Source organism: Mustela lutreola, chromosome 10 (genome assembly GCF_030435805.1).
Source record: "Mustela lutreola isolate mMusLut2 chromosome 10, mMusLut2.pri, whole genome shotgun sequence".
Classification (NCBI taxonomy): Eukaryota; Metazoa; Chordata; class Mammalia; order Carnivora; family Mustelidae; genus Mustela; species Mustela lutreola.
Genome location: NC_081299.1, coordinates 100733873 through 100805560, shown reverse-complemented (window position 1 = coordinate 100805560; position 71688 = coordinate 100733873). Strand labels below are relative to the sequence as shown.

Below are 71688 nucleotides of genomic sequence, written 5' to 3'. Positions count from 1 at the left end.
GTTCCTAACGGTGAAACTGAAACAATGAAAACTTTAACAGAGGAAGAATTTGGCAAAGTACCAACAGGGTTGGGGGCGATGTTCAGTACCCAGTCATTAGAAATGATGGTCACACAGACAGTGCAACACCATAAGATAAAGTAAACTGGAGAATTAGAGACCACACAGGGCACCTGGGTGGCTCAGTCCGTTAAGCATCTGCCTTCAGCTCAGGTCATGATGCCAGGGCCCTGGGATCGAGCCCTCAGTCAGGCTTCCTGCTCAGCGGGGAGGCTGCTTCTCCCTCTGCCTCTCCCCCCGACCCCACGTGTGTCCTCTCTCAACTAAATAAATAAAATCTTAAATTAAAACCCCCATGTTCGCAAAATATTCGTAACATGTAAAACTGATGAGATCTGAGCAAAATCAGTGGGTGGTACCAATGTCAGTTTCCTGGTTTTGCTATTAGACGATGTTTATGAAAGACGTCAGCATTGGGGGAAACTGGTCAAGGAGGACCCGGCAGCTCTCCGTTCTATTTTTCAAACTCCTGTGAATTTAGAATGATTTCAAAATTAAAAAAAAAAATTTTAAAGCCCCCAACCTTAAACATAAAGAAAAGCCTGAAAAAATTAAAAGAGCTACATTATGTGATAGAAACATGGGCAACTTTCTTCATCTTTTCTTTTATTTTTAATGAATTTTCCCATTTTTATTTTAAGATCCACATGTTACCATGCAAAGGAAAGACCCACTGTAATTTTAGGAAAGACATCGTAAATTCTCTCAGCTGGGTCTGGGTTCCTGCTCCCCCAAACAGTGTTCCTCGTGGCCTCTCGTGTGGCTCTCCTATGGCCAATAGCCATCTGCTTACCGGACAGCGCCCTCCATGATGGCAGGGACTGTGCCTCGATCACCCCTGGGTACCCCCTCTGCTTTCCCTTTTGGGGCCCAGGCTGGGTTTCATAAGAACCGACTCATATATGTGTTGAAGCAAAATTCTCCTGGGTACTGGGGTAAAGAATCAATTTTTTCAAGGCATATGGAAGAGCACCTGCCTTCAAGGGCTCACAGTCTCCAGGCACGTATGCGTTTAACCCAACACAGTGAAGCTACAGATAGAGATGCACAGAGGATGGTGGGAACACAGAAAGGGAGGACCCAGCTATGTCTAGCATAGTAGGGAGCACTTCACCAAGGACATTAACACTTGGGCTGGGCCAGGGGTCAAGGAAGTGATGGTCAGGTGGCCAACTCAGAAGGGTATTTTCCAGATCAATGATGACCTTGTACAAAGACATGGAGACGTTGAAAAGCACAGTGGTGTACCCATCATTCTCATCTAGAGGATGTTTTTTAAATTTATTGGTTTATATCAAAGTATAATTTGTGTACAATGTTATATTAATTCCATGCATACAATAGCGTGATGTGACAATTCTGTACATTACTCAGTGTTCAGTGCGGTGAGTATAGTCTCCATCTGTCACCACACGACTTTATTACTATAATATTGACTACATTCCCTGTGCTGTTCTTTTATCTCAGTGTTTTCACTAGAGATATTTGTAATCAAAGTTACATAAACACTAATGAATTTTTGTTAATGCAATGAAATTGTTTCAGGGCACCTGGTGGCTAAGTGGGTTGGGTCCAACTCTTGATGTTGGCTTGAGTTGTGATCTTAGGGCCGTGAGATCGAGCCCCAGGTCAGACTCCATGCTGAGCTCGGAGTCTGCTTGAGATTTTCCTTTTTCTCTGTCTCTGCCTCTCCTCCTGCTTACGTGCTCCCTTTCTCCCCTCTCTCTAAAAATAAATACAATAAGTAAAATCTGTAAATTGTTTCAGATTTTTCCTTACTTCTATGTTACCAGAATTATTTTTGCCATCTCGTCTTTTTTTCTTTTGCTTGGCACAGCAAAGATTTTATCCATTGATCTCTTTATTTTGTTCACATCCTCTTGTGCTTATTAAAGCTTTTACCACTATGAGGGTGCACGTCTTTATCCCTAACAAGGTTGACTTTCCTTGGTCCAGTCTTACATAAATTAATATGGTCTAGGATCTCTCCCTGTTTCTTCAATTTGGGGGTTGCAAAATAACTTTACCAAGTGTAATTTTTGCCATGGTCACTTTTTCTACCAGAAATAGTCACAACGAGGTGAATAAACTATGGAGCCTTTATTTTTGTTTCTTAGATTATCCATGAGAAAACTGAGTGAGATTGTGAGACCTCCAAAAAGACAGATGGAGAGAGAAAGTGCACCAGAGGCAAAGCCTCAGAGAGGCGAGCCGGGCTGCAGAACCCCTGTCAAACATAAATTCAGACAGGGGGTTCAACGTGTCCTTCCACTTGGAGAACAAAACTTACTGCCCTTTAAAGGAAGAGGAGAAAATTCATGCTCCCTACAAAGTATCCCTCACCAAGTCTGACCCACAACCAAAAAAGCATAAGACGTGTAAAAAGACAGAAAAATGCAACCTGTCATCAAGAGAAAAAGTGATGAGTTCTCAATGAAAATTCTTAAATAGAAGAAAAAAACACGTGTTGTACCTTTTAGAAGGACCACCCAGGGAGCCAGTGGCCTAGGCTCCATTGAGAAAGGACTGGCCTAGGAGAAGACGGTGAGTCCCATGAGCAGAATCTCCTCTGGGCTCTAAAGGAAAGGAACAAATGTAAAGACGAAGGTCCTACAGATCTGTGAGTTTTGTGGTTAGGTTAAGATCACAAATGACCAAGCTGAAAAAAAAAAAAAAATCTTAGATAACGTTCTGTCTACCCTTCTTATTATGTGCGTGAAGTCGGGACTCAGGGAGATCCCACAGCTCTTTCAAAGATGAACCAAAATTAGAACCCAAACCTCATAACTTTCTGTTGGCACATGTGATTGTCCCTGTGACACTCCTGGGCTAAATAAAACAGGGCTCTGAGTGACTAACTACATGCATTCTCACAGGGGGAAATCCTACCCGTACTTTCTGAGACAACATCAAAGTGTCATTTCTTCTTTTTTCTCCCATATAGAGTGACAAGGTTTCCAGTAACCCTGAAAGATAGCAACCCAAAGTCATCACAGATCAGACTGAATGCCCAGTCACATAAGTGGTTGGGATTGGAGGCTGCTGAGATTAGATCTCTAGAAATACGTGTGCTCCTATTCACATGAGTCTGTTTAGCTTTTCCCAGAAGTAACATGATGCGGTTGTGACTGTGGCTTTGATCGTGGTTGTGCCATTAATATCATCCAGGAAAAAAGGAAAATGCATTCCGTGACCTCAGTTGGCACCTTCAAATGATGCTGTGGGCAACACATAGCAGCCTGGGAAGGAGGTATGTGAATGGGTACTGTCTTCTCCCTCATCCCAGGAACCAACTCCAGACATCGGCAGTGGTTCTGTGGGTCATTTCCACCCCCCTCACCTCCCGCAAAAGACAGTCACCCTGACCCACCCATCCCATCCCTGGCAAGCTTTTTCTCCCCCTGCAGAAAGAGATTTGGGGTGTGAGGACCAGGAGTCCAGTTTTAGAATGTGTTGTCTGAGATGCCTGTTAAATTTTGAAGTGCAGATGTCAAAACTATGGTTGGATATGCAGCTCTGGAGTTGGAGAGAAGGTCTGTGAATAGTTCAAAGGGTTCAGGAACACTCTGATACCATCCAGAACACCCAGTCTGGATGGTATCTTCAGCAGCTGTCCATAAGCAGAATGGGAAGCTTGCACGTCTATCTAGTATACTGACTATATACTGATTAGTATGCTGACTGTACCACATTCTACAGAGCTGCCGTCATCCCTTAAGTGTCTCTTCTTTTCCACTATTTGAGGTGGCTCTTGTCTAATCTCTCTGAAATAATTGCCAAGTACACGACATGCCTGAAAATAATGGGCTCCTTCTTATGGAAGTAAGTCCCTTTTTTGTCCCCACATCTGGTCGAGCCTGGGCCACAAAACCAGGGGTTCAATTCAGTTAGGTCTTACGACCCTTCCCAGAGGGCCTGTGGCTGGCTGGGATTTGGTGTTGGTGCTCAGGGAAGGGTGCTGAAAGGAACAGAGTAGCCCGAGCAGGGGTTGGACCGTGACCGCTAAGGCTTATCCTTCCTCTACACTGGTTGAAATCCTCCCATTGGTTACAGAGGGAAAGAAACTAAGCATCCCCCATGGGCCAGGTAGGTAGCATATTTTATTTTATGCATGTCACCTCATTTTATCCTAACCACAGTCTGGTGAAGCAGGCAGCTTCAAACTCACTTCTTTTACTAATCAGAAAGCCCAGGCTCCAGAAATCAATTCTCTGCCTAAAGTCACAAGGTTCATCACTCATGTCTGGATCCTTGTAACTTCAAAGGCTAGGCTCTTCCTGCCACCCATGGTGCCTTCAGAAATACAGAGTAGGATACACACCTGGGGAAGCTTTTGGGTCCCTAGGAACCTGCAACTAAGTGTGTTCATGACCTACACCTGGTGTGATGGAGGGGCGTTCTGGGCAGACAAAAACATGCCATGAGAAGTAGCCCCTGATGATTGTATATTTCCAAGCCACATGTATGGGATATTCAGATCTCTTCAAACCAACTGTGGCAGAAGATCAGAAACCACAACACAAGGAGAGGGTATGTTCTGTTCCGGCACGGACCTGCCCATCAGTATGCGTGGGGATGGCCTCTCACACACACAAGGATGTATATGTGTATGAACAGATTGGAAAGTGCGTTTCATCAGGGAAACATTTAGCTTATTTCCTTTTTTAAAGCATAGGAAGCAAAACAAAACAAAAAGCTCCTGCTTTTATTTATATGACAGCTTTCAAAGATCTAGGTGACCAGGGTCTTTACTCTGTTCCATTGGTCTATGTGTCTGTTTTTGTGCCAGTGCCATACTGTCTTGCTGATGACGGCTCTGTCATGGAGCTTGAAGTCCGGAATTGTGATGCCACCAGCTCTGGCTATTTGGGGTCTTCTTGGGTTCCATACAGATTTTAGGATTTTTTTTCTTTTAGATTATTTATTTATTAATAATAAGAGAGATATAAGGGATATATATAAGGGAGAGAGATCTCAAGTAGGCAGAGAAGCAGGCAGAGATAGAGGAAGAAGCAGGCTCCCCACTGAGCAGAGAGCCCAATGTGGGGCTCGATCCCAGGACCCTGAGATCATGACCTGAGCCAAAGGCAGAGGCTTAACCCACTGAGCCACCCAGGTGCCCCCCCAATAGAGAGTTTAGGATTATTTGTGCCAGCTCTGTGAAAAAAGTTGAGATATGTGGAATTTCAGAAACAAAACAGATGAACATAGGGGAAGGGAAGGAGAAAAAAATAAGATGAAAAGAGAGGGGAAGACAAACCGTCAGAGACACTGAACTCTGGAAAACCAACTGAGGGTTGCTGGAGGGGAGATAGATGGTGGGGGAGATGGGGTTACTGGGTGCTGGGCACTAGGGAGGGCACGTGATGTAAGGAGCACTGGGTGTTACATGCGACTGATGAATCACTAAACTCTCCCCCTGAAACTAACAATGCAGTGTATGTTAACTAAACTGAATTTAAATAATTTTTTAAAAAGATCTATGTGACTGGCAATGTCACCTTTCTCTGTGATTTCAAACCATTTATTTACCCATTTAAAAGTGCACGAAGTGAGCACTTCTGCGTTCTTAAGAACCAATCACAAGGAAGCGTACATCATGACTTACCCAAATAGTAACTAAACTCTTGCTGGTCAGGTTCTCTGGAAATTCTTATCTAGCGATTGCACGTGTTGGGACCCGTGAAACCAGACCTGCCCAATGGGCTCCGGGAGGGGCTGGGAGAGGGAGAAAGTTGGTAGATTTCAAGCCAGAAGACCTTCCACCTTCTTTATCTGCTTTTTCTGGAACTGCCAGAATTTAGCAGGAGCCAGGGGCCACCAGCTGATTTTGACAAGTGCTTCAAGTCTTCTACCAGGGTGCAGAGGCACGAAGAGAAGAGTTTACTGACGTTTACCAAAACCAACTGAGGTTGACAGCAACCCCAGCGGGAACTGAGAGGCTTGAAGCTCAGTGGGGAGAAGTAGGGCCACCTGTCAGGGCCAGCAGCCTACGGGAAAGATTTCTGGGAAGGGCTGGACCAGATGGCCTCTTGCTGAGGATTTCTTCACCCAACCCCTCGGCTACCCAGGAAGCCAACTTATGACCTATAGCAGGATTTTTCTGCTCCCCTGAATAGGGAGGCATTTGGGCAACCTTCTACCTCAGCAGAGATGGGAGTGTGTCCGCACAGGACGTAGGGAGGATGTCATTTGTGTCCACAGGTTCAGGACATACCGTGCATCTCCAGCACACAGCACGCTGGCCAGCCCACAGCAGAGACGAAACAAACAGCGGTTGAATGAATGAAAACATCTGCCTCTCCCTGCCCACCTCCTGCTTTCCAGATTTCCCCCGGAGAGCTCAAAAGGCAATTGTCCTTTTATACCTGCTGAGCCATCAGAAGGAGTGTGGATTCTGCCTGCCACTCAAAAGGAAAGAAGTTCTAGGTGGATTAAATTGAATTCAACAGACATTTATTGGTACACAGAACACTGCACGCGTGGGGCCAGGGAGCAGGGAAAAGTCCACTAAGTTGTAGAGTTTCTAAGCCTGTGGTACGCCCATGGTGGTCATCATAATTGATCACAGCCTCTTCCCTGTGGGGCTAGAGGTGGTCTAGGGACCTTCTTAGCAAAGCTGTCTAGGCAGCGACCAAGTGGAACCAGAAATGGTACCTCTTGCTATCCTGACGGTGGGTATGTGCCTGGCTGGGCTTCTGTATGAAGTTCAGTAAATAAAGCATGAACCAAAAGCTCTTGAACCCTAGAAACCTATGACCGGGGAGGAAATAAACACCTGGAGCATGAGGGGCCCCTTCCTTCCTGCCTCTGACATGGGTCAGCGGTTGCATGATTTTGAGAACAAGATGCTTTTCCACTCAGGAAACCCAAAAAACCCAGGCGTGCCCACAGAACCACAGTCAACACAGCGTTCTGATCAGGGTCCAACCCCACCCAGGCCAGGACTCGGCCCCTTCAAGTTGAGATTTCCTCCGCTTCACGACAGGACTCTGAGTCCCTTCTCTGGAAGGCAGGCCGTTTCCTGGGCCACCTTCACCAGCACGCCACAGGTGCCACCCCACCTCAATGACCACCCTCTTCCATCTTCCCTTGGGAAATGGCCCCGTTGCAATGACTTTCAGGAAAGCTGCTGGACGTGCGATTGTTTAGAAATTCAGCACCGAGATGCCCCAGGATCTTCTGTTCAGCCGTTTTCAGTTCTCACCAGTAAAGCTCAGCTTCCCCAGAGACAGTGCTCTGGGCTGGGAGCCCAAAGCCCTCAGCTTCTTCCAATCCCGGAGTGTGTATTTCAAAGCTCAGAGGCAATGGGAACAGCCAGCTGCCCGGGGGACACTTGACCAAGAGCATCCTTCCAGGGAATGGCGCATCGCCAGCAGGGAGCCCAGGACCCAGGTACAAGGGCGTAGGCGGTGTATTAGCTTCATTCGCACTGTGCTGTCACCACGATCTCAGACACTATCATCTTTGTCAGCGTCCCCGAGCCTGCCTGGGGCACTTGGCTTCCGTGTCCAGCCATGAGAGCCCAATGGGGGAAAGAGCTTATCCACATGTGGTCCGTAATCAGTATGACTCAACGGCTCCTGTATGTGCAGCTGAATCAAAGCAATGGCTCAGACACTCCTAAGACTATACCAGTTCTGGGAAGCATACTCAAAAATAAAAATAAAATTAGTATTGGAGTCAAATACCCAGTTAACTTACTGGTATAGTTGCCATTTCTTGTATTTTCCTTAAAAAGCTCAAATGAGTCTTTTGGGCCCCAGGAACAAGGAATGACTAGGTATGATTTTTCATTTTTTTTTTTTAAAAAGAAAGTAAATTGCTTTATATTTTAAACGAAGAGTACATTACAAATGTTAAGTTCTAAGCATTTGCCTCTAAAATAACATTCTCTTCACCGGAGTTTGTGGTGTGGATTTTTTGGAAGGATGGGAAAGGCCCTGCTCAGAAGTAAAACTGAAGAAACACCGTCTTGTTTCCCAAAACATGGTTTGGTCCACATCTGTGTCAATCACCAACGAACACAATGCTTCATGCCCTCCGTCTCCCAGGACAGAGACTGGGCCGTTTGGATCATGAAACAGAACCAGCAAGCAGCCAGGTCCCCACCTCCCTGGGAAAATCAGATGTTTCTATTGTATGAGAGACTCCCATTCTCCTTCCCCCAAAAGAGTCATTTCAGCCGTGCACATATTCCCTACAAACCTTTAAAGACCTGTCCCTGGAGGTCCCTTTCCCTGTGTTGACCACATCCTGCCTTGTCCCTGTGTCACCTGAGTAATTCCTTTGTCCTACTTCAGGTCGCGGCTCAGAGGTCACTTCTTTGGGAAGTCTTCCCTGGCTCCCAACCTCGTCGTGTTATACCCCTAGCCATCTCTCACCACGTAGGGAGCCCCAGGTTCAACTGAGTTCCGAGTCCTGCGAGGGCAAGAGCTCATCTGCCTGTCTTGCCAAGTCCCGGCACGTGTCAGCCCCCAGCATGGGCTCCAGAGACACTTGGTGAATGAATGAAAGAACACACACATGCGTGAGCCAACCGTGCTTGAGGACTAGGTACTCCCCTCTCTTCTCAGGTGTGAGGTTGTCAGAGGTCAGACCCACAGAGGCTCTTCTACGGGCCTTCTCACGCAGACACAGGTTCCCTCCCAGACAGAGCAAACAAATGAACACCTGCTCGAACACACAGCCCCAGCTTTCTTTTAGACAGGGATGGGCAAACTCATGAAATCGCTTTACTGAGCCACGCTCATCTGTTCACATGTCTGTGGCTCCTTCCTCATGACATCGGCCGCGTTTAGGGGCTATGACGGCGTTCATCCAGCCTGCAAAGCCCTGAATGGTCGCACGGTCTGGTCCTTTATGGACAGCGTGCACCGAGCCCGGCTGCAGAACACGGGAGCGGGAAGGATCAGAAGAGGGCTGGGCGCAAACACAGGTGGGGGGACGGGCAGTATGAGGGTGGGGCTGGGGCAAAGGCACACCTGGGGCAGTGAGGGTGCGATGGTTCCAGTAGGTGTCTGAGCCTCAGGGCACCCCCACCTCTGGCGCAGAGAAGCAAGAAGTGTGCAGGCTTTGGTGTAAGACAGCCTGGGATTCCCCCACATCGGGGCTGACTGCCCGGATCTTAGGAGGTGAGCTCACTGCCCTGAGCTTTGGCTTCTATATCTCTGAAAAAGAAACTGCCTCTAGCACAAGATTTTCATCTGAGACTCAGATGACATAATAAGGGGTAAAGTGTCTCTCAGAACTAACACGGGGCAGAGTTTCCAAGCAGACTTGTCCCAGATCCAGGTTTAAATTCTAACCCGCCTCTCATGCCTCTGGGGCCCCAGGAAGCACCCAGCTCCTGGGGATCCCTTTCCCAGTCTCTTTAATGAGGGGGGCCACACTTTCCAGCAAGGATGGCTAAGGAGTGAGTGTCGTACCTGGGTAAGACAGCAGCACGGACCCCAGCAGTCTGCAGGCTCCCTGTGCTGTCACGGCCAAGTTGGCGAGCAGGTGCACAATAACCCTGAGGTCCTTGTGTCCATGGTCAGGACCTCCCCCCGCCCCCTAGGAACTCACAAGCCTATCCTGCTAACATTAACCTGCAGAGTGACCCTGGGCAGTTCACAGGGCCTCCCTAGATCACTAAAATGTGGCTTATAGAATGATGGCGTTGGTCTGGTCATTTTGAAACCTGGTGATGAAAATCTCTCGGGAACCTCATGGAACATCCAGCCTCTCTACCCCTTCCCTTGGAGATTCCCAAGGCCTGGAATGGGGCCCAGGTTAGAATCTGTCATTTAAACAAGTACCTCAGGTGATCCTTGACTGCAAGGTACTTTGGGAAATACAGGGCTCCATGAGCCCTCAGGTCATTCAGACTAATAACTCCTGCCTCCTGCAACCCCAGCGTCTGTGTGTGCATGTGTGTGTGTGTGTGTGTGTGTGTGTGAGAGAGAGAGAGAGAAAGGCGGTAAGATATGTTTCCGGACTGATGAAACCACCAACCAGGCATTACACTTCAGAAAGATGTTAGGTTGTCCGCTTTCGAGAATTAGTCACCACATCACCATTTCCATGCCCGGGGAAGCCAGTATGCTGATGTGACTGTTGGTCTCTGTCTTCTGACTCACGTTTGCTTTCCTCCAGAGACCTCTGCCCCTTCTGGGAACCAGGGAGGGACCAGCGTCTGTGGCTGGAGCACCCCCTCCAGCCATGCCCGAAAAATGACCTTTCATGAGTTTCTGGAGACCTCACGGTCCTCCCTTCCCTTCTCAGCCCCGGCCAGGGCCCCAGAGGGCTGAGCTTGAGAGAGGTGAGCCTGAACATGGAGCCCCCAGGGGCAGGGTGGGGTCAAGGCAAGAAATAGAGCTGGTGGGTGGAGGAGAGGGGGAGTGGCCTTGAGGCCAGAAACCTGCTGAGGAGGCCAGGGCCAAGGCGGCACCTGTCACTTACCTCTGCACGCCTGGGGTCAACTCACTTTACATGTCCAGGTCTCAGTTTCCTACCTAAAAATACTCCCTGCTCAGCTGTTGTGAGGGGTGAGATCACCGGTGAGCCCATTCTGTAAACACTGAAACTGCCCGGGGCCTGTGCCCCTCTGACACCACACGTCACTAGTCCCCGGTTCTCTTGAGAGCTGCACCTGCACACCCTCAAGTTTCTAGTGACCGGACGAGGCTGTTTTTGGCTCCTTAGACTGTGGAGATGCAAATAGCTGTGCACCTGGAGAGTCCTTTAAATTATTCTCCCATTCTGACCTCTGGGGGGCTGTATGACATCCCCTGGGGCGCAGGTGCACAGTCTTGGGGGTGTGCAGGGACAGGGAGGACCCAAGGGCGAGAGGAGAAATGCCCTGGAGACTCAGAGAGCAGCAGAGTGCTCCTGGGCTTAGGGACGAGGGGCCGGACTTCCCGGGGCATGGATGATGCGAGCTCAGAGATCTCAGTGCGTTTGCGTTTGGATTTGCAGTTGCAAATGTGCCTTTGAAGTGTGTGTGTGTGTGTGTTCGGGTGTGTGATACACTGAGCCTGTTCACATGGCCATGCAGAGCTCTTATTTATCCTCCAGAAGTAGACTCACTATGTCTAACCATGGTGTCAGGCTCACCGAATTGAAACCCAAGCACTCAAAGTGCGAGGCCATGGTTTTGATTGAGACTGTCCCCGGACTCCTGCCCATCACGTCACCACAGGGCCCCGTGGGGGGGTGGGCCTCAGGGTGGATGCCCTACTCCTCCACCATGGCCCCAGCCTCCTCCCCCCCCCCTTACTGCCCACGTGCATTGTCCAGGCAATCCATGCAGACCCTAGAGTCAGAAGCAAAGATGGCCAGAGCTCAAAGAAGTCTCATCCTCCTTCAGGCTAAAGATAAGGAAGCTCTGAAGCCCAGTGAAGTCAAGTGACCAGGCCAAGGTCATGCGGTCAGTTGCTGATATGCATTCCCCTCCCCCATTTATTCATATAGACAAAGTTTTACTGTGTGCCTGGAACTGTGCTGGGCACTGGAACAGAGAACTCGGGGACCTAACGCAGGTGAGGGGTCAAAGGAGGCTTCGGGAAGTGACATTTAATCTCCCCTTTAGCTGAAGAGTGGATGAGGAGCCAGCCAGGAGATAGGTGGGTGGGAAGAGCCTCCCACGCAGGGGAAACTCTGTGGGGGTGCGTCCTGAGGTCTGAAGGAGGCTCACGTGCTCAAGGTTGTACAAGGTACTCACTGAGGAAGGGAGAAAAAGTAGATGCCAACTCGCACAAGGACTTCTAATGTGATCTTACCTGCCGAGGGAACGTTGCAGCTGGGGAACAGAATATTTCTAGAAGGTAATTTGTGGAGACTAGGTTGGTGGGAGCAGAAGCTGTGAGTTAAGTTTTGAGCTGTTCTCTACAGTTCTGTTACTTGCACCACCTCACTGAAAGGTCACCACAATCTTATGGGGTGGCCACTCTTCTCCTCCTGCCCCTAGGGCTGTGGCACATGAGGGAACGACGCTCAGAGAGGCTGAAGCTTTCCTGAGTGAGAGGCCACTCAGCTGGTGAGCCATGGAGGCAGCGCACCAAGCCCACGCTCTTGGCATCTCCTCTACTTCTTGCTCATACCAACTTTTCTATTATTCCCTGAACCTGCATTTTCTCTGCTTGGAATGTCTACCCCCTTTGCTTGACCTACGAACTCCCTTTTACCACCCTGGACTGGCTGAAAGAATATCTCCTCTGGGAAACACTCCGAGACTAACCTCTATAGTAGGATTCACAGGGTTCCCTCTCCCCTGCAACCTACAGTGCCCGCTGGCCACCTGCACTCAGGTCACACTCAGTGACCCACATCTCATCTTATGGATCATTTTATACCCAGAGCCTAGTAAGTCATAGGGATACAATAAATTTGTGCTGAATGCATGAGTAGTTCAGCCTAGCACATGTCCTTCACCAGGAATACCACAGCCCGCGAGGAAGCTCTGTAACCATCTTGAGTGGAAGACAAGGCCTTGCTGTCACCATAGTGGTTCCCCTCTAAGGGTGTTATCATGTGATACTTATGGAAGTGGGGAGAGCTACCTTCACAGGGGACCAGGTATGGGTGAGTGAGAGGCCCCTTTGTTGTGGTTAGAACCGGGCTGGCTTTGGGTACACAAACTAACCTAGAGCAGGACGAGGAGGGGGCGACAGTGGAGAGAGCAGGGAGCCAGCGAGATGGTGGGAGCCAGCGACCAGAGGTAACCCCAACCACGGAAATCCCCAGAAGGCCTAATGTGCATTTTGAGGTTGTTGGCTGTTGAGTTGCTAGATTCAGTTAAAAAAAAAAATGGGGGACACGCAATAAAAAATGATTGATCATCTAAAGTTCAAATTTAACTGGGTGTCCTGGCTATTACCTGGGTCTGTATCGTTGTGATTTAAATTCTCACTCTTATACATTTTCAGTCAAGTCTGCAGTTAACACTGTGTCTTGTAGGATTCGGGGGTTTTGTGGAATTATATAACAGGAAGCATTTGGGCTCTGGAGCCATTGGGGCCCAGAACAGGAATAGCCCAGATGTAAAACGAACAAATTCAGTGGAATCAGGAGTTGAGAGTCAGAGACAACCATAAAGGGTAAACTTGCGAAAATCGTAGGAAGGGCTTAGAATTTTTTAAAGAGGGAGTGAGGGCTTGGAACCACCTTAGCCAGGCAATTTTTCGAACTTGAGGAGGGAGCAGCAAGATGACACCTGGATGACTTCTAGAACCTCTGTAGGGCCCGGAAGAGAGTCCGAGGAGCTGGAGTCTCTTCCCATCCGTCCCTCCCGTCTACTAGGAGAACTGGGGATGTAAGATCCACAACGAAGCAAAGAAGTTCTTCAGCTGAGGGTCAGGGAGCTGCAGAGCCATGGTGGGGGGAGAGGTGCACCGACAGCCTTAAAGAGGAATTGAGAAAGCCCAAGGTTGGCTTTTGCAACACACACAGTGTGGGGAGAGGCTGGGTTCTGACCACGTACACTGGAACCCCTGATGTGAAGAATGTGTGCGGGGGACCTTACTCAGCACCCTGATTTCAACTGTAAGATGGTGTTGGTGGGGCAGTGTGACCCCCAGAGCCCCACTTGGGCTGGTCCAGTAGGACCTGGCTGGCTGCCCATTTGAGCAGGGATTACTGACCCACACCCCGGCACTGCACACCCCGGCACTGCAGTTTTGAGGCCTTGGAGCTCTCCTAGGGCCAAATCCCACTGGGAACAGTTACACACAAATCTACTCTACCCTCAATGGACACCCTGGCTTTCCCTAAAAACACTGGCAATATTCATACCGTGTGCCTTTGTGCACGATATTAACACAACGTAGTGTTAAGACAAGACCACATATTCTTTAATACCCCTCCCTTTGAGGGCTGAGCCTGATTCCCCTCCCCCCGAGTGTGGGCTGGACTTGGGGAGCTCCTTCCCACAGGTGAAATAATGTAGAGATAATGATGTGGCTGGGCTTCGTGCTCATTCTCACATCACTCACTCTGTGCCAAGCCAGCTGACCTGTTACCGAGACACGGAAGAAGCCCAAGGAGGGGCCTGTGTAGTAAGGAAGTGAGGTCTCTTGCCAACAGCCATCAAGAGACAAAGCCCTCTGCCAGCTGCCACGCGGGAGTATGGGGAAGCAGATTCTCCAAGCCAATGGAAACCTCCAGGTGCCTGCAGACCCAGACCTTGGGCCACATCCACCCAGCGAAGTGGGTTCTAAACTGGCCAGCAGAAAGACGAGACGGGAGATGTTGTTCCAAGCTGCTAAGTTTCAGAGTAGCGTGGTATGCACAATAGTCCACTATATACACAGGCTCCTTCCTGGCCTGAGATAACCCTCCTTCTCTACCTGGCAAACTTTTTGTCATCCTTCGAAACATCATGCAAATGCCATTGCAGTGGGATTGTGATGATGTGCTTACTCTCTCTCGTTGGAATCCGAGCTCCTGGAGAGATCGTGTCTTACTCATCTTTGCATCATGAACTTGCCAAGCACAGTGGTAATGCTTGCTATCTATTTCTTTAATTACTTAATTTTAACAAGTAATTACTTAATCAAGTAACACAGAGAGAGACTGGATGACATGGTGCCCTCCTCCTCCTTTTTCTTTTAAATTGGTGAAAAAATTTCATCTGAGAAATTAAGTTGGTGTTTGGTACTACCTAGTAATTGATGGTACTGCTGACCTCTTCATTTGGCTTTCCTATTTTTCTATTTCTTTCATTAGCTTACCCAACAGGGGTTGAGAGGTTGTCTCTTTGTTCCAGGGGCTGGGAGGAGGTGCCTTTGCAACAGGGAAGTCAATTAGACCCGGCTTTCCAGCACATTCGTCACTAGCCACATACGGCTATCTCAACTTAAAATTTATGGGGCACCTGAGTGGTTCAGTGGTTTAAGTGACCAACTTCTTGATTTCAACTCAGGTCATGATCTCAGGATTGTGAAATCGAGCCCCACATCAGGCTTCAGGCTCAGCAGGCAGTCTGCTGGAAATCCTCTCTCTCCGTTTCCCTCTGCCCCTCCCCCCACTTGCATGCTGTCTCTAATAAATAAATCTTTAAAAAAATACATAAACTTAAAATCAGTTCCTCTGTCACACTAGCCACATTTTAAGTACTCACAGCTACACATGTCTAATGGTTACCATATCAGACAGTGCCAATATAGAAAATTTCATTATTGCTCTATGTGATATTGGACAGAGCTGATTTAGAAAACTTTGAAGATATATTAGCAATGGTAGAGGTGAGGGGGTCAGAGCTGAAGCCGTGGGGGTGAGGTTGAGGGGCAGGATCTCTCTGAGACCCTTAATGTCATACAGAGCAATGAGGTAGGATCCAAGAAGGATGCCTTGAAGGTCTCTCCCTATGGGAAATGGGTAGATGATGAATGGAACCATTCACTAACATGGTATGCACAAAAGAGGCAGGATTTGGGAAAAGGGGATAAAATCTGATTTGGCCTCACACCAGTCAGAATGGCTAAAATTTTCCAGTCAGGAAACGAAAGGTGTTGGTGAGGATGCGGAGATAGGGGAACCCTCTTACACTGCTGGTGGGAATGCAAGCTGGTGCAGCCACTCTGGAAAACAGTATGGAGGGTCCTCAAAAAGTTGAAAATAGAGCTACCCTACAACCCAGTGATTGCACTACTGGATATTTACCCTAAAGATACAAATGTAGTGATCTAAAGGGGCACCTGCACCCCAATGTTTACAGCAGCAATGTCCACAATAGCAAAACTCTGGGAAGAGCCCAGATGTCCATCGACAGATAAATGGATAAAGACAATGTGGTATATATATACAATGGAACATTATGCAGCCATCAAAACACCAAAATCTTGCCATTTGCAATGACATGGATGGAACTGGAGGGTATTATGTTAAGTGAAACAAATCAATCAGAGAAAGACAATTATCATATGCTTTTAGTGATATGAGGAATTTGAGAAACAAGACAGAGGATCATAGGAGAAGGGAGGGAAAAATGAAACAAGATGAAACCAGAGAGGGAGACAAACCGTAAGAGACTCTTAATCTCAGAAACAAACTGAGGACTGCTGTTGGGGGGAGGGATGGGGGACTGGGTGGTGGACATTGGGGAGGGTATGTGCTATGGTGAGTGTTGTGAATTGTGTAAGACTGATGGTTCACAGACCTGTACCCCTGAAACAAATAACACATTATATGTTAATTTTTAAAAATCTGATCTGGGCCCCAGAGAGTAAGAAGTTAGGATAGGACAGGCCAGTGATGGGTCTCAGAATGTGATGTGGAAGTCTGTGTAAAGAGAGTTCCAAAGAAGAATCAGTAGGCACTGTGAAGATGGGTGAGGGTGCATGGGGAAAGCAGGCGGCATGAGACAGCCAGTGGTAACATCAGAGCCTGAGGAGTGCTGGGATTTAGGGCAGAGTTTTCAAACTGTGGGTGTGTCATGAAATAGAATAGATCTCCTCTAGCATTCAGAAATGGTATTGAAAATATTACCTATAATTTTGCCTATAATTTCAGTAAATGTCTTTCCCTGAAACTTTTGCTATGATTCTGTCTACATATCTATCTGCTTATCTATCATCTATCTATATCTATACATACTTACACACTTGGTTGCAAGCTAGAATATATTTTTCTGGGTTGTGGTCCAACTAGTTCGAATGTCCCAGATTCATAAAATGAACACCCAGACTGTAACACAAGACAGGGGAACTGGAATGGTATCCTTTTCCTCATCACCACCTGAAATCCTGGCGTGCAGCAGACAGTAAAGACCAAAGGAATGTAGCTAGAGGGTAAGAGAAGAGAGAAATAACCCAGCATCAGATGTTAGGGATTTAGCAATATTGAGAGCATGTGTGGCCTCGTCTCTGCAATTTCTGTGCATTGGTGAGCAGAAGCCAGACTGCAGAAGTCAAGGGTAGTTGAAGAAACAGAGAGACAGATGACCTTGGAAATTGAGAGGTTTCTGTTGTTGTTGTTTGCTTTGTATTGACACCATGCAGTTCAATATGCATCCAGGAAAAGACTGTATGGGAAAGGAACCCTCTAGAACTTGTCTGACAACAAAACCACTAGCCACATGTGGCTACTGAAATGAAAATCAATTAAATTAAAAACACAGCTCCTTAATCACAGTAGCTAAACGGCTGGTATGCTAAGTGGTTTATGGAGTACTAAATGCCAACTGCATTGCACAGAGCTGAAGAGAACATATCCATCATAGCAAAAAGGTCTACTGGACAGTGCTGCTCTCGGAAAAAAGTCTTAATTCACCACATCTATGCTGGCTTCCATAAGACGAGCCCAGTTAAACTGGGGCACAGCACTCCCAACCTCCTCCAACCCCAAATATTCTCCAAACCCAGCAGGAAAGCCTTTGAGAGAGTCAACTACAATCTGTACATGCCTCGAACTTATGTTTGGTCTCAGTGCGTGAGAGTTCACCCTGGGTGAGGTCAATGCAGACCTCAGAGAGGCAGCTGGACCTCAGGATGCAGTCAGGAAGCTGTCTGGGCATTCTGTGTATCCATGATGTTTCCCCACCAAATCCAGGAATGGTCCGTGACAAGTAGAAGCAGCTCACGATTGCCCAGGACTGAACGCACAGAAAAAGAAGCTGCGGGCCAGGTTATACAGTGCCAGGTGCCAGGGGTAGTGTCAGATAGGAAAGGTGGAGGCTTCAGGGGCGGGTAGACCATGGATGGTGGGTAAAATAGGGCCATACAGCAAAATCCAGTTCTATGAAATTCAAGTGACTGGTGAAGAACCAATAAACTATATGTGTAATTTTTATGTGTAAGTTCATGATTTCTAGAAGCACCTTGATACCAAAAAGCGATGTGGTAGAAGACTGAGGGGTTATTATCCATCAGAGCCGTCCGCTCAGCCTACAGTAGTAGAGATCTCACTGACTTACCAAAATGAGAAAGCCACTTCTGGAATTTTAAAAATAAAAATTCCAATTATGTGGCAGAATCTCTCTCCTTTTGGAACCACTTGCTCCCAAAGATAACGTTCATTTCTCTGTTCAATGAAAAGGTAGCTATTCCTCACAAAAATGTGTTTACTCCTCTTCTCTTCCATCCTCATCAGTGATTTGGGAGTTCTGTGCTCCACTTATCTTATCTCTTTTGCAATAAAAGAGGAATTTGGAGAAGGTTCTAGGACACTTCTGAACCACAGTTTTTGATGAGGCAACTGAGGCTCAAAGAAGTTCATTGACTTGCTCGAGGACCTGAGAATGATATAGTCAACTGTCATTCAAAATCTACTGCAGACAAAACAGCATAGGGGAGCATGTTCTAAATGAACGAAATTATGAGTTCATTTCTAACAAGTTCAAAATGAGGCAAAACTCAACTCCACTTAGAGGTCTGTACACAGGTGATAAAAACACAAGGAAAAGAGGGGAAAAGTATCCCAAAGGTCAGGGCAGCAACACCCTTGGGGAGGAGGGAGGTAACAGAATATGGGGTTCTGGGGGGACTTCTAAGGGATTAACAAGGTTTTATTGGTTATACCTGGTGGTAGTTACCCAAATTAAAAAAAGGGGGAGTACAAATCTTCTCATCTCATGGGTTCAAAAAGGACTTTAAAAAAAAAAAAAAACTCATTCATTTGGAATCCCTAGTGCAGAATCAGTGGAAGTTCATGGGCGGAGCTTGTGAGTTTTTAGAGAATGAACTGCTACACTGTGGGGGGAGAGGGGCTCTGACCGCGAGGTGTCATGAAACGTGCACTACTACGGGGGGGCTCTGATGCTTCCGCACCGTCCCAGTTCATGGTCCCCCTAGTTTAAAAGGGTTTCAGAGTGTGGCCCTTGGGGCTCTGTGAAGGGGAGCTGCGGGCTTCCTGAGGGAGTGCTAAGCAACCTACAGGACTCTGGGCCCCCCACGTTGGGGGCAGAGACATTGTGCCTCCAGCTGCCATATACATTGGACAGCCACAGGAAAGCTCATTTAAAGAATGGCTTCTGATGCTACGAGAGAAAGGAAGAAAATTCCTGGGGCATCGATTCTCCCTTAAGTGATATAGAAATACTAAAATTACTTTTTTTTTTAAAATTTCTCTTCCAGACTACTCACAAAGACAACCTCCCTCAGGCTCCCTCTGGGCCCTGAGGCCCTGAGCTCTTCTCCCTCACTCCGCATCTTACTCCTTCCAACTACACCCTCCCCGACTCGGGGCTAAGGAAAAGCTGCTTGGTTTGGGGTCACGGGAGGGCCAACTCCAGTCACACGGGTCACCTAGTGGTCATCTCTAGTGGAGGCTATGTCTTCTAGAAGGTGGCGTCTCTACCGGACAGGGTGTGTAGCTGGTCCACAGGAGAAAAGAGTCAGGGGTCAGTCACGGCCTTAACAATCTGGACTCCCTGGAGCTAAGCCATGTACTGTTAGGTCTGATGTCCTATTCTAGTTTGTCAGCTGCTGGGCCTTTAGGAGACTCCAGCTCAGGACCTCTGGGCTCCTCTCTGACCTGCTGGCTCCCAGAGCTGCTGACATGGGAGTCCTTCAATGTGCAGGCTGCCTGATCCCTGCTAGAGTGAACTGGGCACAGTGAGAAGCGGTCATATGACTGCCCGGAGCCCAGCAACAGAAAGCCGAGGCCCAGGGAGCCGGAAGGGAAGGGGCCGCGCTCAGATGGGCTGCCCAGCAGGGTGAGGAGGGGGGAGCTTACCGGACACCAGCACTAGTCCAGCCTCTCACTGTTCAGAGAACAATATCCCTCCAGAGAAACGTGCCCATTGTGGCTCTGACACTAGATTTAAAGTCATAGACAGGCTGTATTATATAACCAAAGGCAACTGTTCTTCTTGGCCTCACTCCAGAATTTCATTATTAAAAACAGCTAAGACCATTTATTGAGTTATTACTTCATTCCAGACATTCTGCCAAGCACTTTCTGTACATAGCTGGGTCAATCTAAGTCAATCCTACAGTTTAGGTAGGTTTTGTTTTGCTTTGTTTTTTTGTTTTTTGGTTTTTTTGGTTTTTTTTTTTTTACCAATTTTATTGTTGAGGGAAGGAACACCCTGGAAGTTTTGTAGCTGTGAGGGTTATCCGGTCCACGTAGGGGATCAGCTTCATCCAATCCACTGAAGTAGCAATGGACATCACACGGCTTCAGGTGTGGGGCAGGCTCACCATGACCACCATCTGTGTGCCTCAGTATCCTCCAGCACCTTGCCATGCTTCCCCCTCCCCCAAAGGCAAGGTTTCCTGTTTTCCACTCTCCTGTAATCCTTGGTCTCTCCCAACATTCATTTTCTAGGTGATGCCTCCATGGCTCGTCTCTCTTTAGGCTCCCATGGAAGCAAACGCTTTTTCCAAGGTACCCAACTTCAGGGGACCCCAGGTCGGCTCTCAAACTTCTAGGACTTTCCATACGTGTATCTACATTGATGGCTATAGTCCAATATGTGATGATCCTAGTAATATCTCCAAGTTACCACGAACTGATAAAATTACACTCTGCAATCCACGTGGCTTGGCCAAATATTTAATCTCCCTCTGGATGTTTCCTTACCTAGAGAATGGTGATAATGCTTCTACATGCTTCACACTGCTATGAGGATTAAATTAATACATGCCAAGCACTTTAAATTGTGCCAGACTCATTGAGTGTTATTATTATCACTATTGGTATTGCCAGTCCATTACTCTTACTAAGTCAGGAAAGTATGCAATGACTTTTATAAATAATTCTGTCACAAAGCTAAAAATTTGAAAGTGCGGGTGTTCTTGGGCTAATCTTTGGGTATGTAGGAAAGAAGCTGACTCCCAGTGACTCCCATCACCTGAGCTGCCAGATAACCTAGAGACACAGCACCATAAGGCCACCAGAGATAAGAGATAAAGGACCAAGGAGACATTCAGTTAGCTTGATCTCTCTTAAATTGCCAAAAATAGATTCCCTACTTAGCAATACCCACTGAGACCCACTGTCTTAAAGAGATTGAATGAAAACAGATGAAGCTTTTTAATCAGAAAAACTGCACTGATGTTATGATCTCTTTTTCCCATCATTTCATTGCTCCCAACATACGTCCCCCCTTTGCCACAATTTCCAAAGATAGATCTGGCCTCCTGGCCTTTGGGAGAGAACAGGCACAGCCTCTCCTGCTGGTTCACTGGCTCTATTATTGGTGGTCCCATTTTCAGGGACGGGGTGAGTAGAGGACATGGCCTGCTGGGTGGCACCATTGAAGTTGAACCCAACCACACACTGAAGAGTTTTGTATGGTAGGATTTGTACCATGACCCCACTTCTGTGGAATCTACCTATTCTGAACACTGCAGGAATAAAAGTTTTGTCTTTATTGATCATTGGTTCCATTAAAAAAAAAATCCTTAGACTTCCATTTCTAGCCAAGATGAAATAAAAGGGACCATCTTTACCCTCTTGCCTGAAAGAAAATGTAAAACCAGACAAAAGATCTGAAAGACATTGGACATCAGGCAATGAAAGGCAGTGTGTGATCCCCATGAGATGGGAAACAAAGGCATTGAGCGCCCCTGGTTGCTTCTGCTCACCAGCAGGAGAGAGTCTCCAGGCTGCTAGTCAGGAAGGAGGAAGCCAAAGAGAACTGAGTTTTGAAGATGTGGGTGGGAATCTGGAAGAGTGTGGGGTGGAGCATCAGAACGCAGAGCTACATGGGGAGGGAGCTCCAGAGATCAGCAGAGGGTCCCCTATGGGTCTTCAGCTAAGTACTGAGCAGTGCACACCCGTAAGAAAACTACTCAGAGTGGGGGAAAGAACCGCCCTAAAGGACTCGAGGGAACAGTCTCCAGTGCCCCACCAGCCTGAGCGTAACACCTTATCATTCAGGGGCATCAAATGGAGAATGGATATCAATGACTGAACTGATAGACAAGAGCATTTAAAAAGTTATGATACTTTTAGAATGACTAACATGCAAAATACTAACAGCATCAAATGCTGGCAAGGGTATAGAGCAACCGGAAAGCTCATTCATTGCTGGTGACGATGCCAAATGGTACAGACACTTGGAAGACAGTTTAGCAGTTTACTACAAAACAAAGCATACTTTTAATGTGATCTATAAATACATTCTTCAAAATCTACAGAATGTTTTGCTATACAAGTGAGCCTTAATATAAACTATGGACTTCAGTTAATAATTAAGAAGAAGAAGAAGAAGAAGAAGAAGAAGAAGAAGAAGAAGAAGAAGAAGAAAGTATCAGTATTGACTCAATTTTAACAAATATTCCACACTTAGGAAGATACTAATTCATAATCAGGAAACTGTGTAGGGTGGGCAAGGAAGGGGGAGGGGATGAATGAGAACTCTATACCTTCTGTTTAGCTTTTCTGTAAACTTTCAGCTCCTGTAAAAAAGAAGAAGAAGAAGAAAAAGAAGAAGACGGAGAAGAAGAAAAAGAAGTTTTGTAATACAGAGGTGACTGGGTGGCTCAGTCAGTTAAGTGCCTGCCTTTGGCTCAGGTCATGATGCCAGGGTCCTGGGATTGAGCCCCATGCCAGGCGCCCTGCTCAGCGGGCAGTCTGCTTCTCCCTTTCCCTCTGCTCCTTCCCTCTGTTTGAGTTCTCTCACTTGCTCTCTATCTCTCTCATAAATAAACCAATTTGTAAAAAAAAAAAAAAAAAAAAAAGTCTCGTAATTTAAAAAATTACATTAGCAACAAAACATGTTATTATACTCAACTCTAGTTTTCAAAAAAACAGAGGAAAGATTGACTATATTAAGAAGTAGGAGACATGCAAAAACCCAAGCTGAAGCTCTAGAGATGATAACTATGATGTGTGAAATGAAAAATACCCTGCATGCAGATTGGTGGAAGACGGGATGTTTACTCTCTGCAGAAGGTGGGTTGGAAAGGCTCCAGATTCAGGGATACCAACAATAGCTAAGGGCATGGTTGAGATACTATTCCAAAAGTGGAAATTAAGTGAAAGTTCACACACCTTGCTGTGAGCCAAGCTTATGCCTCCAGACCCAGGTGGGGCTGACAGATTCCTCTTTGGAAGATGGGCCCACCCCAGAGAAATGCCCACAGAGACCCACGTGGACATCTCCTAAACAGAGACAGCTATAAGCCCATAAGGAAGCTTCATGCCCTGGCCAAAGCTTGTCCTTCATGTCTAAGTGACTTGTTCCAAAGTGATAACAGACAGCCAAGGGTCACCTGCACTCTGAAGAAAGCCTCTACAGTGGAAGATGGGATAAGACCCATAAACACAGAAAAGGAACTTGGAAAAAACAGGTACTAGGACCACAAGAAAACATCAAATTCTTACGAATACTATTCTTAGAGTGATAGAAGACATTGACCCTGTGAAATAGGAATCAGAAGCTCTATCACATTCTGAAACTGGTCATACTTCAGGTGGGGCTGGGGAGTTGCCAAGGGTTTGGGGTTGGCTTAAGTGAGGCAGAGAAGGAAACCGAACCACAAGGGTCGGGGGAGAAGGTTCTAGGAGATCAAACGTGGTGAGTGATGGAAATAAACCAATGTGCCACATGCCCAGGAGTCTACAGAACGAACTCTCTGACATTGTTGGATGACACTCACATTTGCAAAGGGCTGTGTCACCACTCCGTGTCCACGTCCAGACCCACGTCCTCCCGCCATGTCTTCCGCAGCCTCAGCTTTGCACTTCCAGGCACCACACAGCAACCATGGCCGTTATTCTCAGACTCCCGTCTGATTGTGTCACTCACCTGCTCCAGAACCGTCAATGGCTTCCCATCGCCTCCCCGCTCCCCAGATGCCTGAAGCCCCATGGATGCCTTCTGTAAAGCCCAGCTCCCTTCGGGGCACCTCCTGTGAGGGGCTTTTCCCAGCATACCCTTCAATGGAGACCTGGGTATGGTACCCCCCCTTTCAGTATGCATGCACAGGGTGACATTTGTGTGGTTTTATACAGTGTTTCTAGGAATCCACGAGCCCGCGTCTAGAAGCTCGAGCCACTCACTGGCCATGGGCAGGGACTGACTGCTTTTCCTCCATCTGAGTCCCCCATGCCTCGCCCCCCCACCTGGCATGCTGTAAGCACCCCTCATGCCCAACCTGAATAGAGTTGACCCATTTCTCCTCACACGAGGGTTGTGCTCAGAGAAAAGTCCCAGGTAGGCTCTTGGTACTGACAGGAGCAAGGGTCCTCCCTCCTGTCAGGCCTCCTCTGGGTCCTTCCCAGCTCTTCTGAGCCACAAATGTCCTTGTGGCTGTAGGCTCAGCAGGGAGCTATGTGCTAAGACCCCAGTGATGGGCCAGTTCAACACCTGCATCTTGCAGGCAAGGAAAGTCAGGCCTCGTGGGGGCCAGTGGCTCGCTGGAAGTCCCACAGGCTCACACCCCACGAAGAGGACACGGTCTCCTGGCCTCTGGGCCAGTGACCTGCCAGTGCTCTCCCCATGTGTGAGGGAACCAGGGGGAAACTGGTGACTGTTTTACAGCTGAAGGGAGTATCTCACCTGGTCTTCCCTCTCAGAACTGTGGAAGTTTCCAGAAGGCCCTTGGGGACAGGGCAATGGGAGGCAGACTTGGGAGGTGATTTGAGTTCCACAGCGCAGATTACCACTGCAGGATTTTGAGAAGAGAAGGTCTTGACTGGAGTAGGGCTTCGGACAGAGGAGAGGTGGGACGCAGATCCCCGGGAACCTGCCACCTCAGGGATGGGTCCGGTCCAGGGTTCGTGAGTGCCACCACTGGTTGTGTCCTGTGAAGATGCAGGTGTGTCTCCCTCAAGAGGGCAGTGTTCGAAGAATTCTCTCAGCAGATGTAAAACCCGAGAAGGGAGATCCTGGATAAAGAACTGTAGGGAATCCGTTCCTGGATTCTGGAATCTGACCCCAGGAAGTGTCACGAGGTCACAGAGGTGGAGTGACAGCACCTGTGGGCCCCTCTAGGGGAGGCTGAGACCCGAGTCCGTGTCTAGGAGCTGGAGACATGCACTGGCCAGCTACCTTGGGGGGCATCAGGAGCTAAGCAGCTCTGCATTGTTCTAGGTTTAGAATTCTGTTCTTTCCATATGTATTTTCCTTTTGTTCTCCTTTAAATTTTAGTAAGATGTCTTTTTGAAACATCCAGCTTCTCTCGACTGGTTTTGGGGAGCCAGGGGTACTTGGTGGCATCTCTGTGGGGAAGAGTGGCTTCCCCAAGTGGAAGTAGCAAGGCCCTTACGACAAAGGCTCCTAAGCAAGTGGCAGGAAGAGCCACTGGGTCCCCTACCCTTCCCGCTGGAGGACTCTCCTTTCAAAGCTAAACCATCAAGCCTGAGGATTTTATCATGGGAAGTGAAAATCTCTGACCACTACCGTCTGAGAGGAATTCTTAGACCCTGTTTTGTTCTAAAAACCACAAATCCTCTTGATTTTATTCCTATTCAGTACCCAGTCCAGTTCCTCCCCACACGAGTTTTCAAAATCTGAAGTAAAAATGCAATATATTAACAATAGTCAGCTAAAACCACAAAAGCACAACTGTTTCTCCATAGATATCACAGATCTTCTCAGCTTACTTTTTCACATAACAGCTTTTCAAATAGTGAAAAAGTTCTCATGATCCATTGCACATCTCCAAGTTAAGAAACCCACAATTGTTCTGACTGTGAGTTTCAGACTTTTAGTTGAGAGTGTACTAAATGCTAACCCATGTGATTTCCATTCTAAGTTATCCTGAGAAAAGTCTGAGAAAATGACAGGCAGATTGGTCTCTCTCATTGAATCTGTGTGGGCAACACTTTAAAAAAGTCAAACTCATTCTAAGTTAGATATCTAACTTGTTGGTCTGATGTTTCTGGTCCTCTTGCTTTCTTGTTGAAAACTGTGACATGGGATCCCATAGGATGTCATCTTCTGAGGCTACGACCCTGCCTTCTAACTCCAAGGGTCCTCTGAATGTCCCTGCTCTGGGGCACATCTCCTCCTTAACCCTTGCTCTGGTGTCCAAACTCAGAACACACGAGAATAATCTGAGGGTGATTCCCTGGTGTCTCCCCAGACCTGCTGAATAGAATTTTGGGGTGGGATCCTGGGAACCTAAGTTTTTGACTAGCATCCCAGGTGACTTTAATCAGGCAGTCTGAGGACCCACACTAAGACCACTAACTTACTGAAGAATTGTCCTGGTTAAATTCAGACACACACACACACACACACACGCGTTATCATTTTTTAACCATCTACTTAGGGCTCGGTTCTTTTCACTAACTTTATCTCCTTCAATCCTTATACTAACCATAGCAGGTTATCAATCCTTATACTAACCATAGCAGGTTATCATCCTTATTTTCGTAGTCGAGGAAACAGAGAGGTTAAGTAAGCTACCAAAGCTCACAGAGTTGGGAAATGACAGTGCAAAGTCTGCCTGGCCCCTCACTCAGATCCCCTTCTCTCTGCCAGCTCTGTCCTGAATGGAAAAGACAGACAATCAGGAGGAACCAAGCTTGTGGTTTCCAGGCATCACGGGCTCCACTCTCTCCCTCCCCAGGGAGTGGGGCTATCCCTCCACATTTTTCTTGGTGAAGCCTAGAATCTTTCAGATATTCTTTTCACAGCTTGAACCTTCTTGACTTATTCTTGGCAGGGCTGAGCCTCTCTCATGTGGTCCCTTCGACTTCCCCTTAAATGACTGAATGGCCTACAGAGTCACACTGATTTCATTAGTGCCCTCTCTATCCCTTCTAAACCCATTAGGGACAACATTGATATTTTTTTCGTTTGGGACCTCCATCCTTCTTAAGGATTTGGTGTATCAGGGCCATCATTTCTCTAAACCTGTGACAGCCTGTTGCCTGCTGCAGGGGCAGACGCTGAGCCTCTGGGGCAGGGAGATCTGAGCGAGGTAGGACAGACCCTGCTGGACGTACCCAGACTTGGGGTATAGCTGGCCACTTCACTTTCAAAGAATCCCAAGGACCCCTGTGAGAAGTGGTGAAGGTCTCGAGAGTCTGGGAATCAGCCCCCAGGATACCAGGACAAAAGGCTTGCCTTGGGCTTAGGCACCTTGGGGTCTTGGGGGAGTAGGAGTAAGAAAGATAAATTGGACTCAACACTGATGAACGTGACTTGAAATTCCCAAGAAAACCGTTCCACATTCTTTGGGATGAGTCGTAAGCAGAACCAGCCTTCTTAGCAGAAGTTGTATCATTTGGGAGCTCTATGAAGAACCGAGGGAGGGAGTCACCCTTCTCTGGGAACACAGAAGAAATTATGGCTCTGCTAAGGAGAGGCGCTTCCCCCGCTGGATGAGAGGTATGGTGGGAGGTGGGCCAAGAGGATGACCTGGGGCCGGAGGGCAGTGATGCACACGTGGCTAGAACCTCCAGGCAGCTTCACAGTCGTGATGACAGCCGGTCATGCTAGCAGGTGCAACAGGCAACCACAGCCAGACCATGACGAGAAAGGGTGGAGGGAGCTGGCAAAGAGGTAACAAGACGGCCCGGCTGCAGTACCACCTGTTTGAAAGACATGTTTGGGTTGGGGTGAGAAAAAGAGGAAGAGTGTTTTGCTGTGAGACAACTTGCACCTAGGACAAGGGTTCACAAACTGGAGCTGGCAGGTCAAATCTCTCCTGTCGCCTGTTTTCCAAAAAGCCAGCAAGTAAGAATGGATTTTACATTTTAAGTGGTTAAGGGGAAATCAAAATAATGATATTTCAGGATGCATCAAAATTATGTTAAATGCAAATTTCAGCGTTTATAAATAAATTTTTATTGGAACACAGTATTAACTCTCGCTGGTTTTTTGTTTCGCTTTGTTCTGGGTTTTGGGGGTGGCAACAGCAGAGTTGTGAGAGAGACTAAACTATTATCTATTTGGCCCTTTACAGAAAAAGATCACTGACCCTTGAGCTATTAAGAGCCTCATAATTCCCCCAAGAAGTTACTTATCCAGTCAGTTTCCACAATGGCTGGATCAGAAACTCGTCCAAGCTGATCTCAAATGGCTGTGTGTGTCTCACTACCTCTCTCCCCACGGGTCCTGGCTGCTGACCTTGCTGGAAGTCACTGAATGCTCTTCCGGTGGGGAGGAGGCACTTGTGGAGCAGAGAGAACTCAGCTGTGCTCTGGAATGTGAGCATGGGAAATCCCAAGCAGGGAGAGCCCCGGTTTCTGCCCTTTTCCTCCAGGGCTGCTTGGTGCTAGGTCTGGGGGAGCAGCCCCCGGTGAGGGATGGGGGTGGGCCAGCCCCGGGGCCCAGGCAGTGGAGGAACATCTGAAACAGCAGCTTTGGAGAGAGGAAACGCCCCTTCCATGCAAAGTCCTCTTTGTTTATCATCACCATTATTGGAAATGTGCACATCCCAGCAAAACCAGCAGGTCACACATTTACAAAAGAGCCCGCTGCACTGCAGCAGGAGGGTTCTGGGGCTTTGCAGCATATGTAGGTTCTAATTCCTGGGACAGGGAAGTTGTTCTGGGAAAGGACAAAATGACGTCATTGTACAGTAAGTCCATGCCAGCTCTCCAAAACAGCACCTTTCATTCCCTATTCACCCCTCCCCAGGCACAGGTCCGGAAGAAGCACCTCTGGAATTCTGGGGAACTGTGTGAGCCGGAAACACCTCGGGAATGAGGCTAGCTGGTTGTCTAGTGGGAATTGTGATGATATTGTAACCCATCGGCCGATGGGCAACGGGGCAGCCTGCCAGGACAGAGTGCTGGCCGCTGCCCCAGGCTCCCAGCCCAGCAGCTGGGCATGGTCCACCACCGTCTTGGCTCCAGGTATCAAAGTTGTTTGGCCTGGGCTGACAGACCACTCTGTGTCTGTGTGGGCTGCAGCATGTCGCTCGACCTTTCTGAGCCTTGGTTCCTCATCTGTTCCATGGGGTAGGGGGACGAATGTCTGCCACTTGCCTGGTAGAAATGTCATGAGCATTAGCGATAGTTTGTACAGCCGGCTGTGTAGGTTTCAGTAAAGTGTAGCTAGTGTTACAACTCACTTCTTGGTATCCCACAGAGCAAAAGAATGCATGGCACACATACATTAGTTAGTGCTGTAAATGCCACATAGCACCTCTTAGTTCCCCAGGCAAACTGGAAACTCTTGGAGGGCAGACAGTATCGAGGAGCAGATAGCATCTCTGGGCACTGCCGCTGGGCTTGGGACTTGATGTCAAGTACCTTGTGTCTCTAATTCTTGGCCACTCCAAGGTCACCATCACCAACACCTGCATCTCCCTATGTGGACAGCTGGGCTGACAGCAGTTTAGGAGAGGACAGGAGAGGACAAGGCACAGGCTGGGTCTGACTCCAAAGCTCTTGTCCCACTGCCCTTCTGCGTCTCTGGAGCTCCTCGCCTCAGTTCCCACGCACCCTGCTGGGTCCAGAACTGGCATTCAGGCAGGAGGCCGGAAGCATCCCCCCATGGGGCTGAGGACTTGGACAACGGGCCTCTGGTGTGACATTTCCTGAAATAGGGGCTGGGCCCGGTTCAGCCGCGGCCAAAATTCAAAAGGCGAAGAAGGAATTGTTTTCCTCGCAGTAGCAGGAGGATGGAAACGAAGCTTGCTGAAAAGCTGCCCCCGCTCCCCGTGCCAGAGGGAGAGGGGCTCTTCTCCGGTCCTAATCTTGTGAAGGCCAAGGAAATGGATCCCTTACCACCAGGAGAGGGAAGAGAAGGACCAGGACCATCAGATACGTGGAGTGGATCTAGGGGGGTGGTAGGGGCCTTACCCAGCTGTCCCCCATTGCCTCCCCCAGCCTCCAGCTACCATGAGCCAATGTCAAGATTCTTTCTGAAGTCTTTGCCTAGCTGAAGTGTTTACTTAAGGGTAAGATGACCCAACTTCCACTATATTTAGAGCACGAAAATCTACAGGTGTTAGACTCCAGGAACCACTTTCAGGTCTTGCTCTTAGTTTCCAGAGCTCCTCCCTTCTCAGTTTCATTGTCCCATCGCTGCGGGGGAGCTGCTTTCCTGCTGTCTGTAAGTCCTCCTGTGCTCCCCAACCCTCCAGGTGCAGGTCCTTAAATACCTCTCTACCAACTAATTCATTTCCATTTCAATTGGAATTTAAAATTTTATGCCAGCCACAACCCAATAGGGGCACCCTATTTGAACTCAGTCAGCTGGCTTAATTTTTGCTTTTAACGAATCCGTCCTTTGGGCTCCCATTTCATATGCTGCTTACTCGCCGTGGACCCTGGAGCTGTTCCTGTTGGAACGTGGGATACTCACTCCCAGGTGTCTTTTCCAGGTGCTACCCTGAAAAATGCGCATTGAAAGCAGGATAGCATATCATACAGGGGCTAAAACCTTGAGCCCTGAAGGCAGATGCCCCTGGCCTGGCTCTGGCTCTGGCTCTTCCAGGTGCGTGACATTTTACTTGCCCCTGTAAGCTTAGCCGTCCCATCCCTGAGCACAAGACCTGGCTCTCCGTGATATTCCCTGAATGTGTTTTCGAGCCTAAAGTTAGTCTCCTGCCCACCCCATTCACAAAGGCAGGCTGTCTGAGAAATGCTGCAGGCCTGTCCACGGGACTCCTTTCCTGTGTGAGTGGAAGCCAATCAACAACCAGGCAACTCAACACCTCTCTAGCCCTTGGGAGGGGGCTGGCGTCACAATTCACATCTGCACTGTGATTGGCAGCTTATGGGGCACCTTCGGGGTGTCTAACAGCAGGGAGATCAGGGGCCTGGGAGTCAGGTCTTGGAGCCCAGGCTCTACCTCTCACGGCATAGGTCCTCTTGCTCGGAGGTCCCCGCTCCTTGTCTGTAAAGTGGGAATACGATCCCCCTCCCAGGTTCTTGAGGTCCACGGGCTGACATTTCTGTACTGTGTGCTTGGTAAGTCCTAAAGCCAAATGTGAGCGACGGTCACTCAGTTTTCTCATGGTTTTGGTTTCCAGCAGACTCCCGGGCCAAAGGCTCACACGCTGCCCGCAGTGGATGGAGTTAGAAGGTTTAGGAGAGTCAGAGCGGAGTCACCGCTGTGCTGTCACGGTCCCTCTCCCTCACACACACCCTGCCCCAGACTCCTCCCTCCCTCCCAAGTGGGCCTCTGATAAAAGGCAGGTGACTCGCTGCTCCTGCCTTCCTCTGGGACCACCTTTAAGAAACTTCCCACAGTGAAAAGTAGCCTGTGATTTGCTTTGAGGAGTGAGCCCTGGAGTCGACAGGCCCATGGTGTCCTCGTGGCCCAAACACGTGGGCTGGGTCTGCTGGAGCTAGGTGAGGAATGACCTACCTGAGACCCAGACTCCTGAAAGGAGCTTTGGCCTTTGCTTCTCCCAAAGGTTGTGCGCTCAACCCTCTCGGGCTCCATTAATGCTCCTAGCGTCTTCCAACAGACATTAACCCCAAATTGCAGCCAAGTATGTTCTTATCCTATCCAAGTGAGGGGAACAACATTCCCCACTGGTTGTCCGAGGCAGTGATGGAAACGCCACCCAGCGCTGAGCCACCATCGCTTGGAGGCCACACAAGAAACGTTCCATGAGAACACCAGAAGGTCGACCTGCGGGGGTGTTGGAGGATGGGGAGCGAGGAAGAACACAGCAGAGTGCGAAGACTGCAGCTGCAAGTACTGACTGTGTTTGGGAGGTCAGGAGCTGGTGACCAATAGTGTTACAGTGTCCAGGACATGACTGCCCATTCCGGGGAACTGAACACCCCCGCTTCCCACAAATAGTGCGTTACATGTAAATATTGGTCCGGACGATGCCCTGACTCCCGCGTTTTCTGGCGCTGGAGGGTAGCATTACAACACAGCCAGGTTCATATCCAGGACTCAGCCTTGTCGCAGCTACGGCCTCAGGCCAAGTCCTCCAGGGATGAAAACACCGGGTTCAACATCCAAGGCACCAGAATGCCTCCAGTTGTGTGGGAGGCAGTCAGCAGGGGCATGAAATGGACAGGTGTTTGCACGGACAGGGAAGGAGTGATGCAACCCTGTCAGCCCACCAACAGAAACAGTGGGCAGGGAAGCCTGGGGTGGGACAGCTCCGTCCAGAGCCCCAAGAGGTCCGAATGTGTGCTGGGCTACATGGGATGAAATGTGCTCTCTGATGCTGAAAGTAAGCCTGCCCAGCAGAGAGGCAGGAAAAGGCTGCTGAGGTAGGCTGGGGCTGGCCCTGCAGGACTCCGTGTGTGCGCTGAAGTCCAACAGGAGCCATTGCATCGCAGGGTCTTAAACAGGTTGAAATGCATGTGAGGGGCAGAGGCACGTGTTTTATAAAGAGCCCTCGGGTGGATCAAGACAAACGGATGGGAGACAAGTGACAAGACTCAGGAAGTGGCCCAGGCAGGAGCTGAAGGCAGTACCGAAAAGGCCAAAGTCAAGGGGCATTTCAGAAGGAACACACCGTACCGAGGAGGGAAAGGACCCAGCAGTGGGCTGGGAGGCAAACCTAAGATGGAAGAGTTTCCATCCCAATTCTTGTGATGGCAGAGGGAGAAGAGGAAAAGTCCCTCCAACCTTCCTGAGCAGTTTTAGATCCAGAATCACTTCCATACTTCTAAAACATGAAGAAGCCATGGTAGTGGTTGGATATAGGAAGGCTGAGCTATTGTGGTTCTCTTATTGAAAATGGGTTTGGGGCCAAGATCAAGGTCAAGAGAACCTAGTCTTTAATGCCAAATCAAACAAGATGCCAGCGAAGGCAGATTCCAGGACTATACCCATGATGTAGGCATTAGCCAAGAGACTGGGGTCAATAAATGCAACTCAGTTTAAACCAGTCGGGCACCTTGGAGAAGAGCTCAGATGTGAAGGGAATTACAGTCCTTAAGGTGAGCACACACCTCTTCCCCCAGAGAAAGCACCATCTCTCAGAGAAATATCTAAGGCTAAGAATGTTATTAACTGACCCCTCCCCCACCCCGCCATGCAACAGGTTTCCTGAAACCTAAAACAAGTTCACTGTTGAGACATGGAGAAATGACCATAACAGGTGAGGTTTTGGGGTTTGGTTTTTTGTTTTTTTTTTTAATATATCTTTATTTCTCAAACTCAAAGCTTTATTTCATCAACTTCTAATACAGTTTGCATTGACAAGTGATTTCACCTTCATCACATAGGAAGGTCAGCAACATCACACCAAAGAGGAAGCCTCACATATTGTAGGCATCACTAAGAAATTTGTATTTCAAAGGCAAATCGAGAATAACAAAATGTTTCCAATTCAGTCTAATTAGTATCTTACTTTTCATCTTTATTAATTTGGAAATGACTGGATAAATACTCTTAATTTTCCTAAAGCAGCTATTTTTTTTTAATCCTTTGGGGGGGTGGAGACCAGATGACTTGAGTTTTAAAATGCCCACATATCCATATTATTTAACAACTTCCTCTTTAGTGGACCATCTTCTCACCTTCCTATACAAACACACATGACAATTTTTACCAACTCTCACCAGCCTAGGCAAACCTCCAAGCATTTTCTTTAGCTTACACTTAAACTATTTTTGAAAAAGTGATAGGTAAACAAGATTGAAAACTCACCAAAACAAAACAAAAACGAAAACACTTGTTCTTTCCTGATCCTCACCTTCAGGAGTCTCCACAAGTAATCCTGAAAAGTTGCCAGGTCTTTAAAACCCATCCTCCCTTGGTCCTCTGAAAGTAATTGGCTAAACTTGAGTAGGTTCCAGAATGAGCTGCGACATCCTGGTCTCTGCCAGATTAAGGATCGGACTCCAACCCTGGCAAACAGGAGTCCTTCACCTTACAAAATCCAACAGATGGGTTCTCCTTCAGAGAGAGCCCCAGAGTGATACCCAGGAAATCATGGCCCTGGGGAGCTACAGGGTCTCTTCCCACAGGTGGATTAACTAGCAATATATCTGAGCCCAGAATCTAGGAGCATCCTGAAACCAGGCAGCAGTACTAGCAAGTTCACTAGAAAGAAGGTATTCCTAAACTGAGGAAGTCACTCTCAAGTGGCACCATTTCCCAAAGTTAACAAAGCGGTGCTAGTTAAAATCCCAACCTACCATGAAGGGAAGGAGCTAGTGCTCTAAGGGAGGCAGAAGGATAAGCAGATTCGGGGCACTGTGATTATTGTGATGTGATTATTAGTATGTCACCACAAAACATGGGTTTATACACAGCTTGCAGTAACTCAAATCCCTGGGGAAAAAGATCAGGTGAGGGGCAGAGAGGGGAGAACTCGAACACCAAACCACATCTGTCAGCACACAGCAGGGCCCTAGCATCTTTCCTCCCCGATTCTCCCCAGCTGCCAGGCGCTCCCAGGTGTGGGCAACACCCTAGCTCACATGGACTTAGCAGGAACCTTCTTTGGAAGGTGTCCGTGATAGAGAGTTTCGTTTCAGAGCTGAAGTTGAGTGAGGAATCGTGTCTTAATGCCAAAGTAAAATGTAAGGGTGAGACTGAAGCCTAAGGCCAGGAATTCAGGCTGTGCCTTTCCGCCAACACGAGGGGAAACGGTACTGTTTTAATCTCACTGCCGCTCAAATGGATTCCAAGAAGCAGGCCAGGAAAACAAGCTGCATACTTGCAAAAAGCATTAGAGAACTTCAGAGTCCTGAAGCAAATGAGACTGCTTAGATTTATATTAGAATTTGTACTTGAACTTTAGTGCCCTTGACCACTGCCAAGTTTCATGTTACTCAACACACAAAAAAGAGGAACCACAGGTCTCAGTACTAGTTCAGGGGACCTGGTGCTTGTGTGAGCAGCATGAAAGGCAGGTTTCAGCTGGAATTTCCAAACACCTGAAATTCAAGGTTATCCAATCTATTCTGAGGCCGGCAAAGGCCTTGCAGAGCAGGTAGAGACACCACTGGACCAGGGAGATGTTTTAAAAGCTCAGCTTTGGTCAGTGCAGCTTTTTACCCTGATGTAGTAGAACATTCTAGAACACGTGTCTACTTTCAAACTCCCAAATGGCAGGGCTGACTAAGAACTTCAGGTGAACAGATTGCACTAAGATGGTCATGGTGCAATGGTGGTAAAGAACTGGTGCAGGGGTAGGGGGCTGACTGGGAATTTCTAACCATTTCTGGGCTTCCCTTCATCCTCAGAAGACAACTAGTAACAGCAAAAGAAGAAGAAAAAAAAAACCACACACACACACACACACACACACACACACACACACACACATATATAAGCAGAAAAAACTCCAAGGGCAAAGTGGAAATTTAATTACTTGATATGGTTCTGATTTTATCTTCATCTGGAGCCTCATCACCCTGATCCTCAAGCCTTCTAGTAGGAGCAATACTGACTTCTGTTAGCAAGTGTTTATGTTGGTGGCTTCATCACATCTCAAAGTTTTAGTTAATCAGATCTGTCAGTTTTGCACAAAGATGTTGCCCTTAGACCACAAAGGCAGCCTTTTAATGTTATGGATGAGTACATAGTTTTTAAAGTTAGGGTTCATTCTTCATTCCCCCCCTTTTAACCCTGAAGCATGCTGGGCACCCCCTCAGTATGGAACTAGCCTAGACTCAAAGCCAGAGCATTCAAATGTAACTACGGTTCACAGGCAAACCGGAGCCGGTCACTTACACACAGAAGTGGATTCTATTCACCTAATGTAACACAACACGGATACCAGCTGGACCCTGAGGCTCAGTCACGCCCTATCTGCTTTTAAGAGGACCAAGACCTCACATTCCCAAAAAAAACCCTGAAAATACCATCTTCAGAAAAAGGGAAACCACTTGTTTTCTGCTAAGCCTTTCTTTTTTAAAGTATCTTCATTGTGTAAGGCAAGGAAAAAGGAAAGCAATCACTCAGGGCTTGGGGTTTTTCTGGCCACGGAAGAAAGGAAAAACTCAGGAGCATGGATTTTATGAAATCACTTTATAGACCAAGCTGGCTGGCCATACTGAGTTCCTCTGCCCTCAATACCCTAGAGTGATGCTTCCTAAGAGATCCCAGAAAAGTTTCAAAACACAAAAATTTCCTTATTTGAATGACTGGGAAAGCAGTAGCCTAGAACTCTCCCATTTACCAAGCTTGCTTTGGACTGGAGATTAACACTGTTTTCCTTCTAAAGTGCACAACAGACACAAGTATGGTCAAGTCTACCAGAATAAGGATGACCATTCTCCATTTACTTCATTCTTCCCCAAATCCCCCAGAATTAATCATTCAAGGAGCCCTGGCAGCTCCAGTGCACACCAAGCCCAAATGAGCCCTAAACCTCCACCTTGCACACAGCACAGGGACAGCGGGTTCAATTCCAAAGCAATCGTGAGCCAGAGAACTCTGCCCACAACAGCAGGCCATTCCACAAGTCATTCCTTTCTACTGAAAATCCTGAATTCATCTGCAGCCCAAAAACAGCCTGGAGAAGAAATCACTATTTTTTGAAGAAAGAATAAAAACAAACAAAAAAGAATCAGCCACGGTACTCCAGAAAAACAGCTTGTCATACTGGGAATGTGACCAAAACAGGTTTCCAATTAAAACATGGGAAGACCCTCTCACATCGGCTATTACTAGGACTCTAGACTCAGCACAATCCTTAGTCTTAGGAAGAGCAAAACTAAAGTGATGAGCTAAGGGAAGGGGGCGGGGGGAGTGTCATTCAATAAGAATTCCTTAAAGAAAAAAAAAAAACAAAAAAACGGAACATTCACGTTTCCTATTTACTATCACCCCCTCCCCCACCCTGCCGCCACCACCACAATTCTGCTTTAACATTATGTTCCACATTTTATTTTGTTTTCAAGTTACATTTCAAGCAAAGGTCATTTTTTTTTCCCTCAGCAATATCTCACGATTCCTCGTGAGAGCACAGCATCTAAACCATAAACCATTGTCAACCAGATCTCAATTCTCCAGCTACGAGCTTTGGTTTGTTCAGGAAAGAAACCCTCAGCTCTGCTAACAGGGAATAAACATAAGCATTTCAGTCCCTTGAACAAAAATGAAGTCATGAGACCACACTCATGTCCACCATTTGCTGCCTGGCTAAAACTGGTACAAGAAAATAGACTGCAACCACAACTCTCATAGAACAGGTGAGAATCCCATGAGGGCCAACAGAGCCTACTCTAGGCTTGAGTGAGAAGAGACACTGCCCAAGCTTTCTCCCAGATTCCATTAGTGCACGGAGCTCCAATCTCCCCGTGCGTGTGTTGGGGACATGGCGTGTTAGTGTCTATCCTGGAAAGATGTGGAGAGGTCGTCCTTCCTATAGCATTTTCCAAAGTGGCACTGGAATAACGGGTCCCTTCAGGGTTGGCTCATGATAGACTGTAGACCCATTCCAATGGGTGCACAAAGAAAAAAAAGAGCAGAATCAGAGCTGAGTTCCCCTTTAAAAGCCAAACACCTACACCTAGAAGGAGGCTCCCTTCCCTGAGAGCCTTTGCCCTATTGGGGTTCCCACTGTGTAAGCCCTCAGGTCTCAAGCTTAGCTACAGGGCAGCCATGTAGGGTACGGCTGACTGTAGGTGACTGGAGGGTGGGCCACGTAGTAGTTGTTGAAGTTGCCGTCACTGACATAGGGAGCTGGCTGGTAGTAACAGGTGACATTGGTGGCATTGGGGATGATGTTTTGTTCCGCCAGCACGCGCAAGGCCAGGAGGGAGATGAGGTTCAGGGTCTGCCTCCGCTCGTGCCCCATGAGGCACACGGTGCTCTCGTTCACAACCCTGCGAAGGATCATGAGGTAGTCATACTTGCTCCTCTCTTCTTCGGCAAAGTGGTTTTGAAGGTAGGTCTCCAGCTTCCTTTGCTGTTCGAGGATGTCTGGGAAGTCGATGAAGAACCTGGAGCACATGTAACGCTCGAGAGTTTTGATCTCTTCCTGGTCCGTGGGCCGGAAGTCCCGCACGAGGAGGTTGCTGTACTTGAGCAGTCCCCCGCCCCTGATCTCTTCGGGGTTCTTGGTGGCAATCAGTCTGTTCTGCAGGTGGTCAAAGGCTTCCTCGAAGTCCCCATACATGCTCTCCCCGATCACCGTGGGGTGGACGTGCTCAGAGATGGGGCTGCTGGAGCAGTCGTAGAAGAAGAGCAGGGAGTCCAGAATGATCTGAAAGGAGTCCACGCTGAACTCAAACTGGCGCCGGATGGAGTCGACGAACTTGAGCTCCACGTTCTTGCCGTTCTTGTTGGAGAGGGAGATCAGGCTCCAGCGGTCCGTGTCCGTGCACACCTTCACCAGCTTCTGCACGTACGCCTCCTTCAGAGTGACCGGGCTGATTTTGAGCTTGTTCACGCCCTCCGGCAGGAAGTTCAGAAGGGAGCACAGCACCACGTCCCTGACCAGCTGAAATTCGGCCTCCGTGGGAAGAGCCACGTGAAAGATCAGGTCCAGGTCTTTGCAACCCAGGCCGTTGTCTTTGACCAGGACGTGGCCTGCGGCGGAGCCGTTCAGCCGGACGTCCTGCACTCTGATGCCCGCCTCCTCCAGCCGGCTGCGCACGGTCTGGACGATGTCCTTCAGTGTTATCTCCAAGGTTGGAAAGTTGCCTCGTCCGTGGATGGGGACGACCTCGGTCAGGACCTCATGCAGCCGGCTCACCTGATCCCAGTTGAGCACGCTGAAGGACATGCAGTCCCTGGTGTTGCTGCTCTCCTCTGCCATCTTGGGGGGCGTGCTCGCAGGGAAACTGAAAGTGAGGGGGCAAGAAACAGAGTTAGGACTCACTTGTACACGGCCAAGCAGCCCGAGGGACTCAGGGCAGATGCTCCAGGCTCTCTAACCATTTTCCCCGCCCAAAGCGACAATAGGGGCCCATGGCTGGGTGCTGCTGTGAGGGGTACAGCTCACAGATGGGAGAGGCTTTGTGCGTGGAGGGAGGACGACATACACAGAAACCCACCCTCTGCTTCCAAATTTTATTTTATGTGGGGCCGGCTTCTTTGATTGTTTTGTCTGCAGGAGGGTGGTTCGTGTGAAAGGAAGTAGACAGATTTCTAAAACAAAGTAACCCACACACATTCCTCAGTAGAAGGCCTAGCAGTCTGGCTAATTCTTGTTCTTCACAGAATTCCCTCTCCAGCCTTTGCATGCCTACCTACATCTTGAACTGGCTGATACCTAAGCTACCACCGTGAGAGCCTGAACACAAGACACACACCCCGTGCCCCCCTCCCAGGAAAAGACTTCCTTCACCCCATGAAGACAGGAAGATTCAGCTCTGGGCCACAACCACACTGAGGACAGGAAGTCAGACCAGTCCTGCTAGACCAGGTGCACAGATATCTTGCTGGCAAGAACCCCACATCCTTTTCCCTCATGGGAGCAGTCGGTGCTGTAACCAGCACCTCCAGTATCCAGAGCGGGACACCAGGGAGCTGTCTGGATGACAGGATTCCTGGCAACACAGGCGTGGGTCAGCTCTGTGGTGCAACAGCTCTGCCAGCAAAGAGGGCCCTCCATGGGACATGGAAAACTTCCTCAGGGCAGTGCGATCTTCTCACTGTATTTTGAAATCTAGTACACCTCAAGGCTACCTAAGGAGAATCAAGAGAGCCCTCAGTACTAGGAGAAAAACATCCCGTCTCACACTACACTTGCTAGAACCATAGCTACCAAAGTAATTTTCAACCAAGATACGTTTCAGAAAATAAAATACAACAGATCCCTGGAAATCCTAATGTGTAAAAACAAACACTGCCGTATTAGAAAGTCAAGGTGCTTGTGGATCCACGTGGGTCAAACATGAGCTAGACAGACGTTAAGAGCCGAAATAAAATGTCAAGGTGCTATCCTCACACGTTGGTGTGAGCACAGAGTCTTGCCATTAGCCTTCCTGACTGGCTAGGCACACACAAAACCCATCCCAACCACTGCTGCAGTTTCACTGTTTGGAAACCACTGCCCTTGAACACACACCCTCCATCCCTGTCCTGCGGTTCCAACTCAGGTTTTAAGCTTTGCACTGCTCCCAGAGATCCTCGCCTGACATAATCGCTCACAGTGATGGTGAAGGTTGTCAGTCAGTGTTGGGGCACCACTGGACATCCCCAGACAAGCTTTCCAGGAGCTGGCAGTTAAGAAAGTGGGTGAGAACACAATGTAGCAACAAAAGACAGTGTGTGGTACAAAGAAAATGGAATATAAAAGGTAGAAGAAAGGAGTGTCCCTTGATTAGGGTGAAAAAGAAGGCCACAGAAGAGTTCACTTATGGGGAGGGGACATAAGCTGACACAAAGGCAACATGAGCTCTAGGCTAGGATTGAGGGCCAGAAGGCAATGTGCAACCAAGACCTAGCAAATTGTCCAGTCTGGCCATCAGGTACCTCTCAAGCAAGAGCACAGGCTCCCTTTAGGGAGGTTGAAGGGGTTGAAGGTTGAAGGGATGAATGTGTTTGGCCAGCAACAGGAAGGGTGGTCACATGATCCCAGTAGGCTCTAGGAAGACCAATCTTGAGCCCTCCCATGCTTGCTACAGAAGAATGCTTGCCAAGGGGCAGATAAGTTTCCTTTCAAACCTGTTTGGACAGTGTTAAAAAGCTCTAGGCTCTCTAGATCATTCTACCAAAGCATGCCTAGGGTAAGGATTAGAAGCAAAATTTGTGGTAAAATACTTCATGCTCACTGTGTGCATTTGGCTTCAAGTCAGACTTAGAACATCTTTTTAATGTGCTCTATGTACATTTGGTTCTTTGTAGGCCCTTTTATGATCAGCATACGGTACACTGTGCCTATTACACAGGGCACTGCACAATTAAGTCCAAATGACTGCAAAGAGGTATGGCTCTAGCTTTGTCTTAAGATACAGCTAAACTATCTATGATTCGGTGACACAGCTTTCTATCAGGCATGTTGATCTCCCCATAAGAACACAACCTTCTCTCCCTGTGTACCACCTGACATTATGCTACCAAGTTTCATATTTACAATACAGGTGTGAGAAGTTACAGTGACAGAGCAGTAGCAATTGAATCAAAACTTGGAAGAGAAATAACAATTAATTTTAGGAGTATCTCTCGGAAGAACCTCAGTAATGTTGCAGAAGAAAATAACGATAGGAATGACTTTTGACTCATATCTTTTCTTTTCTTTTCTTTTTTTTTTTTTTTTAAAAGGAGTTGTAAGAGGGGTGCCTGGGTGTGGCTCAGTGGGTTAAGTCTCTGCCTTCAGCTCAGGTCATGATCTCAGGGTCCTGGGATTGAGCCCCGCATCAGGCCCTCTGCTCAGCGGGGAGCCTGCTTCCCCCTCTCTCTCTGCCTGCCTCTCTGCCTACTTGTGATCTCTCTGTCAAATAAATAAATAAAATCTTTTTTAAAAAAATAAAGGAATTGTAAGGAAAAAAAGACATTTTACAATTAAAGTCAGAACTATTCCCATCTTTAGAACAGTAGTTCTTAGAGGAGGAACATTTAATACCAGTGAGAATGTGATGGAAGCTATCAATTTCTTCTCCAGGGATGGAGTGGGGCGAGAAGATGATCAGAGTACGAGACCTTTCATATATTTTCGAATCTCTAAACTTGTAGTAGGTTCAAAGTTAGAATCTGTTTTAGATTGAAAATCTGTAAGGTTCATATGGGAGGAGGGGCAGGAATGGCCAGAAACGTTATGAGAAACAAGAATGATGTACATATCAGCCCCATAAGAGATATTATGAAGACAAAATAATTGAAAGAGCATGGTATTGGTACAAAAAGACAGATTGTTGGAATAGAATTTTTAAAATCTAGAAATAAAATGTAATACATGAAGGATTTCATATATAATAATGGAGGCATTTCAAAACAGTAGAGACAAAAAGTTTAGACATGTAGATAGTGATCTACATTTAAAAAAAAATAAACAAGGTGGCTCCTTGTCTTATGCCAAACTAAGCTCTAGATGGACGAATTAAAGACTTTAGCATAAGAGGAAAAACCCTAAGAGTCCTGGGGAAACATGGAATTTATATACACAAATGAAGAGCAGGCAGTCTTTTCTGAATCACATAAAACATAAAAGTCAAACTTTTGATACAGGAAAATAAAAACATCTACATGGTAAAAATACCATAACGAAGGCAGAAAGGCAACACTAGGAAACTATTTGCAGTGTGAGGCAAAGTACTTATCTTAATAATGAAGAATGAGCTCCTACAGGTCAGAAAGAATAGCACCCCAACAGAAGAAGGGGAAAAATACATGAACAGTGGCTCAGATACACAACCCATTCAACCTTACCTTAAAGGATGGGCATATTAAAATTTCACCGAATCATTCTTACCTATCAGAATGACAGCGCTCAAGAAGCAGACACCCATTGGCACACTCCCCTTAGGTTCTCTCTAAAGAACAGTGTGGGACTCTCAATTTTAAATGAATGGACTCTTTATATCAATTCTACTTTGAAGAAATCTACTTCTGATTTTATCCTCCAGGTATACTTGCAAGTATGCACAAGGCTAGTCACTGGAGAATTATTTGTAAAGCTACAGAGTCATCAGTGGAAGGTGAATGACAATGCATGTGTACAACAGTATACGATTGCATGGAGTTGTCCCAAAGAATGGAGGTGGCTCTCTATCTATAAGAATGGGAAATGCTAGTCAAGATTTATTCATAAAAAACCAACACTGCTTGTGTAAAAGCACAAGCCCACACTTGTACATTTCTACAGATTTCTGGAAGGAAACACAAGTAATTCGACCTATACCAAATACCCGCTCTAGACTGGGAGATGGGACAAAGGAAACTTTTATTATCCTTTTTGAATTGAGAACCTGTATGTGTATTAATTGAAAATAGTTAAAATCTTATGAAACAGGTCTGAAAACCTCTCCCCCACAAGCCTTCTAACTCATCTGCTGCCTTATTTAGTTCTTTCCTATCACTCCCCGCCAACTCTGTCCCCAAATCAAATAAACATAGAAGCTTCCCCTCCGAGACTTCAATGTGGATCTCTGGGGGCAGGCGGGGAGGAGGGACTGGTCCCTGTTTTTCCCCTAAAATGGTTTTTGGTCAAGTTTCTACTTCTCTACTGTTTTAATAGAATATGTCCATTGTTTGTCAAAAATCCTCCAGACTTTGAAAATAATGGATAATCTGCCTAATCTAGACCCTATGTTTGTTATCCCAAAGTGACTTTTTGTAGGTTTATAGGCATGGCTATTTCTCAGTTCAGACATATGGTAGTGACCCTCATGGTGCTGTTATGTTGATTACTGGCTACAGTTGCAAGAAACTTAATAATGCAATCAGCACTTTACCAGGAACCTGGGATGCCTGTGTTTGGCCTCTTGGGTACCAAGGCCTTCTGACAATCATATGAACAATGGAGTTCACTTTTAGAAAAAAGTAGCTCATATAAAAGCATATTGTAGAACATGACAAATGAGAAATGTGGTGTAGTTCTTAATTCTTCCAGTTTACTATGCCTTAGATATGGAAGAGCTCAAGCTACTGAAGGCTCAAATTTAGGCTGGGTTCATAGTCAGCACTTAGCCCATTAGAAGGGCCCAAAATAAGTTACTGATGATGATTACAAAGGAATTCTTTGTTCTCTCTCGCCCATCCAAACAATTCCAAATATCAAAAGTACATTTTTTTTTTTTTTTTTAGTGACTCCAACAAACACTGGTATTGCTAGAATAAATCCAAGTCATAGGCCCTGAGGGCTTAGATAACACACCAGAGCTTAGTGTAACAGTTGGAGTTTTAATTAACCACTTGAGATCAACAACGTTATAATCTGCATATAAAAGAATCCTGTGGAACACATTCTCAACTCAAGAAAGGCCCAGGTTAAAGACAGACAAATTTTAGTTAGCAGAAGTAACAAAATGATGACTAGAAAACAAAATTAATGTGAAGTCTGGTAAATTCAAACTAGTGTTTGATTTTCCTTTAACTGCCTGAGAAGCGGTTTCATATTATATTCTGCACAGCAGAAAGTGGGCAAGGTAGGAACCAGGATTTCTCACTGATTTGGAAATTTAGGCACCATTTTACAAGTGAGGATGACTGTCTGTCTACTCAGTTCAAGTACTTAATCTCCTAAAAAGTTGGATTTGTGACGACTAACCACTGCAGGTGCCCCCTGAATTCCCTTTTCTTCATCTGGCTTCAGCAGAAGGCTAGAATGTGCACATGGAAAGAAGACAGGTTTGCAGGAATGGCAGAAAAAGGGGAGAGGAAAAGACTGACCAAGCCAAAAAAGAATAAACCATATTCCCTAAGGACAAGTTCACCTCTAACTTACCTTTGATTCCTATGGCCTGGGACCAAGGCCCTCAAAGGCAGGTTGAGCTGAAAACCTATGATTAAGCCCTAACTGAAAAGAAAATAGGAAAAAGAAAAAGAAAGAGAAAGCTATTTCTAGTCCTGCTTCTTAGCTTGTCTAGAGCCCAGAAATAAGAGTGACAGAGGCTATGAAACCATGAGGGGACTCAAGGTGGGCCAGCTGGACAGACAGGCAGACAAGCTAGAGATGGGCGTGAAAAGCCCACGTAATACTTCTGGGTCTTAAGTTCAAGGGCTTAGGTTGGATCAACACTGATTCCTATTTGTACCAGGTATTAGACATAGACACTGTCCAAAGAGTTCTCAGTACCTGTGGAAATGTCCACCTGCAAAGTTAAGGACAATGTGTATGTAAGTCTTAGTCTGCGGTATTTCACGAGAAAGCTCTAGAAGCTACTGTGCCAGAGCTTTCATGGAAATGCTGAGGTGTGAACGGAGGCTCTCAGCTATGGCAGCCCTCCATCCCCTCCAGAGACAACTGAGCACCACCCTCTTCCTCTGACCCTGCTGGGGTTTAAGAATACAAAAGAAACTCGAACACATTTCAACATTCCTTTGATGACATTTCCTTTTACGGTTTCTGGATGTTACCTCAAAAGCCTGGACCTTCCTAGGAACACTTCTGAGGCTCAAGGTAAGAGACCCAGCCATGGGCAATGGACTAAGCCTGGTGACAGACTACAGGTGGTGTGTATCCACAACAAAGACACTTGCTGTCCTTAGCTCCGGGCTGAGAGGGGACCCATGCACCTGAGGGAGGCATCTTCCACACAAACTCTTCCCCTTCCAGTATACCACAGAGGGCATTTTCAGGGGGGGAAAAAAAAACTACTTATTTCATATAAAAACCTGGAGCGTTTAATCAGATGTGAAGGAGGCGGCACCTACACCATACTCTTCTAGCCTACCAATTCTTTCAGCAACCCAGGCGGATGAGAACCACAACTCTGGGCCTTACTGTAAAATGAAGGTGCAGATGTGTGTGCAAAAGAAAGGGTATATAGCATAAGCCCCTTCACGTCAATTCCTGTTTCATCGTCACAAGCGCTCTGAGGAAGGTACAACAGTTCCTTCTGCACAAATTAAGGAATAAGGATCGGAAAAGTTTAAGTGAATTGACCCCCGGATCCTCAACTCTGGAGCCAATTTCAAGCACTTGGAACTGGCAACAGTTCCCACCGAACTCGCTCGGCCACTGGCAGGGTGGGAGGAGGGGAGAGGGCAGAGGCTCCTGTCACAAGCCCACAGGTGCCCTGAGATCACCAGTTCTTGCTGCGACGACAGTGATCCTCTAAAACAGAGACTGTATTTGTCCTACCCAAAAAAGAAGAAAGTTACCCCCGTAACAGTGACACTTTATCCCCACCACATACACGGAGAACAGCAAAGCTTGAACCAATCACCTTTCACAGCCCACGTTAGAGAAGATTCCAGCTGAACAAAGGACATGAGTCAGCATTCATCCTCGAAGATGCCCAAGGTGTCTTTAGAGGCGCCTCTCAGAGAGGCACCAGAAAAGGCAATTCATTGCCCATGGTGTGGGAAATCCTATTTCTCAACGGGGAGGCACATCAGCGGTTTCATAACACAAACATCTTACCAACACGATCTACTCAGAAACCAATGCCTCCCTACCTCAGAAGCTCCAGCAGGTGCCAGCAGGTTCCTAGCCCTCCAGGCCCTCTTTCTGAGGGGACAGACCAAATGTGACTCAAGGTCTAGCCAGGGGCCCTAACATGTACCACCAAACTCTATCTGATCCAGCTTTACCTGGATCAACCAACACTACTATTACCCCTGCTTGACAGGAAAGGGGACTGGGGAACAAAGAGGTTGTTAACTGTCCAAGGATGCCCCGCTGGGAAGTGGCACAAATGGAACTGAAGGACCTTCTAGGGGGTGGATAGTTTGAGTGCAAGTGTTGGGGTGTGCATGGGGCTTGGAAGAGAAGCTAGCTGCTCTGGTAGTTGTAAAAACTAGCCAGCAATAAGTGGAGGGAAAGAGGTGAAAGGTAAGAAGGTTTTTTATAGGATGGCAGGATAGGAAGGCAGGTGGCTAGATGCACTAAGGCCCCCAAGTGAGGCAGGCTAGATGGCAGGTGCCGGAGGCAAGGCAGAAGCAGTCCCAAGCATGAGTACCTCAGAGCTGTTAGCACAGAGACCCTCCCCCTCGGGATTATCATGGCTTCAAGGATCCATAGCTGGATCTGGCTGGAATCCAGCAGAATGGAAGGTAATTTTGTACAGAAATGCTCATCATTACGCTCGGGTTTTAAAAGAGCAAGGGCTGGAAGATGAAGGCCCAGGTTGCTCCCTTGGATGGAGCAGCTGGATGCCAGCCAGGCTGCCAGGCAGTGGTTCTCAGAGAGTGCGGGGACAGCTGCGGGGATGCGCTCTGCTGGCTGGAAGATCGGCAGTGTTGATCTGCTGATAAAGCAACAGAACAGGACACTCTGCAGACAAGAAGGCAGCTTTCTAGATCCCAGAAACTGATAACCCAACTGGGGCTGCAGAAAGAAGGTAGGTAAGTTTGCAAGCAGGGATGGACACCCCTCAGGCAGGCTCGGGAAAGAGAGCTGGAACAGAGCCGAACACAGGACTGCCTGGCACAGCCCGACAAACATGCACATGCTTAACCCAAGCCTGCACACCTGCCACCTTTCCAATGGCACAGAGTTGGGCCCTTGAGATACCTACGTCCTCGAGAAACAAACCGGGCAGCCAGGAGAACCAGGGACTTATAAATGCAACAACAGCAGACAGTGGGAAGCAAGGAGAAAGACCAGGCTCCAATCTAGATGTGGCTTTCTGGAGAGAAGTCCTCCCTCCATCCTTGAATGCATGGGGAAGGCCAGGAGTTACAGAGGACCAGGGGCTCTGTCTGCCAAGCAGCCAGCCCCTCGCCAGGGCTCAGCCCCCACACCAGGGAGGAGGCCACATTCTGGAGACTCCCCTGCCTCCAAATGCATGAAAATGGTACGGATAACCAAGACACACAGCTAAGTTTCATGTGAATGTCCATGCGAGAGTTTGCATTAGCAGACAGCCCAGGGCAAAAGAACCAGATTAAATAATGCCTTGTTTTTAAAAGGCCAGTAACATATATTGCATGTTAGCTTTTTCTAGAACACCCGCAAATACACTCTACCTCCGTTCAAAGAAACAACAGCACCGTGCCACAGAGCTCTGCCCAGAGAAGACAGTCCTGAGTCAGTGACACCAGAAATCCCACAGCTGGCCTGTTCCCACTCTCTGCTTGGGAACGTCCAGCTGGAGGTCTCAAGCTATTTTCTCAGGGTTATCAGGAGTGTCCCAGCCACTGAATGCCCACGTGCGCCACAGCCCCCAAACCTGGTATGATTCCCATAGCAGCTGCGGTGCCACCGTAGCTGAAGGAAGGGGAAACCCCGGACTTAAGCAGAAGCGGGCCACCAGAAACCAGGGCCGCCTGGCTTTGCAGCCAGCTTTGAGTTCGAGGGGCCCTCCCCAGTTCTCGCTTCCCACGGATGCCCACAAACGGTCTTAATGGTTATCAGAGATTGGGCTCTGTCCGCAGACACCCACCCTGCAAGAACTCCACGCAGAAAACACTTTCTCGTCTTTCAAAATAGGATGCTTGAGCAAGTGTGGCTGGAGAGATAACACTGGAAGAGCTCATGCTGGGGCTGCCAAACAGCATGAAACAGAATCAAAACACAGGCCCAGATGCTGTAACGGGGCACCGCAGAAGTACACAGGCTTAAAGGAATACCCTGAAATCGTCGCAAGTGTAAACATTAACCAGGTCACCACACGGGCATCTTTAGATGGAAGCTAAGCACAGAAGTCCTGATTTTTCCAGAGTGTCAGCAATATTAAGTGCTACATACACCACTTGAACTGGAAAGAATCCCTGTTGCAACTTGGCGCCCCACTTCCTCCTACGAAATACCTCTTTCTAAATCAGAGATGTTACTGGTCTGACTCATGTAAAGAGATCGTCAGAGCCGGCCCCCACCATTTTTGAGACTGACTAGACTGAGAAAAATAGAACGATTCCTAGGAGGCTGTTTACTGTAAGGATGGCTAAGTTTCCATACAGTCCACAGGGTCTAAGGGCTGCCAGACCCCAGGGTTTATCAAGGGTCACACACCACCTAACCCTCTGGCTTAGAATTTGGAGCAGGCATCAGATGTCCACAAGGCAGGCCTCAGCTTGCTGTCCCATCCCTAGCAGCATCCCTGGGCCTTATCAGGAAAGGGCCAAGCTCAATATAGCACTTATCACACTTGAGACAGACAGACAGACAGACAGACACACACACACAGTCACATATGTTTAAGTGAAGGGGCAAGACCATGAGGTACATATTTCTGTCCCTATTTCTGTACCAGCTGCACCAGGCAGCCAAGTACCCGTGTTTGGTATTTCTACATGTGTGGAGCTGTGTGGGTCACAGATATGGTCCTCTAGGAATAATTATCACTGAATTAGCATATGCCAAGTCATGCGTTGCTGTCATTTGGCAGCTCACAGACACCTGTTACTTGGAAGTTCCTTCTTCTTGCATTTTCAAAATTTCAGTTGTTGATATATTTTAATTGTTGATAAGTTGCTTGAGCCCTGGTCCCCTGCCAGTGTCAGAAGATTTCATCTGCAATTCTTTGAAATTCTATTACCTGGTGATTATGCTCTATGAAACTGGAGAAAAACGTAAGAGTGAGCACCAGACAAGAAATCAAATATCCTGTGTTTTAGTGGCAGGCCTGACTCACAGGGTGAATGCTTAGCAGTAAGTTGGTCACAATGACAGAATTTCCTTTCGTTCTTTCTGGTATGTGAGTGCCTACTATGTTCCCGTCGCTGTTCTAGGAGCGGACGATCTGTTAGTAAGCAAGTGACAAAGACCTCTGCCCAGACTCATGCTCTCCTTCCATAACCTCCTGCTGCTAATGCTTGCCTCCCACTCATGCAGAATCAGAACTGCAGAGTGAGCCACTGGGCAGCTGGTCTGGACCCGTGCTACTCAGTACTGTAGCCACAAGCTTCGCATGGCCCTTAAGCACTTGACACGGGCCAAGTCCACACTGAGACCATGGAGACGTGCTGTGAACATGGAATACACTCTGGATTTCAAGAACTCAGTAGGAGGGGGAGAAAGAAAAAAGGAAGTATCTCCTTAATCTTTTTGTTATATTGATTATATACGGAAAGGCTAACATTTGCTATGAGGGCTTAAATAAGATAATTAAAATGAGTTTCACCTGTTTATTTTTACTCTTCAATGGGATGACTGCTAGGAACTTAACTGGGTCTCTCCTATTTCTCCGGGATGGCACCAGTCCACTGGCCTTATAACAATGAGGAAGCCAAAGCCTAAAGAGGTGGGGGTGTATCCTCACAGCCCAAGACGGTCACAGAGGCAGGGAGGAGGGAAGCGAGAGACCAGGACAGGCCTGGGACACTAGGTCCCAGCTGAGCAAGCCCAACCAGGGCCTGGACTCGGGGCACATGCTCACTCTATATCCACTTCATCTCTCCTCCTTGATCTGCATTCTTCCTACCCTGGCACCTGGCCATTGCCTCCGTGTGAGAGCCCTGACTGGCCAAGACCACACAGGGTCCATTGGCTGTAGTGCCCACCTCCTTGGCCATAGGTACAAGTCAGGGATAAAGAGGATGTGTTTGGGGGTAGGGTGTAGACAGCCAGTCTGAACGGTGTAGACCCGTTCTCCCACCCTCGGGTAAGGCTAAGCCAGGGGAGAGAACCACATGGCAACATGAGGGAGTAGATGCAGTTCAAGACTTGTGAAGGATTTTCTTCTCAAAATGGGCCCACAGAGAGTGAATATGGAAACAGATATGGGACTTTGTATGTTCATCCACTGGAAGATTTGAAAGTAGAAACAGAATACAGAAAATAAGGTACACGGCAGAACTGTGAAGAGGTGGGTAATTCGGGGCGTCTGGGTGGCTCAGTGGGTTAAGCCTCTGCCTTTGGCTTGGGTCAGGATCTCAGGATCCTGGGATCAAGCCCCTCGTTGGGCTCTCTGCTCAGCGGGGAGCCTGTTTCCCCCTTCCTTCTGTGTGCCTCTCTGCCTACTTGTGATATCTCGCTCTCTGTCAAATAAATAAAATTTTTAAAACAAAAAAAAAGAGATAGGTAATGAGATATGGGGGACCCGCAGCTGGGGTGACCTCAGGATCTAAAGCTGGGTCAACACCTAGTCTGATAAGGAAGGAAGAGCAGTGATTTGTGCCAACTTTTGAGTATGAATTTTGTGAGGCAAAGGAAGGTGGTCAGGAAGACTCGTCCAGGGGAGGTGGAGAATGAAGAGAAGGTCTGAAGGGGACAGGTCCTGAAAAGAAGCTTTGCTTCTGGAGGGATGGGCAGTTTCTGGGAGTTCTTCAGGTGATGTTTAAGGGGCATGGGATATGGAATTGAGCAGGGGCAGGAAGAGCCCCGTGCTGCTCTCATGGAGCTGCTGTCAACAGGCCCCTGAACCAGGTCAGTGATGGCAGTGGGAAACAAAAAGCAAAAAAGATAAAAGATCAGCAGAACCAGCAGCCGAGTGAACTGGAGAGAGAAAGGCTGAGCGAGCCATGTGAGGCTGGGGTTGGGGTGGAGGGGCAGGAAGAGCAGGATGGGGAATGCTGGAAGAGAGCAGGGCTGGAGCTGGGCTTAAGGAGCTTCAGCTGCTGGCCAATTTGCAGGCTCGGCCCCTCGGCTCCAGACCTACCAAACGGAGGCCACCATTTAGAAAAAGGCCCAGAAACCAGCTGGCATCTTAGGCTGGGAGCTTCCCAGTCAAAAAGCCCCCAGGCTTTTAGCCCACCAGAATGAATCCACCTAAAGGAGACTTCCCTTGCGCAGAGGACTGGCAGCTGAAGCCAGCAGAGAACTGTATCCAATTCACAGGAGCACCTTCTGTGCCCCAGGCCCCGCTCCGGGCACCAGGGATTCAGCAGGGAGCACCAAGCCCTGCCTTCCTGGGGCTCACAGGAAGACTAAGACAAACAAGCAAAACCCGAGTGCCCGAACGTTAGGAAGCTATCCCAGCTCCAGAGTGCTTCCATGGGCCTTTTTACATACCACTCACTGCCTTGGCCTCCTCAGCACCTGGCACCAACCGCTGCCTGGAAAGCACTTAACTACCGACTCAATCACAGTCATCCAAGAAGTCAATACTCAATGCAGCTTAGTGACCAAGCCTCCAAAAGGCTCCGCCGAGACTAAAAAATCTCCAACATGGAGTGACTTAACATCAGCAATTACTTCTTCATATTCCTTTTTCCCTGTTGTTCCAAGAAGTTCTGCAAACAGTTCTAGGGCAGACTAGAGGGGCCCAGCTGTACAAAATCTATTGATTCTAAACAGTTCATAAGGCTCTTTCCTACATATCTGGGTTATGCAAAGAGGCTTCATCTAAACCACTTAAATTCCAAATATGAGCTTCTTTCTAATGCATGCAGTGAAAGGATCAAAAGGATTGCGACCAGAAGTCTGGGAAGCATCACAAGAGATCAGCTCTACTGCCGGACCCAACTGGCTTGTTTAAACACATAATCTGCCTCATCATAATATAGTTTATGCCAGCTTGCCTGGCCACGGCCAAAACACCAAGATGGCACAACACATTTTTCTGTATTGCCCTGTGTACGTCAGTGACATCATAAAAAAAAAAGCAATGGGCCTTATCTAACCAGAGTAATGTTTCATCCCAAGTAACCCCTCAGATTATGCCTTCCTTCCCTTTAACCCCTAAAACACACACACACACAGAGTAATGCACGCAGCCCAGAGATCTGGCATGAGACCAAGAAACTCAAACAACAACCCAAGTTTAGCTTAAATTCATAAAACTAGGCTTGGGCTTCCACAACTTCTCTTGGGAACACAAAAAAGGTTTACCACACAGAGCTCTTGGCTTGTCATTCTCTGGTGACCTGCCCCAGGCGCACAATAGATCAGAGATGAAAGATGAAGACAAGGTACTACTTACTTGAGCAGTTTAAAAAAACATGTCATTTTCTTTTTTTTATTTTTTATTTTTTTTTAAGATTTTATTTATTTATTTGACAGAGAGAGATCACAAGTAGGCAGAGAAGCAGGCGGAGAGAGAGAGGAGGAAGCAGGCTCTCCGCTGAGCAAAGAGCCCCATGTGGGACTCGATCCCAGGACCCTGAGATCATGACCTGAGCCAAAGGCAGCGGCTTAACCCACTGAGCCACCCAGGCACCCAAAACATGTCATTTTCTAACTTTGTAGCAAATGTGTCCGATTACCAGCACTGGGAGAACAAGGGCACCACAGTCCACTCTGCATTATCTTTATGGCTAAGCAGTTCCTCGGATTTTCAGAAGTACGAGGACTTCTCTGTTCTTTGATGGGTAGTGCAAGATGTGTGCAATTTGCCCTGGCCTTGAACACTGGGGGCTGTAGGTTAAGTGGGGCATACTGGGAAACGCAGGGGTGAGGGGTTCTATAACCCAGGATGGGATCTCCGTGGGCTGCTGTACTCATAGCACAGGCAAGCAAACCAAGGAGGGAGATCTGCTGGTGGTCAGCTAAGTCACACTCCATCTGACAAATAGGCAAGATCCACGCCCTTACCTTTAGAGATACCCCAACTTAATCTCTGGATGCAAGGGAGGTATTGTGTTAGAAACCCCACATAGAGAGTACAGCAGTAAGCTCTAGGTACAGACACTGTCATGAAATGAGGGACCTTTGTTTTGGGTAACAATTTAGAGGTCTCCTGGCTAAGAGGAGGAAAAAAAAATTGGGGCTTTTTTAAACTTCACTTTCACATTATGTTACTGAGACTCGCCCTACAGCTACCTGAACAATTATATATAATATACCAAAATTTCTCTCTAAAAAAGTCCTTATTGAGTATAAATGTAGTCTAAAGACATGGATATACCTTAAGACACAAGGTTTCAGTTATCTCAAGTAAAAGCTTGACTCCAGAGATATTAAGTTTTCCATCTTCACAAACAAGAATGTCAAAGGACAGAACCCCTGCTGGTCCAGCCAGACTGCCTCCCTGAAAGCGAAGAGAAAAGTCAGCATTCTCTAGTCCCCACCCACCCCCTTCCATGGCAGGGTCTCATGTGTGGATCTCACTCCCTCAATAATACCTTTGGGGATTTAAGACACAGCACAGTTCTTGGTAAGCGCTCCTACCCTCTTTCCCCCACCCCACACACCCAAGCAGTCCCAGGCTGCCTGGCTTGCTTCCTTGTGGGCTTCCTTGCCAAGTTACTCCGTGGAAATGTTAGTGTAGCCAACAATGGCCACTCTCATCCTCCACCCCTCCCCACTCCCTTGAAGGGAAGCTGGGCCAAGCCAGGAGTCTACCTTAGAAGAATTTAATAATCTTTACTTGATTTCTTGGGGAGGTTCAGGTTCCTGACCCATCTACCAAATATCCTGAATACCAACTGTCACAATACCGGTGATTACAACAGTCTTGATAAACGCTGACTGTAATAAGAGAACTGTAAAGCACTCCATGGCTTGCATGTTACAACTCCATTAAAAAAAAAAAAGTTTAAAAGGTAGCGGGTTGCTACCTAAGACAGGGACTTAGCCCGGCAGAAGCCTTTTTTCCAGGAAAAAAGAGGGGAAGGGGACTGATCTGATCCCTCCCGCGAGGTCCAGCCTTATCTATCAGTTGGGTCTAGCCGGGATGGGTGAGCTCTCCTTCTCCAGATAAACTCCGGAAGTCCTCCCTTGCTTGAGGCAGCACAGTTTTGTTTTCTCTCCTATCTGCGTCCTGTGTTTAGGGGTACAGGCTACCAACCTGTCCCGGTCAGGTTCGTCACCCTCCTCCGCCTCCCCTCCCACCTCTGAGATGTAGGGCAGCCACCCGCGGCACCGTTAGCCCCGCCAACTCACTGTCAAGGCTTTTAGTCTACACCGTAAGCCAGTTTCATTCCTAAAGGGGGAGGAACCGGGCACTGTATTCCCAAGAAGTTTCCAAGAGCAGTGCAGTGCGCGGGAGTCACTCGCCTGGACCACTTTGCTGCTTACGGTGTCCACAGTCCAGTGTGAGTCCACAGAAAGTTGGGGATCCCCGCCCTGACCTCGAAACCCAGGGCTTGGCGCCGCGCCGAGGAAGCGCCCCTCTCCTCCCCGGCCTCAGAGGAGCCCCTGACCGCTGCGTCTCCAACTGTGCCTCCCGAAACCGCCGCATTCGAATTCGGGCTCGGCCGGCCTGCAGAGGTGTGCGTGCCCGCGGGAGCGCAAGCAAGGAAGAGGCGGCGGGGCCGCGGGCAGACCGGGAAGGGGCCGAAGGCCCCCATCACTCGCTCTTCGGCCGCCCCGCCCGCGCCGGCCAGCGCGCAGCCCCGCGGGACGCGCGGAGCAGGAACTCGCCCAAGTTTGCCAAGCCCCAGCCGAAGTCTCTGGAAAGTTGTAGCTCCCTCTCAGGGCGTCTCGCCTGGCCCTCGGGGGCGGGGGATGCGTGTGGGGATGTCCCCGCGGGAAGGGAAGGGAGCACCGCGGCCCGGCACCTGTCCGTACCTCCCCTCTGGCTCGCCACCCGGCTCTGAGAGGACAGGAGTTCCCCTCGGCGGGGACAGACCCCCGAAGGCGGAGCGCGCGGCTCTCTGGGGCCGCGGCATCCTAGCACCTTCAGGGGAGGGGGCCGAGTACTCACCTGGGAGGCGGAAGAGGAGAGGACAGAGGCCGGTCCTTGGCGTGGGCAGCCCCCAGCAGGAGCGGCGCGGTCACTACAGCCCCCAGGCAGCGGCACCGAGTGAACGGTCCCGCCGCCGCCCCCTCCGTTCTTATACGGCTATGACCACGCCCCCACCCCCCCACCCCCGCCCCAAGCCTTCCCTCCCAGGGGAGTGAGGGGCGGGGTGGGGCGGAGCCAGCGCCCACGGGATCCTTCCGCCTGGGCGCTGACGGCGAGGGCAGGGCAAAAGGTGCCCCCTGATTGGCTCCTCGGGTGAATGGTTGCCGAGAGACGAGTAAACCTTCCGCGGCGGGAAGGGGCGGGGGCGCTCAAGGCGGTAGCACTGCGCAGGCGCAACAGAGAGGGGCTGGGTTGACCCTCCGGCCACCCCCCCGCGCCAACTTCGTAGTTACTGGGACTCAACTTTCCGCTAGGCTCTTCTGCCATTGCAATCATATAACTCTTCTTCCCAAGCTCTTCCCATCTCCGTCCAGCTCCCTCGCAGGCCTGCTTTTTTTCTTCTGCTTCTCTGGGGATTTTCGCGTTGGTTCTCTCTGGGACTGGGGAATGAAACCCCGACACCCACCTCCGGCGTGTGTGTCGAAGTCTGAAAAAAAACTTATGTTTCTGAGCCAAGGGAGCCTTCCTCTTTCCCCCCAGCAAATTGCCTGGAGGCCATCGGGGAGAGAGCCGGCGCAGTTGGTTCTCTGCCTGCAGTTACCACCTGTGTGCGGTTAGTGGGACGCGGGCCTCAAGGAGTCCGTCGCCAAGGCGGGCACCCGCGATAGCTTCGGCCCCGCTTGAAATGGAAATGTCGCGTGTTATATAACATGCAAGCGGGGCTTGGACACCACCCACTCGTCCCATAGCAAGAGGCCTAGAGTCCAGGTTCTAAACGCAGATCAATCTGGGTTGGGATCTCAACTCGCCACCTGTCTGTAAGGCCTTGGACAATGAACTTAACCAGTCCTCCGTAAATCTCTTTCCTCACCTGTGTGACAATAGTAAAGATAGAGCAGCTTTCTAGGCTTCTATAAGTACTAAATAGGAACATGGAAGCTAATAGTGCAGTGTCTGATGCAAAGTGTGTGTTAAGTGCTGTTTATATCAAATAGTAGCTGTTATTTATCAAAAACATTTATGGGGGCGCCTGGGTGGCTCAGTGGGTTAAAGCCTCTGCCTTCCGCTCAGGTCATGATCCCGGGGTCCTGGGATCGAGCCCCGCATCAGGCTCTCTGCTTGGCAGGGAGCCTGCTTCCTCCTCTCTCTCTCTGCCTGCCTCTCTGCCTACTTGTGATCTCTATCTGGCAAATAAATAAATAAATCTAAAAAAAAAAAAATTGTGGAGCTTGTACTGATCCTCTACTGTGTGGTGGAGAAAAAGTTGACCTCCCAGATGCAGTATTTCCCTATTCCTCTCCTTGCATCCCAGCCTGAAATAACAGTTTCTGCCAAGATCTCAAGAGCTCTCTGGGGGCGGGGGAGGTCTCCTGGAACGTTGATGAGATAGGATTTCAGTATGCCTGCTTGTAGGGCTAGTCACAGTGATTCTATTGTTGGACATGAAATCAGGATAGATGGACTGATTTTTTTCTCACTTTTTGAGGTATAAATTCAGTAGCATGCACAAAGCTGGTGTGTACACAATGATGACTTTCTACATATGTGTACACCCATGTGCCTGCCAATCAGCTGAAAATGTAGAACATCTCCAGCTTCCTCATGCCCCTTCACACTCAGTGTCCCTCAAGGGTAAACACTATTCTGACCTCGGTCACCATATATTAATTTTCCAGGGTTTTTACTTGATGTAGATGAATTACATGCATGTGCATTTTTGCATCCGGCTTCTTTCACTTAAGAGTGTATCTATAATATTCATCCATTCTGTTGCATGTAACAATGCCTCATTCTTTTCCATTGTATATTACTTAATTATGTAAATATTCAACAATTTATATACTCATTCCATTAGTGGATGTTTGAGTTACATTAAGTTTTTGTCTATCCTCAAATGGATAAAGAAGATGTGGTCCATATATACAATGGAATATTACTCAGCCATCAAAAGGATGATTACTCAACTTTTGCATCAACATGGATGGAACTGGAGGAGATTATGCTGAGTGAAATAAGTCAAGCAGAAAAAGTCAATTATCATACGATTTCACTTATTTGTGGAACATAGGAATAGCATGGAGGATATTAGGAGAAGGAAGGGAAAAATGAAGGGGAGGGATAGAAATCAGAGGGGAAGATGAACCATGAGAGACTATGGACTCTGGGAAACAAACTGAGGGTTTTAGAGGGCAAGGGTGTGGGTGGATGGGTTAGCCTGGTGATAGGTGTTGTATCCATGTATTGCATGGAGCACTGGGTGTTATATGCAAACAATGAATCATGGAACAATACATCAAAAACTAATGATGTACTACTGTATGGTGACTAACATAACATAATTTAAAAAAAAAATGTGTTTGTCTATCCTTAATGAAGCTGTTACAAACTAGCTCCTTTTTCTAACTTCATTGGGGTGTAGTTGAAAAATAAAAACTTTGTATATTTAAGGTGTAATACATGATGTTTTGATACACATTGTAAAATTATTGCTACAACCAACTTAATTAACATAGATTACCTTGCATAGGTAATGTGTGTGTGTGTGTAGCACAAATGCTTAAGATCAGTTCCCTTTGCAAATTTCAGGTACATAATATAGTATTATTACTTATAGGCCCCATGCTGTACATTAGATCCTCAGGGCTTACTCATAGGGCATAACTGAATCTCTGCACCCTCAGGCCTACATAGACATGTCTTTTATGTTGGATTTATACTCAGAATTGGAACTACAGAATCACAGAATATATACACATTAAGCTTTAAATATACTGCCAAATAGTTTACTCAAGTGGTATAACAATTTGTATACCAACCAGTGATAGGAGACTTCCGGTTGCTCTACATCTTTGCCAATATTGGTATTCTTGGTCTTTTTAATTTAAAAAGTGGGTGTGTATTTATGATTTCAATTTACATTTATCTGATGATTAGTGATGTCCAGCAACTTTTTATATGCTATTGGTATATAAAATGGAAGTGAAGTGTCTGTTCAAGTCTTTGGCCCATTTGCAGAGAGTTGTCTTATCTTAGTGATCTGTAAGAGTTCCTTACATATTCTGGATATAAGTCCTTTGCCCTGTATAAATATTACAAATATCTCCTCCTAGTCTGTGACTTTCTTTTCATTCTCTGAATGTTATCTTTTGACGAACAGAAATATTTAAGTTTAAAAAAGTCTAATTTGTTAATCTTATCTTTTAGGACTTGGGCTTTCTTATGTCCTGTTTAAGAAGTCATTGCCTGGTCTAAGTTCACAGAGATAATCACCTTTGTTTTCTTCTAGGAACTTGATTGCTACCTTCATAGTTAGGTCTATGATTCATCTCAAATTAACTTTTTCTACAGTTAAAGGTCAAGATGTATTTTTTCCCCATTTGGATATCCAATTAGCTCAGCACCAGTGCCAAGCAGTTTTGTTGAATGAATGACTGAATGAATGAATATTAGTTGAATGAAAAATTCATTTTAGAGAGCAAAGCAACCACTAGGATCCAGAATGGCCAGAAAAACCCAGAACACATGATCACAATAAACTTAATGCAAAATTTTGTATTACATTGACTCTTGGACCATTTCTATTTTTTCCAGTATCTGGTGAATACCGTTAGCATTAATAGCCGCAGGGTAGAACACAGTTCAGAAATTCTTATCTAGAATTTGATCTGGCATGGTTTGGTTCTGCCTTTGTGGAGGTAAAATTTTGTTCATCTTCCTGACTGGTAGGTAACTTTGACCATTAGGGTGTGGGGAGAACCAAGAGCCAGAAAAGAAATTATTCATAAATTTGTGTATGTGTATATATATATATATATGTGTGTGTGTGTGTGTGTGTGTGTATACACATATATAGTCCCCTTTTTATTCCTGGGGCATTACTTGACTTTTCTCGAATTTTGTTTCTAATTTTGTTTGTCTGTTTTGTTTCTTGAAAGTGTTCTTTCTATCCCATAAAATTCTGGCATCCTAGAGCTGGAAGAAGTCTCAGGAAGTAATTGCCCATTGGACACAGAACCAGCTACTGAAACTTTCCAAGATTACTGGAGCCTCCTTGCCAAATTCCAGCTCCTGCCAATATACATCCAATCAAAATGGTTTAAAAACCTTTACATTCTGAGTGGTTCACTTATCTAGACCTACAAAAGCCGTGGAATGAAGAGCAGAGGGAGGAAATTGTTTTTAAAATGCAGGTGTGCCTCTCTTGTGGCCATGACCCTGAAAATGTTTTATTTCTCAATAGAATCTTATTTTATTTTTTTAAGATTTTATTTATTTGTTTGAGAGAGAGAGAATGAGAGAGAGAGAGAGAGAGTGAGCATGAGAAGGGGGAAGGTCAGAGGAAGAAGCAGACTCCCTGCCAAGCAGGGAGCCCGATGCAGGACTCTATCCCAGGACTCCAGGATCATGACCTGAGCCGAAGGCAGTTGCTTAACAAACTGAGCGACCCAGGTGCCCCAAATCTTATTTTAAATACTTAGGGAAGGAAAGACATTCTATCATCAATTATTTTTATAAGACAAAAAGAAAAAAAAAAAAACCCACTTCTATTTAGTGCCCAGAGACCCTCATTTATTAGTTTCTTAAGTTTTTGTAGTACCTTATCTCAAGGTGGATTATCATGATAAATGTTTATTACACTACCCACCTCTAACTATCTTACTTAAAATGATTTTTATGGATGCCTGAGTGGTTCAGTTGGTTAAGCATCTGCCTTTGGCTCAGGCCATGATCCCCGGGTCCTGGCATCGAGTCCCACATCAGGTTCCCTGCTCAGCGGGGAGCCTTCTTCTTCCTCTCCCTCTGCTGTTCGCCCTCCAATATGTGCTTTCTGGCTCACTCTCTCACTGTCAGATAAATAAATCTTTAAAAAAATGATTTTTAAGGAAAGTTTTGATTGTGTATATGAACATAGAGAAAAGTACACAGATCATAAAAGCACAGCTCAATGAACTGTCACAAACTGAATACACCTTGGTCACTAGCCTGTAGATTGAGAAACAAAGGAGCACCACAGCAACATTGTCTACATCCTATCAAGTCTCTGGTGAGGCCAAGGCATGACTTGGCTCCCCACTTCCCACCTAGAACTTTGCCTCTTTTGGGGCTCCCTCAGGCCAATGTTTTTTGGGGGTGTTGCCGAAAGAGAACCGGGTTTGGAGTAAGAAAGTGTAAAATTTATTTAGAGCAAAGCACAGGAAGAGACGACCTGAGACTAGTCAGATCTGATGGGCAGGGAGGAGGGAGCTGGCTGTGTCTTTGGGCAGTGATCTTACAGCAGGCTCAAGCATAGCATGGCTGTGGAGGCCCTGGGAAACTGAGGCAGTATGAAAAGAGTAAGATAGGGGCCTAAAAAGAGGGAGAAGGTGATGTTGGCACTGCCAGAGAAAGGAAGATGCCAAACGTGAGGAGTGCTGACTTTAGCTCTCTGATCTGGTGTCTCTGGACCCCCTTACTGCCCATCTCCTTGACAGTTGTCCCTGAGGAAAGGAGGTAGGGTTTAGTCAGACGGCTCGTGTCCCCGTCAGATGGGTCAACCTCTCTGAGACTTAGCTTCCAAATCCAAAAAAGGGAAGGGTAATTAGCCTCTCTGCTTCATGGAAGTGTGCCCCCAGTCAAACGAGGCAGTGAATACACATGAAAACAGTTGTCTTTTTACAATACTTCTCTTTCTTTGCCAACCAAGGGCCCTTTCTCACTTTACCGTCAGGATGACTTGGCAAGCAAGTCAGACGAGAACAGAGGAGGGGAAATTCTCAACCCCTTGTTGTGGCTCCCTTCACCTCTGGGGCCCCAGATTTCTTATCTGGGGATTAACGTTTTCAAATCCTCCTTCAGGGAAAAGGGATTCCGTGAAAGTGTAAATTGTTAGCTGATCATTTCATATCTCCTGACCAACCATGTCCACTCTGAAGCTGACTTACATTTAGATCCCGGATGTCTCTTTCACCAGCTGTTGTACAGCCTGAAACTTCCGGCACTGGCGTCCATGCCTCTTGGGACAGAGATTCCCACCATTTCCACATAGTTTGCCAGAAGAGGAGGCCCCCCACCTGCTAGGAACGGTTAACTCACCAGCCTGCTGTAGTTCTCAGTTCTAACATTCGTCTTCCAGTCCTCACATCAGCCTGGATTTTCAGTTGCAAGCATCCAAAAATGATTCTGGAAGATTGAAGCAAGATGGAGTTGATTTAAAAGATATGGGGAGCCCACAGAAGGCTGGCTAGAGATCTTTGCCATTTGGCTCTGCTACCAGGAACAGTGCTTGAAGATCATACTGCAGAACTGGTCCAGGGAAGATGCCATGAAGTTATCATAGGCCATGACTGCCTCTGCAAACCGGATATAATTGCTACCACCACCACGGCCGTCACTCATTGTTAACTAGAGTCTTTACATCTCTGCTTCTTCCCTCCATGAGCTTCTGATTCAAAATATTGGTGGGAACAACATCTGATTGGCAGAGCCCGAATCATGGGTCCAAGTCCTGGTTGCAAAGATGGCTCAGAAACAGATGATGGGATCTTCTCAGCTTTGATTCTGGTGAGTGGGATCTACCAGGAAGTAGGTTCTTGAGAATCTTCAAGGACAGAGGCCCTCCGATTCATACAGCCCTGCTGGTGTTCTCTGCTCTTGGCCAGATGACACTTTTTCCTCTTCAGAATTCTTACAATGGGCCCTGCGTGGATGTTTGGTGGAAGAATGAAAAGAAAGGAAAAAAGAAAAGAAAGAGGTGTTGGATAACATCTGTCCCCACCCCCATGTTTCAGTTTTTAATCTCTGTGCCTCAGTTTACCTGCCTGTTAAAAATAAATAAATAAAAGAACCTGGCCTAGCTTACCTGTTGCGCCTATAGCTCCAGCAGTGGCATGACAGAGGTAACGGGTGTGCGGCGACACTGCCCAGCACTTCATGGGGTTGGCTGCCTATAATGACAGTGTCCCGGGGCTGGCGCTTGTGTAACAGGCAGATTTACTGAGAGGGGATGACTGTTTGCTCAGCAGCCTAGAAGTCTATAATTAGACTGTCACAACATCAGCAAAAGTACAGGATCAATGTAATCAGAGAAGAAATGGAAAAGAACACAGCATCAGTCAAAGCCTCCAGTGGGTCCCCGTGGTTTCCGGAGCCTGATCGCCCAGGCAGATTCAATGTCCCGCTTGTGGGCTTCGTCCTGGTGATGACCAGGTTGGCTTGGGCCTCTGCTGGCCGGCCCCCGAGCCACCCATTCTCCCCGCCCTCTTCCTCCTCCCTTCCGCTGCTCACCGAGTCTTCGGGATGAGAGCCCAAAGGAGGCAGGACTTACACCCAAAACTTAGTGGGCAAGGCGCTTCCGTTCGTCGTGATTGTACGTGTGTGGGAGTGAAGGAGAGCCAGCTTCTCTGAGATGGGATTCCCTCCTGGGAATCTGCATTTAGCTAATCCTCCCAGTGATTCTATGCATGCTGAAGCTGGAAGGCCGCCAGGCTGAGCCATGCTCCTGACCCACGGTAGACTTGTCCTCTTGCTTCTACTGTGCACCTGGGGTGACCCTCGCAGTCAGGATGGCAGCGAGACCGAGGCAGCCAAGGTCGAAGGGCCACCTCAAAGCCAAGGAATGATAATGGGCCTCTTATTTTCTTTTTAATCACATTAAGAATTCCAAGCTGCAGACATGTTTATCTCATTAATCCTCATGACATCTGATCTAGGGGGTAATGACCAGTGTCTTTAGTTTCCTTCAACCAAAGTGGATCGGGGCCCAGATCTACCCTCAAAGGATCTGGATCCAAGCGCTTCTAGTCTTCCTTTAGCCTGAATCCTCTTAGGTAGAAACAACTCAATTTTATAAATGTGTGATCTTTTATTTCTTACAGTTTTTTTTTTTTTAAACAGAAACAATGCTGCTGTATAAAAATCAGAAAATATAGAGAAGCAGAAGGAAGAGATAAATCATTACTAACCATACAGCAATCATCCTGTTAACACTCTGTGTTTATCCTTCCCCACCAGCGTGCATGTACACACTCTCACATGCACGTATTTGGACAGCTAGGAGAGGACTACCTGAGGAGCCGTAGCTTCTAGATGAACGGTGATCTGCGGCCAGCAGGGAAGGAGCCAGAGGGAAAAGACCAGGCTACTTATTCCCTGTGCCTGCTGATCTCCTGCTTGTGTCTCCCCGTGGCCAAGCTCAAGCAGAAGGCAGGTCGGTGCCGTCATCCCCTGAACTCAGCCTCTTCAAGACACAGAGTGGGAAGTTGGACGGGAGGAGAGAGGATCTGGATAGGCAAATGGAGGCCGCCCAACATGCTTTCCTATGTGCACTTACAAATACAGCAGTTCATTTTCCATTTCTAGAATTCCAGACCCAGAAAATGCAGTGTTCTGTTTTAAGTTAATTCTCTCCTTGACCACAGCAAGTGGATGAGCTGTTATTTTGTGGTGTTGCCCTCAACACAGTGAGTTAAGAGCCCCGGCTGCTAGGTCTGGCTTCTCTACTCGCTCATCAGAGACAAAGCTCTACCGTTATTCAGTCAATAAGGCCTCTTCCCTGATACCAGACGCAGCACTGGGCACCATGGAGGAGTCTGAGGACTGGTGCCTAGAGCTCACAGCCTCACAGGGACTGAGAGGCACCATATCAGCATCCATAAACCAGGCAGAGACAAGCCCAGGAGGAAGTTCTGCACTTACACTAGTGACTTAGAAGCTCCTATTTCAGGCCAAGAGTAATTGATATTAATTAATAATAGTATTACTATTATTTATTTTTGCATTGTATTTACTATATACGGCCGCTGTTCTAAGTGCCTTGTAGGTATCTGTATTATTAAATCTTCCAACAGCCGCATGGGGTAAGTTGTATTGTCCCCATTTTATAGCTGAAGAAACTGGGGCACGAGAAGTTTCGATTAGTGAAGCTAGAATTTAAACCCAGACAGTCTGACTCAAAGGCCTATTTTCTCAAAAGTCTATGTGTTACTACCAAGAGTCTGGGATCCAAACTACTTCAACGTCATTCTAAAGTGTTGTTTGCCTTTTGAACTCTCGTTCCCTCCAGAGTGACACTGGCATTTCCAGAGGCTGCATGATAGTCTTGACATCAGTCTGAGGCTAATGGAATGTATGCTCGTTTTAAAATTCCCTCAGTTTGAATTTCTAAATACCACAGAAATAACTCACTTAAACAAAAGTTCTTTGGTTTCTCAAGGGGATTCTAAGGGATCCTATAAAAGGACTTTGAGATCAAAAAGTTTGAGAAGCACTGTGTTAATCTTAACCTGGGAGGGGGATGGTCAGAGTGAGGGATCTCGTTGGATTACTGGACCAGATTTATTAGCCCTAGTTTCCTTTCCTAAATCAGAGGACCAGGTAAGGTAGATTCTACACTAGAGAATGATAGAGCGCAGAGGAACCCAGAGTAGTCATCTGGCCCATTTTCTTGACTTTGGGGAAGATGGCTTCAGATGGGCTGGGGGCTTTCCTGCCCCTGGTGCCCTCATGGACTTGCCTGTGGCCTGGGTGGCCCTGTTAATCTTATCCAGAACCCCTGGGCCAAAGTCCTCCCCAGATCAGGGCTTGAAATTCTCCAGGAGATTTGAGAATACCCAGTTTGGCCCTAGTAATTGTTATTTGTGAGAGGGAGCGGACATTTAAGGCTTTGCAATTTTGAGTAGAATAGTATAATTTTAATTATCTGTCAAGATAATTAAATGACTGCAATATGGCCTAGTTTTTTCAGTCTATGAAATAGGGAGTAATAGTAATTACTTTTTAATTAATGGACATTGGGAATTGTAGCAAATGAAGTTTAGCCAATTATGGGAAAAGATTAAAACCTAACTTTAGGGATGGTAGAAAATAATTGATATTCCTTGCTTAAAAGTGAAAAAAATTATTCAGCCATAAAAAAGGATGAGATCTTGCCATTTGTGACAACATGGATGAAGTTAAAGGGTATTAGGTCAAGTGAAAGAAGTCAGACAGACAAATATCATGTGATTTCACTTATATGTAAATCTAAAAAACAAGAGAAATGAATAAACAAACAAAAGAGAAACAGAGCCATAAATACAGAGAACAATGTAATGGAATATAATGGTTGCCAGAGGAGGACAAGTTGGGGATTGGGTCAAATGGGTAAAGGGGAGTGGGAGACACAGACTTCGAGTTATAGAGTGAATAAGTCACAGAAATAAAAGATACAGCACAGATAATATAGTCAATGGTATTGTAATAGCACTGCATGGTGACAGTGGTAACTACACTTGTGGTAAGCACAGCATCAAGTATGGACTTTTCAAATCACTATGTTGTACACCTGAAACTAATGTAACATTGAGTGTCAACTATACTTTAATTAAAAAACTAATAAGCTTTTTTTAAAAGTGGAAAGAAAATAGGAAATGTCTGTATTGGGAATTCTAGGCTGGTGACCGGTATCCATTTCTTCTTCCCTGACTGAGGGACTGCCTCGATGCTTGGGTAGAGTTGATGTGGACGGCTCCAGCATCCCAAAATGATGGGCCCAAGCCAGCAGGGTACTTCCTCCCCCTTGCCCTGGGATCATTTAGGGATGGGATGTTGCTTTTGTGGTTGGAGAAAGGGAATCGGTGAATGGTCATCCTCTGTCTCGGTGAGATCATGAGGAGATGTGAGTCCCGGAATGGGTAACATTGTTTTGCTGCCTTGAGAGAAGCCAACGTGTCATGATACCCACACACCAGCAAGGGCAGGACCAACAACTCAAGACAACCAGGTCAGAAAGCCACACTGCCTTCCAACTTTTCTCTTTAGGAGCTCACAACTCCCTGTGTTCTAGCTAATTTAACTGTATTTTCTGATACTTAGTAACCAACAGATCTGATATAATTAACTTTTTTTACAAATCAAATGCTGTACGACAGAGAAAAGGGCTGTCGTGTTGACCCAACAAAAAGTGCCAACTCTGACAATTTAAGGACAATTCTGATTTTACATCACCTGTCCTCAAGCCGATCTTCCAAATGACATCTTCATGCCCCACAGTCCCCCTGCTCTACCTTACACATTGGTTTGTCCTCCTCTAGTTTTGTTTTTCTTTACAAATAAAACTCTCCTTTCCCTGTTTTATTGTGTAGTGACCAAGCATCAGAAATGTTAGGCTCAACAACCAAATTTTCTCCAGGGTCAAGGAAAACAGAGGCTGGGAGAGCAGTGCCGTGTGCATCATAATGCTTTGTTAAGTCAACTGGAGCGCCAGTTCTCTGTAGCAGGACAAAACAGCAGCGCGAAGGACACAATTCAGCTGGTAGTTGGAAGCAGGGGCGCCCAGATCAGACAGGCTGGGTTCAGGTCCCAGCAACGCCTGCTTCTCTGGGAGTTTTATCTGACCTCGCTGAACTTCAGTGTCCTTATCTCAAGATAATAAGATGGTGATAGAGATGGCTGGATGGCTCAGTTGGTTAAGTGTCTGCCTTTGGCTCAGGTCATGGTCCCAGAGTCCTGGGATGGAGCCCCACAGCAGGCTCCCTGCCTCAGCTTCTCCCTCTGTCTGCCACTCCCCTGCTTCTGCTCTTTCTCTCTCTGTCTTTGACAAGTAAATAAATAAAATCTTAAAAAAAAAAAAAGTGATGGTGATAATAAGAGAACCTCTCTCATTGGGATGTTGTGAGGATTAAATGAGCTAATTCATGTATACTCGTGAGTGTGTATGGCAAACGGGAAGTTTTCAAAAAAAAAAAAAAAATGTTAGCTAGAGACAGTCTGAGAGACTTCCTGTCCCTGGGACTCTGTGCACTTTCCCGACAAAGGAGGGGATCCTCTGGAGGGTCTCCAGGGTCCCTTCCAGACTGATGTGCCCAGAACTCACTCACACACAGTGTCCCCAGAAGCACTGAAGGGGCTGTCTGTCTCCAGGGCTCTCAGAGAGGACATCCATGTCAGTTTTGTTTTTTATTGTTGTTTTTGTTTTCAGTATAGAAACTGAAACAGAGAAACACAGGGCCAGTTCCTGCTGATCATCACATATACAGCACAGGAAGAGGGGGGCCATGAACATGGAGCTCGAGAGTCTACGATACTGTCACCCTGCCCTTGGGCCCTCAGGATGCTCATCCATAAATAGGGTCAAACCCCTCCCCCCCATCTCTCCAAGTAACTGTGAGGGTTATATAAAACAACCCACTCAATGTTAGAGATCCCCTGTCATACCATGGTGCCTTGTCAGTAGTCATTTCCTTCCTCCTTCTGGGGCCACAGGCCACCACTGCAGTGAGTGGTGGGAAGGAGTTCCACCTGCAGTGACAGCAAAAGAAACTCTCTCCCGAGGCTGTATATAACAAGGCTTATTTGAATGTTGCTGGGATACTGAGGAGACAGGAAGCTCCCAGGGAGCCCAGACAGGGGAGAGCTGACCTCACAGCTCTGATACCTGGCTGATACCTGGCTGGGGACCTAAAATGTTCCAGGGGCTCACTTTTCTCCCTGCCCTCTTAACAGATATTACTGATCTCTGATAATTAATAAGACTTTGCCCTTTTCTTTCTAGAGTCTTCTCCTACCACAAATTCCCAACTCAGTTGCTATCTAAAATGTAAACTCCCAGAGAGGAAGTCTGAGGGGCAGGTAGGCACCAGCAACTCTACGTTGGCATGTGTTTTCTCTCTGATGGCTGGGAGGTTGGCCTCCCGGGACCAGATGTGCTCAGCTGTGGCCACATGGTGCAGTCCCAGGCTACAGGTTCTCCGGGAACAGCAAAGGGGGGCCCACCTGCTACAGGGACAGTGGGCTTATCTACAAGCAGCAGTATGACACAGCAGTATACAGTTAAGGGCGTTTCCCTCCCTACTTTCTCATTGTTCTGTTTTGGACCCACCCATCCGGGCCAAAGACCCTTCCCCATCAAGCTGGTGCCATCCCCAAGCAAAGGGGTTACTGTGCTAATAAAGCCTGGGAGCTGTGATAGCCTGTCTCCCACAGTCCTTGTTTTTGTATGAAAAAGCCTCAAATAATCACAGGCCTAGTGCTTGCAGACTGAACAGAGAAGAATTTGTAACCACGTGAGCCCCAATCTGTACAAATCAGCTAAAGCAGAGGGCGAGGTGCCTGTCATGACCCAGCCCCCAGGGAGCAGACTTCCTACTATGGCTATGGCACTTAGAGGTCTGTTTTTGAGCCATCTTGCTCACATCTGGGCAAGGTGAGACAGCTCCCTCGATCCTGCTGGTGGGGGCCGGGACAGCATGGATAACTGAGAGTCACAGCAGAAAGGGAGAGGGAGTGACCTGCTGTAACTGAGGGCCAGAAGATGCCTGGCCATGGTGCTGAGTCAGCCCAGAGCACCTACCTGGGGTTCAGGGTGGCCCCCTATAAGGTGGGGGAGAATCGCATCGCAGGGTTCCATCTGTCCTGGTGTTAGTTCCCTGGGGGAAGAGGTGTGCCAGTCACACTGGAGAAGCTGAGCTTCTGGCATGGAAGCCCTGCCCTGGGGTCCTGACTGGAAGTGCCAAGAGAGGGCTTTCCATCTGTGGGCACGGTCTCTTGCTTTGGGCCTTGTTTTTCAGACAGCGAGACCATTGGAACCCCGTGGGGGTACTTAAGCTGATCATCTCAAGGTATACCATCTTTCATGGTATATTCCCATGTCCCAATCCCAGAGCCTTCCATTCCAGGGGTCTTTGATTTTGACAAGTACACGTGATAGTTCTGGCCCAAATGACCAAACACCACACCTAAAGAAACCTGGTGATAAGAGGAAGATTTCGTTGTCAGACAGGCCTGGATTCGTAGCCCTACTCTGCCACTTGCTGGCGGTATGGCCCCTGGCAAGCTGTTTCACCTCTCTGTGCCTCCATTTCCTCTTCTGAGAATTGGGAACAGAGAATATTCACGTCATCAGGGCATTGAGGAGAAGAAATGTTAGGAGGTGCTGCTCTCAATGCATGGCAAGGTGGGAGAGAGTGACAGAGTCTGACCAGAAGCTCACTTGCAGAACTGTATTTGTTCAAGGGACACTTTTTATAGGAACAAATGTTAATTCTAATGCCCCGAATTAATTAATTCTAATGCAGAAAGATTTCAGAATCTTCATTGATGAGCAAGTCAACCCTAGCACGCCCCCATTCCAACACACTCACACCCGCCTCCTTTCTCTTGCAACTGGACAGGGCCTCTGCCTGGAAGCCCTCGGTGCTCCACTGTTACCCATCCACTCCCCGTGCCCCAAACAGATCACCTGTCAGCAGGAAGTGTGTTTCCTCACTGACATCACAACTGTGTAGACACCCCACGCAGACACCACAAGGACTCTTAGATCTTACACTTCCGGTTTTTCAAGTAGTATTCCAAGAACTAGTATCCACCTATTAGATAAGTAGGATAGTCCATGTGGCCAAAGATCTGGGCTCACTGAGAGGCAGGGGTCTTGGATTTTGACAAGTGCTCCTAATCATTCCGACCCAAATGACCAAGGACCACCCCTAAAGTCATTTGGTTGGTTTTATACACATTAATGTTTGAGGATGGCAGTTTCATACAGAACACCTTGCAATCCCCAAACCACTAAGCATGATTCAACCTTTGAAGCTTAGAAGGTGACTTTAAAATCGTCCTTTTTCATAATTACAGTTCAGGATAAACCAGCCTCTACCTCATGAAGCTTACAGCCCTGGCGAACATCCAAGAGTGATGTCTGTTCCACACAAAATAAGCTGGGGTACGTTGGTGGGATTGCTTCTGAGCCTTGGGGTTCCCAAACACACAGTGAGTCGGGGGGGTTCCCATGCCCTTCTAGTCTGTAGTCCGGATGTCTGGATGAGGGAACAGGCCTTCACATTTCCGTAGAATGTGCCTGATTTTGCTTCTGGTTTCACGGGCCCGAGGGCAGTGAGAACCCATCCTGGCTGCCAATGATCCAATACAATATACAGTTCTATTTGTTCTGCACTGAATAAATTCTCTAGGTCAGCCTTCTGAGCAGAGCAGGGTTGGGGGTAACGGAGAAAGCCCAAGATGAGGACGCAGTTCTCAGCCCTAAGAACATTAGGCAAATCTTTGTAACAGCAGGACAGGCAAAGAAAGGGTGGATAGCTCCTCTGGGCACCCACTTCTTTGGCCTGACATGTACCTTTTGCCACCACACTGAAGAGAGTCTCTACTTGTCTTGAGGAGAAGAGACACAGCTCTGATAGGTGGCTGAGAGACCAGATATCTATGCCAACTGCTGTGCCCCTTCCCTGTGGTGCATGCCCAGAAGAGCTTTACAGTGGCTGTCATTTCCAACGTGGCTTTGGGCAATGGCAGCCAGAGGGCTGGGGTTTGTCGCCACACCTGACCAACACTCCATGGGCTCCTAGTCACACCGATGTAAGAAAAGGCTCTGAGCAGGGACTACAGAGATTTGGAGCAAAGCTGACCTGATCATCTGTTGGGTCGGTCTCATCTCCACACTCATCCTTGTGCCTCTTTCTTCCTGGCTGGGTCTGGCCGTAGCTGCAGGGAAGTAGCAGCTAAGAGGAGGAGAGCCTGCCCAAGTCAGTGATGACAATACTCAGAGCAGTAGCTCATGACAGACCATGAAGTCTTCACTATGTGCTAGCAGCTGTACCAAGGGCTGTTTCCTCCGTAGGATCTTTTGTTTGGAAATAACTGAGGCAAGAGAGGTTAAAGGACTTGTCAAGCTGTGAGGCTAGCAAGCTGGGGAGAAAGGACCCGGGTTCTCGTCATCTTGTTCCATAGCTGCCCACTGTTGAAGAGCCATGCCTTTCTAGGATTTTTGAGGGCAAGGGGCATCCTTCCGGCCCCTGGGCAGCTCTGGGGACACCCTCTCTCTACCTACTTTCTTGAAGCTTGGTACTATGACCTGAGGAGAGGCAGAATTCTCTTTCAGAAACTTTCCACTGTTTGTCCAGGGATACCTGTTATGTTCCTTTTCCCCCGAAGGTCTTGAGTCCAACAAACTTGGCTCAGAGTTTAAGAATTGCCACCTGCGGGCGCCTGGGTGGCTCAGTGGGTTAAGCCGCTGCCTTCGGCTCAGGTCATGATCTCGGGGTCCTGGGATTGGGCTCTCTGCTCAGCGGGGAGCCTGCTTCCCTCTCTCTCTTTCTGTCTGCCTCTCCATCTACTTGTGATTTCTCTCTGTCAAATAAATAAATAAAATCTTAAAAAAAAAAAAAAAGAATTGCCACCTGGGTTGGGGGGGGTGGTTGTTAAAAATCATTGCTTGAACCATCTCATGCCTTCTAAGTCAGAATCTTAAGCAGCCAGGAGAGCTCTTTGGAAACCCCATGCAGAGGGAACAGAGCACTAGCTTCAAGGTGGAAAGACTGGGGCTGATGTGGAATTCAGCCACCCAGGTAACCTCTCTGGGCCTGGTCTGTAAAGCAGGGTAACCAAAGCTGCCTTTCCTGGGCCCTCGCTTTATTGTGACAGTGAACCGTGATCACGGGTATGACAGCTTTGTGATGATTTTTAAGAACTAGCTTTCAGACTAAGGACTCAAGGAGCATCATCTCTGAGCTTTTGGAAGTGCTGAAGGGAGCTCAGAGCCGTTCAGGAGTGACCAAGAAACTCACCGTAGAGAAGCAGCAGGGCCCAGGCTGAGTCAGAGCTGTTGACTCCTTTCCAAGCGCTGCTGTCGGACAAGTGCTATGCAGGGGTGAGTTGGTGCCGGAGGTCCAGAAAGCGGGATGAGGCCAAGACCCTCTGCAGAAGCATGAGTGCTACCCTGCTTAGAGGGGAGCCTGACACACGTCTCCTGCCCGGAGAGCTGCCGCTTCAGTCGCTAGGCATGACTGTGCC

The 71688-nt window shown here is 47.6% G+C and overlaps 1 protein-coding gene across 2 annotated transcripts; it reads right to left on the bottom strand.

Moving 5' to 3' along the window:
- Positions 1-32931: 32931 nt before the first annotated feature.
- TENT5C (terminal nucleotidyltransferase 5C) lies at positions 32932-55033 on the bottom strand. Of its 2 annotated transcripts, XM_059136061.1 has the most exons (3): positions 54790-54887; positions 53050-53172; positions 32932-38556 (listed from the first exon to the last, which is right to left on the bottom strand). In XM_059136061.1, exon 3 carries the CDS (start codon positions 38529-38531, stop codon positions 37356-37358), a length of 1176 nt encoding a protein of 391 aa, XP_058992044.1. In that variant the 5' UTR covers positions 38532-38556; positions 53050-53172; positions 54790-54887; the 3' UTR covers positions 32932-37355. The 2 variants fall into 2 exon arrangements, with proteins under 2 accessions (XP_058992044.1, XP_058992045.1); XM_059136062.1 differs by lacking the exon at positions 53050-53172 and having other exon boundaries at positions 54790-55033.
- Positions 55034-71688: the final 16655 nt, after the last annotated feature.

What these genes read in the sequence shown, in the direction of transcription:
- TENT5C (XM_059136062.1), bottom strand. Translation starts at nt 38,531, where the DNA reads ATGGCAGAGGAGAGCAGCAACACCAGGGACTGCATGTCCTTCAGCGTG.